The following is a 72,089-nucleotide window of genomic DNA, read 5'->3' as shown; positions in this document are numbered from 1 at the left end:
TGCCCTCTCGAAGTCTGGGACCCCTCGGGAGATAATGACCTGCTGGCTTAGGCCTGCTCCCGGGTGGCAGAGGGCAGGCCCAATCCCTAGGTGCAGCTCCTGGTCGGGCTCAGAGCAGGGCTGATTGGGGAGTTGGGGCGCCGCCCCCTGTCATGCACAGAGCAGGGCGGATCGGGAGGTTGCAATGCCACCCTCAGTCACGCTCAGGGTAGGGCTGATTGGGCGGTTGGGGCACCGCCCCCTGTCACACTTAAGGCAGGGTTGATGGGGACGTTGTGGTGCCACCCCCTGTCACGCACAGAGCAGGGCCAATCAGGAGGTTGGGGCGCTGCCCCCTGTCACTCACAGAGCAGGGCCAATCAGGGGGTTGGGGCACTGCCCCCCCTCCCCCCCCCCGTCACGCACAGAGCAGGGCCCATCAGGGGGTTGGGGAACTCCCCCCTGTCACGCACAGAGCAGGGCCCATCAGGGGGTTGGGGAGCTCCTCCCTGTCACGCACAGAGTAGGGTCGATAGGGGAGTTGGGGCACCGCCCCCTGTCACGCACAGAGCAGGGCGGATCAGGGGGTTGGGGCACCGCCCTCTATCACACACAGAGCAGGGCGGATCAGGGGGTTTGGGCGCCACCACTGTCACACTCAGGGCAGGGCCGATGGGGAGGTTATGGCTCTACCCTGTCACACACAGAGCAGGGCCCGTGGAGCGGGGGGGGGGGGGGGGGGGTTTGGGCGCCGCACCCTGTCACACACAGAGCAGGGCCGATCAGGAGGTTGGGGCTCCACCCCCTGTCACACACAGAGCCGCAGGGCGATCAGGGGGTTTGGGCGCTGCCCCCTGTCACGCTGATCCGGTGCCAGGAGACCTCTCGGCTCCGCTGATCCCAGTGCTGGGAGGCATATTACCCTTTTACTATATAGGATAGAGGCCTGGGGGCCGGCTGGTTTGCCCTGAAGGGTGTCCTGGATCAGGGTGGGGGTCCCCACTGGGGTGCCTGGCCAGCCTGGATGAGGGGCTGAGGGCTGTTTGCATCTGGTCACACACCCTTCAGGGTGGGGGTCCCCACTGGGGTGCCTGGCCAGTCTGGGTGAGGGGCTGAGGGCTGCTTTCAGGGTGGCAGTTTTGACTGCTTTCAGGCTGGCGGGAAGCTCCCAACCACTCCTTTTTTTCTTTTTTTTTTTCTTCTGGGCCAGCTTTAGCTCTGGCTCTAGCTCTGAGGCTTCCACTGCTGGTTTGTTTGCCGTTCTGTAATCGAAACAATGTATAACTTCAGCTCTGAGATCCCAGCCGGCTATATTTGTTAGAATGTTTCAAACGCCAGCTCAGAGGCCTGCAAGTGAGGCGGGAACGTTGCAGTCTGCAGTCACTGGAGCAAGGAAGTCTCCCTGCTCGCTTCAGTGCATGGCTGCCGGCCGCCATCTTGGCTGACAGTTAATTTGCATAAGGATACGCTGATTAGCCAATCAGAAGGGTAGCGGTCGTACACCAATTACCATGTTTCTCTTTTATTAGTGTAGATAATAATAAAAGCATAATATGCTAATTAGACTGGACATCCTTCCAGGGTTGCAGCCACCGAGGCTGTGAGGGAGGATCAAGGCAGCCCCGGCTATGAAGGCCTACTCTTGCACGAATTTCATGCATCGGGCCTCTAGTAGATATATATTAAAGTTCATACCTTCTGCTGTGTAAAGATATTGGGGAAGTCAGGAGGCTAGGGAGGAAGCTACTTCAGTAGACCAGGGAAGTGATAATGTGTTATAGTCTGTAGTAGTGGTAGATATATTTTGCATGTATTTTTTATAGGATAGCCTGATCTCTTCCCATCTCTTCACTTTATTCCTAACCGATTTATCCTACTGTCATGTAATACTTAGTGTCAGTCTTAAAAATTGTTCTTCCTTCACTTTGCACCTCTCCTCTTTACTTGGACATTTAATGCTATTCACTTAGATCATAAACTCCTCTGGAAAACACCCTCTACTCCATATTGTGTACTAAGTACAAGGTAGTGCTAATCACACTATCATTGCAATGGTGTTATCATCGTGATTGCCTGCAGATGCCTCTGCTTTATACTAAGATTTATAGAGGTTGAGCTGAGATACCAGGTACTTGTTCTACCTGGTATCTCTTGCATCTAATAGATTTCCCAGCACATGGTAGATATGAAATAAATATTGTTGAGTGGTATTAAAGGATAATGTTCTCTTACTTTACTATCCTTAATAAACATATCAAAATATAGTTGCTTTTAATAGCGTTTAATATCTGTCATTTAAAATCAAAATATTGTCTGTAATGAAAGATTATTTTTCTTTCCATTTAGTAATACCTTCAAGACTTAAATTGAAGCAAGTATTTTAATCATAAAAGCTTACTTCAGTTTGGCTCCAGAGGTCGATAGAATTAATTTACACCAAAGGTAAATTACAGGCAATTATTTGCCTTTAAAAGAAGTATTTTTAAGTGAATCAATAAAGTAATAAATGCCTGTTGTGTGTCAAAAACTGTGCTATTTATTAGGAAAAAATGAAGAAAAATACTTCACAACCTTTCCTCTCAATTAGTTTGAAATCTACGTAGAACCAAAATTAAGAACAAAATGGTAAATAAAAGATAATTTCCAGACTCTGTATTAAATACTAGCCTGGTGAAAATTATATAATCACATGAATAGATATAAAGATGGAAGGGATTTTCATAATAGACAGAAATGGCTTTATTTACATTTGTCTTGACCATGGTATTCAAGATTGGAACAGAAGAAGAATGGAAGGTGGGAGAGAGCTAAATTGTGGCTTAGACAAAAAAGAGTAATTAAATTAGCATGATGTCTGAAGCATAGTTTAAAAGTAATTTTGGTTAGAGTTAAATAGATGCTTTTAGATGAATCAAATATATTTTGACAAATTTGAAAGAGCAACATTGTAGTGAGTCTTAATGATAAAGAAGAATATTTTAGATTTGAAGACAAAGGAGTGGGATTGAAGTTCATAGTGACTTTTATTTTTTTTCTCTACTAGGATGGTTAAAAACCATTTAGACTAGGAAAGAAACAATAAATACTCTCACTCCCACCCTGGTTCATAAAAAATGGAAAAATAATAAAACAGGATATTTTATGATTACGGTGAAAGTATACAAAGCATTTAACCGAATTTAATGTGTTTAAGTACATAGATTGAAACTATATGTTGCTCCTACATTGAGGCTTCAGAAATTTGGCATTTTTTATTTTCAATTATCTTGGGAGGAGAGACTAAAGCACATTATAGGTTTAGAAGTGATGATCAGATGAACAACAAAAAAGCAACATTTAACTATATGTTATTGTTACTGTCTTCTTGTGCATTCTTCTATTTTCATGCATGGCTATTGGTCTATTTTCTATGTTACCAACGGAGATAACTTACTTGACTTTTCGCACGTTTGTATAGTTTATTTTTAAATTACATATGCTTATCAGAAAGGTATCAAACAAAATAGCAAAGTATAACAAAAAAAGAAAAAAATAAACACAACCAAACAAAAAATGTGGAAATAATATATAAACTCATAGTACTGTCTTCATATAAATTATAACATTAAATGACATTTCGCTAGACTGCTCTCAATGCAAAAATGCAGATGTATGGGTGGATGGATAGAAACAGTCTCTTTGCAAAAGGACCATGTTGTTGTTAATTATGGTGAAATACACATAAAGTACACTATTCAATACTATTAAGTATGTTTGCATTGTTGTGCAACTATTACCACCATCCATCTTAGAACTCATACACATCAAACAATAGCTCCCCATTTTCCCCTCCTCCCAACTACTGACAAGCCAGATTCTAACTTTCTGTTTCTATATATGTGACTACTCTAGGTATCTCATATAAGTGGAACCACATAGAATTTTTTCTTTTGTGTTTACTTTATTTCATTGATGTAATATTCTTCAAGTTTCATCCATGTGTTATCACAAATAAGAATGTCCTTTTTTTAAAATATATATTTTATTGATTTTTCACAGAGAGGAAGGGAGAGGGATAGAGAGTTAGAAACATCAATGAGAGAGAAACATTGATCAGCTGCCTCCTGCATGCTCTCTACTGGGGATGTGCCCGCAACCAAGGTACATGCCCTTGGCCGGAATCGAACCCGGGACCCTTGAGTCCACCGGCCGATGCTCTATCCACTGAGCCAAACCAGCAAGGGACATTTTTAAGCTTGGGTAATTATCCATTATAAATATACAAATTTATACATTTTATTTATCACAGTTTTTAGCCATTTATCGGTAGGTGCTTTTGGCTGTTGTGAATAATGCTGTTAGGAATCTGAGTGTACAAATAGCTCTTCAAGACCCTGCTTTTGGTTCTTTTGGGTACATATATAGAAGTGAAATTTCTGGATCGTATGTTGATTCTGTTTTTAATTTTGAGGAGAACACCTATACAGATTTATTTATGAGTTGTACAATTTTACATAGCCAACAGCAGAGAACTAGGGTTCTAATTTCTCCATATTCTCTCCAATGCTTATTGTTTGTTTTGTTGTTGTTGTTGATATATATATCAACACTAGAGGCCCGATGCATGAAATTCGTGCATGGGGGGTCCCCTCAACCCAGCCTGCACCCTCTCCAATATGAGACCCCTCAAAGGATGTCTGACTGCTGCCTAACCCATCATTCGGACATCCCTCTCACAATCCAGGACCGCTGGCTCCTAACTGCTCATCTGTCTGCCTGCCTGATCGCCCCTAACCACCCCCCTGCCAGTCTGATCACCCAAAACTGACCCCCCTGCCAGCCTGATTACCCCTAACTGCCCCCCACTGCTGGCCTGGTTGCCCCTCTCTGTCCCCCCACCAGCCTGGTCTCCTCCAACTGTCCCCCCCTGCCAGCCTGGTCACCCCACACAACTTGCTGTTCAGTTGTTTGGTCACCCCTCACTGCACCCCCTGCTGACCTGGTTGTCCCATGCAGTCTGCTGTTCGGTTGTTTGGTCGCCCCTCACTGCCCGCCCTGCCAGCCCGGTCACCCCACGCATCCCGACACAGCCTGCTTTTCGGTCATTGCATGAGGGCATCCTGGACAATTTGCATATTACCCTTTTATTAGTATATTGATTTCATAGAGGAAGGGATAGGGAAAGAGAGATAGAAACATAACTGATAAGAATCATTGATAAGCTGCTGCCACACACCCCCTACTAGGGATTGATCCCACAACCTGGGCATGTGCCCTGATCAGAAATTGAATCTGTGACCTCCTGGTCCACAGGTCAGCGCTCAACCACTGAGGCACAGAGGCCAGGCTCTTGATTGTTTTTTTAATAGAAGCCATTATAATGGGTGTAAAGTGTTTTGTTTGTTTGTTTGCTTATTTTTCAATATCCTAGTACTTTTGAGATTTCTAATGTACTTTATAGAAATCAGAAATGACAAAGAAGATTAAACAACAGATGTGGTCATTGTAAATTATAAGAACACATCCACTATGACATCTATAAATGTTATAGATTATTTTCTTCTTTAGATTTCCTCTAAATATTTTTGTTCCTGTTTCGGTTAACTTTTATTTTTATAATTTATTCTATACTTCCTATTACATAAATTTCTGCTTTTTATTTTTATTGTGGTGATAACATTACCATTTTAATTATTTTATATGCATAGTGTAGTAGTATTAAGTATATTCACATTGATATTTCCCTTATAGTATGGCAGAGTAGTTTATATCAAAGCAACACTCAAAACTGCTTCTACAAAATGGATACAACACATGAAACAGCTGTTTAAATTCAAGGATGAGCAATCACGGAAGCAAGTTTAGGATCTGGTCTGAGGGAGAAGGGAAGAGAGATTAGATGATCACTTTTCCCCTTGTTGGCTTGGCTCATTCATAGAGTGTGAGGCTCAGCAGCTGAGAAGCACGCAGCAGTTCAGAGCCATCTGTATCTCATGGGCACAGGAAGAGAAAAATTGGACTTCAGTTCTCTGATGACAGCCAATGGGATAATCCAACGCGAAAGAAAAGATACTGGCAGAAATATGAGCCCGGCATCCCTTGCTGCTTTTCCACTTAAAGCATGTTTCAGGTCTTATGCTGTGCAGGACAAAAGACAAATAAGCCAAACAGAAAATAGAACACAAAGTCAAAAATTAATGCAGATCTTGAACAGTCTCATTGTAGCAGGAAATACAATTTTGAATTCAAGAACTACCAATGAAGAGGGACCACAGTATACAATCAGACTTGTGGTCTTAAAAACAAAATGGACAAACAAAATGAAATAGAAACACACTCATAGATACAGAGAACAAACTGATGGTTGCCAGATGAAGGGGGAGTAGGAAGTTAGAGAGTGGGAGAAGGGAATTAGAAAGAGGTACACACTTTGAGTTATACTAGTAAAGTAAGTCATGGATAAAATGTACAACATAGGTAATAGAGTGAATAACATCATCATAACTATATATATGGTGACAGATGGTTACTAGACTTATTGTGGTGATCACTTTGTAAGGTATGTAAATGTTGAATTACTATGTTGCAGACTTGAAACTAATATATAATATGTCAACTATTATTAAAAATAAATTTTAGGAAAAAACTTGTATAATTCTTTAGAATTTTCTAAAAAATGAATAATTATCATTCACTTCTTTATTTAAAAATTTTATTCTTTATTAATTTTTTTTGAGATAGTGAGAGATTTGTTGTTCCACTTATTGATGCATTCATTGGTTGATTCTTGTATGTACCCTGACTGGGTACCAAACCCGAAACCCTGATGTACCCAAACAATGCTCTAACCAACTGAGCTACTAGGCCAGAGATAGCATCCACTTCTTTAGAAGTTATATTGCTTTTTTAAAATTAAATAAATACAATCATAATTATTTTAAAACAATTAACATCCTCTTAATAACGAGCCCCACATTAACACATCTTATTACTAAAACCGATAGACATTTCACTGAATTATTGTGATAACTGCCATTAAATTCCCATTTGCAGCCTTGACGGTTGCTCATTGGTTAGAGTGTCAGCCTGAGGACTGAAGGGTTGCTTTACAGGTTTGATTTCCTATCAAGGGTCAAGAGCATGTACCTTGTACCTCAGTTTCTGGCTCAGACCCTGGCCTAGTGGGGGCGGGTGCAGAAGCAACCAATGGATGTGTCTCTCTCACATGGATATCTCTCTCTCTCTCTCTCTCTCTCTCTCTTCCCCTTCCCCCCCCCCTCCCCTGCACTCTCTTAAAAAAAAAATCAATAGAAAAAATATTTTCAGGTGAGAATTAAAAAAGAAAATTCTATTTTGCATCAAATAATTTTTTGGAAATTAATCTATGGTCATTACCAAATTTTAGGTACATAATCAAATTTGTAATTGTAGAATAATTATATGAATGAAATAAACAGTGTAGGTTTATAGGTGCTTTCAGCCTGGAAACACTAAGTGGTGGAAGATTATACCATATACTGTATTTACATTATGGTAGAGATCCCCCCTCTGTTTGTATTATTCCATTACAGCAATGTTCATATAGTAGTGCATCAGAGACATATTTAGTTCATTAGACCCTAACAATAATTATAAAAAATAAAAATTGACAGCTTAATAGAAACAGTGCTCTACAGTTAAAAAAATACTTCCACAAAATGTATCTCACAAAATTTCATTTAATCAATTTACAGGACCTTTAAAAAACATGTGTCCCTGAACTTATAGAAAGCAAAAATTATATTTTCTATATATATTAACTGTCAACATAACAGTTATTATTGTTGTAACAATTATATCTATTGTAATTAAATGACCTCAAAAATCCAGCTTATTTCAATTCTTAATTTTCAAAGCAAACCAAATACATTAAGCCATATAGCCTGAAAGTTCTAAAATAATACATTTCCTATCTAAATGATACCTAGACACATACTAATTCTGATTTTATCTTCTCATGTATTTCTCAGACAAGCAATCACATGAAAACATTTCATTTCAGTACCCCTGAAATTATTTTTAACACAATACAAATTTCCTAATTTATTGCCCATTACCATTTCATCCAAGCTCTCACCAGTCTCCCTTCTCAGACTGTACTTCAGCCTAATGAGTGGCTGGTGGGGACCCCAATGCATGTCCTTTCCCACCTCTTAATTTTTGCACACCCTATTCCTCTTGCTTATTCAACAATTAAATATCACTTACAAACTAGCTTAATCTGAATTTACTTAGATCAAATTTCTTACTGGCACTGTATATATGATTCTATTTTCTCACCAGTCTTTATGTTTAGACATGACAAAATCTACTCATTATTCGAATTCTGTCTTATATCTGGTCAGAAATCCTATCCCTGAGCTTGGGGATGCAAACTTTATTTTTAAAGTCTTCCTGAAAACCAGACGAAGATTTCAGCATTCCTTTAATTTATAAATCTGACTATTTGGGATTGAAAATAACATATACATTTAATTTATTTGAAATTCTTAATAAAATTTGTTTTAAAGATGTATTATGGAAGTGTTTGCAGATATTCCATTAATACTTTAAATATTTAAGATTCTAATTTAAATAAATTTTTAGAAATCTCTTACTCTGACAAGCAAATACATCACACACATTCTTCCATGTAAAGAAAGATATATTGAGTTTGAGACTAGACCATGTACAATTTTCTAAGACATATATTCTATCTGACTACTTTATATAACTATAGCAATGTTATCTGTAATTACAACTTTTCTCATATGTTCTACAGCATAAGATAATTCTTGTGGGATCCTGGAGCATAAGACACAAGGTTAAAAAGTGGATAAAAGACTTGTCTGCATTTATCTTTACTGGAGAGATTGCAGGGAATGTAATGAGTAGCTAGGGAGGGTCAGACCTGGTCCACTTTTTTTTCTATTACATATCAGAATTTTTAGTGAAACTCACAGACTAATTCTATCCAGATTTTCCACCTTATGCTTATTTTAGACCTCACGATTTCTTCATAATGTTTAGACATGACAAAATCTATATTAATATTAGAAAAATGTTTAAATAAAACAAAAAGAACAAATACTAATATGAGCAGGAAAATTAACTATCAAAAAAGGCCAAATGAATGGTACATTTACTTCAGGGGCAAGACTGAGGCAAGAAACTAGGTGAATTCCATATTCTACCACTGTGACAAGGATGGAAAGTGATCCTCTTATCCCCTCTTCCCTTCCATCTTTGTACCTTTCTTCTTTCCTTCCTTTCCTCCCTCCCTCCTTCTTTTCTACTTTCTTTCTTCCACAAACAGTTAAACACCTGCTAAACATATAATTTGAACAACTGCATCATATGATACGGTAAGAACAAGCAAGCAAGCAGAATTGTGCAGCAAGGAAGTCCCACCAGAAGAGTCAAACCACAGGCACTGCACGTAGAAATTATTAAAGTAAAAGGGTAATTTGCATGAGACAAAAAAAAACCAACAACTTCTTAATAGTTTATTTGGGAGTAAGACACTACTAGTATTTACTTTGACATGGAAATTTAAACAGAGAATCTAAGATGGGGGACAGGATGCATAATTGAAAAGTTTGTGGGGTTTTTTTCTTCCTAAAGCACTGTTTAATTTCATGGATGATTGAAATTTTCTATTTTTCAAAATATATTAAATATTCCAAGAAATTTACTTGTCTGTAAAATGTCTACTTTTGTTAACATGAACAAATAGAGATTCACAAAAGTTGGTTACATATACAATAATTAAAGCAAAAGTAATTTTAGTTTTGTTTAAAGATGGTTGATTTCATATAGGAGAATGTTTGTACACCTGCAGTTGAAAATAAAGCAATATGTATTTTTGACAATTCAGAGGACAATTTAATGAGTTGTTTCACTTCATTGACATTAACTTTTTTATTTAAAGCTGAAATTGAATAATGAACTCATAATAGCTTTCTTTTTATATACACATATTCTGTGCTTAACCATACACTCTATATATATGCCTAATTGTATTGAACTTTTATTTTAACATTTTATTTTATTACGTAATGAGCATGTCATAGATTGGGAATGATTAAAATTATTATTGTATAATTGAATTATAATTTTTGTTGAATTTTCTACTATTTTAGGTCCTAAAGAGGAGACATAAAAATTCCAGGGGTGTATAGCAAGATTTTGACTTGCAGGAAATGTTGTATTTGATGTTTCTCTTCATTGTATTTATATTAGGTAAACTTTTAATTGAACCAATATATTCATTAATAAGTTCATTATTCTCATATGTGCAGACTGATGAATTTTCACAAAATGAAAACATCTGTTACTATTACCTAGATAAAATATTTGAATAAAACCAAGAAAAGATTATAAGAATACTAGAGGCCTGGTGCACGACATAGTGCACAGGTGGGGCCCCTAGGCCTGGCCAGAGATCAGGGCTGATCTGTGGGGTAACCGGCAGAGCGATCACGGGGTGCCCACTGGCACCCGCCTTGGCCAACATGGTGCCACCCACTCACCAGCCCCATCCGCTGCCACTGCTGCCAGTCGCCTCCCTCTGCGGGGCAACTGGTAGGGCAATTGGGGGACCCCACTGGCACCCGCTTTGGCTGGCCTATGGCCTGAGGGCTGGGGGCAGCTCCTACACTGAGCGTCTGCCCCCTGGTAGTCAGTGAATATCATAGCAACTGGTCACTCCACCAGTGGTTCCGCAGTTTGGTCATTTGCATATTAGGCTTTTATTACATAGACTTATATAGAATTACCACAAAAGCTCTCCCAGGTTTCTCTAAACACTACTCAAACTCCCAATAATAACACATGATTTCCATCAGCAGATTACATCTTGCCATTTTTACTATATATAAATAGAGTCATACAGTGTATACTTTCATGTATTAGCTTTTTTATAAAATTTTATGTTAAAGTATTTTTTATCAGCTCATGTTAATTGCTGGATATCAATTGTTTTGCTACACAACAATTTATGTATAAATCTAGTGATAGGCATTTATCTGCTTCTAGTTTATGTTTATTAAAAATAATTATACGAGGGACATAATTATTTTGTTTCTCTCTTAGACTCTCTCTCATATATATATATATATATATGTCATCCTCAAAAATGTATCCATGTATACACACTCTTTTAATAATTATAAAGGCAGAGCTTATTAAAATGCATCCCATTTTCAAAATTGAGCTATCAGCTGTTAAATTGTGTATACATTTTGGGGGGACACCCTGTATATAACACATTATTTGTTGAGTGTATTTCTAAATGAGAGAGAAACTGCTAGGTCTTAGAATGTGTATGTGCTTAATTTTAGTATTTATTGTCAAAGAGTTTTCTGAGTGTTTTTACCAATACAGGCTGCCATCTCCTGTGTATAATACTTTCTGCCATTCTCCCTCCATCATCCTCCTCTCCTCCAGGAAGAAGGAAGCCATCGCAAGTGACAAGAGTTTTCACCAAAAACAAATCAACTTTTTTTAATGCTTACTTTTGGTAGATGAGGTTTGCTTATTTCTCATTTTTTCTCTGAAATTAAATTCTTTTTAACTCTAGAAGGAATATTTCTAGATGTACCCAAGTTAATATTTTGAATTGAACTAAATTATATAGGCTTAAGATACCTTCCCTCTCCCCCATTTTATTAATATTGATTGATTTTCACTCAAACTGCTCACATTATTACAAACTACAAGAAAAGTCTAACCCATCAAAAATGCTGTTGACAGAGCAGTGGACACATTCTGTGTGGTATAAGAAGAAAATTGTCTAATCTCAGCTTTAAAGAATGATATCCTAAGTGATTTGATACCATCACATATAAATGTTATTGGCAGTAGGACATCCTTAATGCTGCCGTGGAGGCGGGAGAGGCTCCCGCCACAGCTACTGTGCTTGCTAGCCGTGAGCCCGGCTTCTGGCTGAGCAGTGCTTCCCCTGTGGAAGTGCACTGACCACCAGGGGCAGCTCCTGCTTTGAGCGGGATCAGGCTGAAACTGGCTCTCCAACCTCCCCCGGGGGGTCCCAGGTTGCAAGAGGGCACAGGTCAGGCCAAGGGACCCCCGGTGCACAATTGAGTCTGGGGAGGAACACAGGAGGTTGGCCAGCCAGGGAGGGACCACAGGAGGGCTCCAGGGTGTGTCCGGCCTGTCTCACTCAGTCCCGAACCCCAGCAGCAAGCTAACCTACTGGTCGGATCATCTGGCCCCTGGTGGTCAGTGCATGTTATAGTAACTGGTTGACTGGTTGACTGTCTGCCCCCTGGTGGTCACTGCATGTCATAGTGAGCAGTTAAGCAGCCTTAGCATATCATTAGCATATTATGCTTTGATTGGTTGAATGGATGACCAGACGACCAGATACTTAGCATATTAGGCTTTTATTATATAGGAGATTAAATATATGTATATATATACATATATATATATATGTATATATATATACACACACACATATATATGTATATATATATGGTCTCCATGTATTAAAGCCATACATAAAACATAAATACCTTATAGTCGTTTGAAATATTTTAATGGCCCAAGAAATAAATTTAACAGGAATCTAGTATTGTTACTTTATCTTTATTGTTGAGTAGAACAGCAAATAAATTGCTATAAATCTAAAGTTGCTAGTGACATTTTTAAGATTACCACCAATGTTTAACTATTTCCATATAATGGTCCTATGTGGCAATTAGATTTGAGCGTATTTCTTGATATAACATGTGCAATATTTTACATTACATACAAAAAGTTTCATTATAAGAAGAAAGATTTTTCAATGCTTAGTGTTCTGTGGACACTTTTATTTTATTTTATTAATGGCTGAAGTAGCTATTTGATTACACTTGACTTAAAATATTTCTAGTTAAAAATGTAGCGAGCATGCTATATGTAAAATAGTTTTGAATCTTCAGTTCTCCATCTTTCTAGACAATGTGGTGGATTAGGAGAAATGTTTAGGAGATCTTACCTGGCCTATGAACACTTAATTCAAGTACCAACTGTACCAGTGTTAGATAGCCTTTCGTTCAGGTGCACATCCTATCAAGACCATACATTTTCTACAAGAAAAGGTCAACTCTATTTCGAGTTGACTATGTGTTACTACATATAGGTCAATATTTATCTGGCAGCATAGAATTGCTTCATTTCAATTACTTGCCAGGGAATACAATCTCAAATTCCCTCCTGCCCAATATCTATCTATCAAAGGCCCTTCTGAGAGAAGTCTATTTGTGGAGCATTTCTTCAAGGCTGTTCTGTTTATCAGTTCTTTCACGTGATCTGAAACCTACTGTTCAATAGTTCAGACATTCACAAAAGTGAGGGATTACATAATGCCATATTTATCTGATTTCTCCCAATAGTCACAGCAATGGAAGTATGCATTTGTGCAAATTCTTTGTCATTATAAAAGCAAAACAGTCATGTATTTAGAGCTAGGATGTAATAGATGTAATATTTCCTTTGAATATCCTTTGTTGTTTTTTATTAGGATTGCTGTATGTCTCCTGAGCATGTAGATTTGCTTTAATCTTATGGAATCTGTATATAATTACACAGACCAGATTTCTCAATTTTGTCTTGTTGCAAGAAAGCTAAAGACTGCATTGAAGCTTATTATTGGCAACTGTACTGGTAAAACCCTTTTGCACATGCATTTTATAATGCTATTCTATTTTTCAAACCATTTAATTGCTGCCTTGTTTATTTTTATTTTTTAACTAATTCTAGTTTATGTTATATATCACCCAACATTACATTAAATTATTTATTAAAGAAAAGTGAAGCAAAAACACATTTACAAATAAGTAGAAAAATTAAGTGTTATAACAAATTATATTTCACAGTTTTAACTCAAAATTTGACTCACATTTATCTTCCTAGTGTAATCACTTGTTCAAGTAATAATTCTATAAAATTTTGTTCAAGATTTGAGTCTTGAAACTATTTTATATTGAAACAAAACCATAACAGAAGAGAGTGATTTGTAACACTGCAAATTCCTTATTTCAAAATTCATTTGGTTTTTCTTATCATGAATCCATAATTTGAGATACAGTATCTAAGAAAGACAGAAAATTTAACCAAATATTTTTTGCCAGACTTAAGGGGACATCACAACTCTGAAGAGCTTTTTTTGTAAATCCAACATGTGATAATATTTATACATATCCTGAGTAGTGAAACCACTGTTTGATAGTAATTCTATTTTAAAGTTCTTTTGGCATAACTCATTACATATGGATCTTAAATACGCTTATTATTTGTTAAGAGATAATACTTTTAATAAGCTATTGTGTCCTGAGTTTGTCAGTTTAACATTTATAATAATTAATTTTTATAAAAGATGGCTAATGATATTTAACATAAAATTGTTTAAGCATCCTAAAATTAAGAATTTTAGCTAAGAAATTCACCAAACTTTTTACAACTCTTATTCAAATCTTATCCACATCCTCATTAACTATATTTGTATGTGACTTTAAATATATATGGAGGCCCGGTGAATGAAAATTCATGTACTGGAGGGGTGGTCCCTCAGCCCGGCCTGTACACTCTCACAGTCTGGGAGCCCACAGGGGCGGGAGGCGACCTGGTGATCAGGGGAAGGTGACGCCCCATCACACCTCTGCTGTTGCCATTGCTGGCAGCACAAGCCTCAGCCAACCCTGGTTACCTGAGCCTTGGTCCGGCCCTGGGCAGCTGGGCAGCTGCCATCTGAGGCTTGCCTGTACCTCAGGCTGGCCCTGAATGGCTGGGGGGCTGAGGGAACTGGGGGACTCTGGAGGTAGATGCCCCGGCAGGGCTGAGGGGACTGGGAACCGCCATCTTGTGGCTGTGGGTACTGCCATCTTTGAGGGTGGGGCAGTCAATTACCATATTCCCTCCTTATTGGCTGTGGGCGCCGCCATCTTTGTGATGGCATGAGGGTCAATTAGCATATCACCTCTTTATTAGATAGGATATTAAATATATACACATACATATATGCATATATGCACTTGTTCATAGCAACATGTGTAGAACTTTAAGTCACTTATCAAATATATAGACTTAAAAATGAGTCTATATAAAATTGTCATTCTACATGTGATCTTTTCATATAATATTGAATTTCGTTAAAAATTTCTTGTGTTCTATATTCTATAAAACTCAATAGAGCCTGGCCTGTGTCACTCAATGGTTGAGCATCCACCCACAAACAAGAGGTCCTGGTTTCGATTCCCGGTCAGGGCACAATGTGGGCACAAGCCCAGCTTGCAGGTTCAATCCCCAGTACGGGGCATACAGGAGGCAGCTGATTGATGTTTCTCTCTCATTGATGTTTCCATCTCTCTATTTCTCTCCCTTCTTCTCTCTCGAAAAATAAATAAATAAATAAATAATAGTAAATTGCTTATTAATTGGTAATAAATTTTTAAACATTAGCTTACTTTCATATTTCAAATATTAAATGACAAACAACATTGCCTTACTTTCACAGTACCTTTTAATAGTGAGACTCTGATCTATATATATAAAAGGCTAATATGCTAAGTGTCCCTCCACTCAATCTGTCGCTATGATGTGCACTGACCACCAGGGGACAGATGCTCAATGCAGGAGAGAAAACCACAGGCATGGAAACATGGAACAGACTGATGAATCTCAGAGGGAAGGGAGGAGGAGGGAGTGCAGTCAGAGATTAACCAAAGATCTTATATGCATACTACAGGCCCCGTGCATGGATTCTTGCACCAATGGGGTCTCTGGGCCTGGCCTGCGCCCTCTTGCAATCTGGGACCCCTCAGGGGATGTTGGAGAGCTGGTTTTAGCCTGATCCCCACAGGCTACGCTGAGGGACCCCACCGGTGCATGAATCTGTGCACCGGACCTCTGGTAAAACAATAAACTGTTTTTTTAAAAAGAATTTGCTTCAATTTCATCTTGAACTATGACATTCTTACGATAAATGGATAATATGGATTTCCCAAAAGGAGCCTGTAATGGATTAGCTTTATGGGCAACTGTAGTATTATTTTATTGTTTCATCTTTCTTTTTTTTGGCGGGGGATTGAATATAAGAACATCACTGGCGTATCATTTCCCATAAAAATGAAATACATGATTCAAATGTTAAAGCTAGAAACCACTTGATTATGAAGATTATTGTAATCAAATATGTGTATTGTTTTCCTTTTTTGCCAATTTTTCTTAAAGCAATTTATGCTTGCAATTATTTCCCAATGTTCTATTTAGCACTGAAAAATGGGCATTTATAATGATAGCTGTATATAATTATTTGTAGAAATACTGCCATGGTGCACACAAAATATGCATTATTGGAATTACCTTTCTGAAATTCAGTGTCAGTCATCCTTAATAATGAATAAAATAATGATAGTATATATATAGTCCAGACATATTATATATACATTGGGGCATATACCAATCCTCTATCAAGCCAGTGAAGCCATAAAGTATAGCAATTTCTCAGTGTAGCATGCTGTTTTCTCCTTTTCATTTTGCTGCCTCTGTTGGGCACGAGTCACCAGGAAGATATTTTGGAATTTCAAGTAAGTAGATTATGAAATGAAATTCTTTCAATAGTCCCAACATATTGTATCTTCTATGATAAAAAAAATGATTCTCTGTTCATAAGGAGAACAATGCTTAAATACGACCAGTATTGAGAATCCACGCCACCTTAGGCATTGACAATATGGTGTGAACAGAATACAATATTGTTGGTTAATTTGCCCCTTTTGAAAGCTGGAAGAAATCTGACCCACATTTAGGATAGACAAGTTTCTAAGACATCAGTTCAAATAGACAGATTCAAGTCACTGTAGTCCTATAGTCACACTTTTAAAAGGCGTCGGTGATAACAGCAAACCACAGGAAGTATGCTTCCACACAGCTGGCAAGAACAGGTCTGAAAGAACACATGCTGTCCCCATCTCGGCCCACTAGATTGCTGCTGCCAGCTTGGTGTGAGTTTTCTAGTCATTGGGCATTGATTTCCCTCTGAGCTCTGCCACACAGAAGCCAATCAGGAGTGATTGTGAAAATGCCTCACCTTTAAAACACACACTGAGCCAGAAATAAGTTCAATGTCCACTAAGTCTTTTCACCTTGAGGAGATAGAAATCTCAGAAGGAATAGCAGTGTTTTTTTTGTCAATTAGAGCAAATAGTCACAATTGAAATATCTGAAACCTTTGAGATTAGTTTACCAAGAAGGGGAAAAAAAAAAAAAAGATTAGCTTACAATATTTTTAGTTAGATGGGTCTTGGCTTTATCATTATTATGTTTCATTTTTCTCACTATGCAGTGGGAAAATCATAAATATGAGAATGTCATGTGATAATGTAAGGCTGCATTATAAAAATATGTGCATATGTGCTAATTATTGATCTTATAGATTGAGATGACAATTAAATTTAATTTTATCAGTTTGCTGATCTCATGTTAAGATATTTTTAGATTGTGCCAAAGGTTTATTTAGCATGTAAACGTTTTTATAAAACAATCACTATTTTGACTTTTTCATAAGGCCAGAATAGTATGAACATTTTTGTTTATATTTCAGGTTGAATCTGGGTCTTAGAAATACCATGTAAAAGTGATTTCCTTCACATGGAAATGGAAATTATTTTGGAAGTTGTGGCCCTTTCAATAAATTGTTTCATTTGCTTCTTAAGCAGCCTTTGTCAGGAATGTGGAAGAAGATTCCTATATTCTCTACCTATTGACACCTTGCTGGCATCTTTTATAGATAGAATCTTCTGAGGAGCCTAGGATACCTATGCTATAGACTTAATGTTTACCCCCACCCCCCCCACCCCCAATTCATATGCTAAGTCCCAATACCCAAGGTGATGGTATTTAGAGGTGAGGCTGTTGGAAGGTGATTAGGTCATAAGGATGGATGCCTCAGGAAAGAGATTAGTGACCTTATAAAGAGACTTCAGAGAGCTCCCTTGCCTGAAGATAAAGTGAAAAGATGACCATCTACGAACCAGAAAGTAGGCCCTCACTAGATACCAAATCCATTTGGTTTTAGATCTTGGACTTCCTAGTTTTCAGAAGTGTGAAAAGTAAATTTCTGTTTTTTATAAGCCACCCTAGAATATCAGTCAATGCTCTTCTGTTTATGAGCTCAGATGGATTAAGACAAATAGTTTGCAAATAGCTTCTACAAGTTTGGGATTTGTTTATGTTGTTATTGGTGTCCTTTGAAAAAAACAAGTTTTTGCCCACCCAGTGTGGCTCAGTGGTTGAGCTTCGATCTCTGAACCAGGAGAGCAGTTTGATTCCCAGCAGGGCACATGCCTGGGTTGTGGGCTCCATCCCCAGTGTGGGGCATGTAGGAGGCAGCCAATCAATGATTCTCTCTCATCATTGAAGTTTCTATCTCTCTCTTCCACTCCCTTCTTCTCTGAAATCAATACAATTATATTCTAAAAAAAGAAAAGAAAAAGATAAGTTTTTAATTTTGATCAAGTCCAATTTATCATTTTTTTCCATTATGGATTGTGTTTTTGGTGTGGTAGCTAAAAACTCCTTATTTAATTGAAGGTAAGAGATAACTGTCTTAATTGTTCTTATATTTTTATCTTCATGATCCATTTTCAGTTACTATTTGTTATGGTGTTAGCTATGGCTCTAAATTAATATTTTTGCACATGGATATCTAATTGTCTCAGTACCATTTGTTGAAATTGCTTTCCATTCCTCATTGAATTGCTTCAGTCAACTGGTTATAATGAATGCTCATGAGGCCAAAGGTACCCAATCTCATATATTCCACTTCAATTTGATGATGGTTTGCTGCAGAGGGTACCCAGATTTATGGTTTGGTGGGTCAAGCAACACACATTTTATGAGGGAAGCTCTAGTAACATGGTAAATTCCTGGCATGCATTCAAGCATTCAGTCTCTACTACTGAAACTTGGGTCTCAAAATGTAATTGCTCCAAAATCCTAAACGTTTTCTGTGCTTCTTCATTAGGAGCCTGCCAAGGTATCCATAAAACATTCCTATTTTCCACAGACACTTCAAGCACCAATCTGATCTGCTGGGCCATAGAACCAAGGTGAGTAGCAGCTTTTACAGCAGCCTGGACCTGTGGATTCTTTCCTCTACGATATATCAAGTACTGACATTTCAACTTCATTTAATTTAAGTTACCTTTGGGCCCAAGTTTCAGTCAACAGATCAATACAGTTTTTAAAGCTGCTCCCAGCCATTCAAGCTAACTCAATGAACCAGATTCTGATGACTGAATATATCAATAAAGTTGGTCTGATACAGTATCATATCCCGTCCATCATGATTCAAGGCCATTAGACCCTATTCCACTATATGTTCTCCAGAGTTTGGTCAATATAAATTAATAAATCTTGCAACTTTTTCCTGTGTGTGTAGCAATTCTTCACTCATTATACTTTATGGGTCCTACTGAGACTTGAATCCGCTTATAGGTCTAGGAATGATGAGAGGTGGTAGGAATAAGTACTCAAAAGTATCAGCAGTTCTTTGCAAGCCAGCTTTTTCAGGGGAGACTATTACGGATTTTTCAGGAAAGGTTAAATCAATGTCCTCAGGAGGAGGGGCTGCTCCATTGACAAAGAAGTCTTTGGGGGAACTTAAGGTTCCAAGGTTTAGGACTCATTAGAATCATCCCATATGTTTCCATCCATGTGTGGCAGAACAGGAAGATATAAGGTAAAAGAAGAGAAATGTTCAGAAAGACGTTGGCATAGCTAGGAGAGTATGAATAACCAGGACAATAAAGGTCTTGAAGAAGGAGTGTTAGCCACAAAACTGCACTGTTCCCAAGAGGCAGGTAAGCTAAGAACTCCCTGCCCAGGTGCCTCTGTTCTCCACTTTAAAGCTCACCTGCACTCCCACTTTCCGGAGTACTCCAGTCACTCTCCTCTGAACGCCTTCCAATTCTCCGTGACCTTCCTAAATCATGGCATATAGAATCTAATGCAACTTTCTGTCATCGTATGTGATATAAATTGCACAGGGAGGAAAAGATTATTAGCCTAGCCCTGAGATCAAGAGCAAGACAAACTTACTGAGATGCAGTTCACTCATCTTTAAAAAGGTGTTAATATTTCTAACAGTGTTTTGAAAAAATATTATTTCAAAATATACATAAAATCCAGTCTTTTGAAAATATAAACATTAAAATATGAACTATTGCCATATTAAAATTCACTTTAACTAATACTAAAATGAATAAGAAGTATATTATTCATTATAATCACAGCACAGCGATGACTCATATTTAGCATAGTGTTTACTAAAACCTCTCAGTCTTTCTTTTTTTTAATTTATATTTTTATTGATTTCAGAGATGGAGGTTGGGGGGTGGGGAGGGATAGAAACATCAGTGATGAGAGGGAATCACTGCTCTGCTGCCTCCTGCACATCCCCTACTGGGGATTGAGCTACAACCTGGCAAGTGCCCTGACTGGGAATTGAACTGCTAATCTCTTGGTTTCTGGGTCGATGCTCAACCACTGAGCCACATAGGCCCGGTGGACCTCTCAGTCTTTCTTAGCCCATTGCTAAATCATAGCTAATCTCTACTGTACTTACAACATTATTATAATTTCTTTAAAACCTCAGGCACTCAAATTTATTCCATATTTCTGGCAATAAGATTTAGTATCATAATCATATTATACAGATTACCTATGTGAAGTTAGCATTATCTCTGATGAATTCATAAAATGAATGGTCAAAATTTAAGACAAAGACCAATTGCAAACTTTTAGAAACTGCTTCCCCATATTTACATCAATGTCATAATTACTCATAGTGTAAAATCTATCAGTTATGGTTATATACTCAATTTTCCTATCATTGAACTAAATTTCTGCATTGTTTGTTGGAAGAAGTAAAATAGTTCTCAAAATGTTTTTAGAAAAACACATAAAATATGCAACTAATTTTACCCTACTCATTTAGTAATTTTTTTTCTCATATTGGAGAAAAGTAAGGGAATAGTGTTTATTTAACTATAAAATATATGTGGTGGCAGAATTAAGAATCTTTTGCCAAAAAATGCAATATGTTTTGATAATGGATTTATGTTGAAAAGAAATCATAAGGGAAAGACAAGAAATTAGTCTTAAGTTCTCAAGTTATTTGTAAATTATGTAAGAAGATGACAAAAGATAAATGAAAGTAGTTTTAGTAAGTGAATATATTTATAGAAAACAAAAGGGAGGAAATGTTACATCCTATTTATTTCAAGTTATACCAATGTGGCAAAATGAAAATATTTTAAAGAAAAAAATAACTGTATATAGTTCTGTGTATAGGTATATGTATATATGTATATGTGTGTATTTGCTATGACTTTTTTTTATAAAGCTTTTCTATCCTGCTGCTTGTAACTAATTCTTTTCAATTTAAGCTTCTTTCTTTTATTTCAAATTTGTGCATACATTAATCCTTGTTTCATTTCTTGCCAGTCTTAATTTATCATAATTGATTGATACTGACTATTTCAGGAATAAATTGTTTAACTGTGATTGAATGGGGGCATTTAACCTTATTAAAAAGAAACAACAGGGGAAAAATAAAGGAACAGTAAATGTGCTCATTTGTAAAAAAATAAAAAAAGACTTCAGACACAATTTGGCTACTTGTGCTGAATAAAAAGGCTTATTGAGATTAAGTTGCCATAATTAATTAAATAGAACTTTTACATCCTTTCTAAGAAAATAGAATTGGAGATGAAGATCTTCTTTGAAATTTAATATGACATGACTATGTTCAGAGACTCCATAATGAAATATACACAAATGGAATAAAAATCAGCAAGATAATTATATTTTAAAGTCATTTCAAAAATATTTACTTCTGAGACATATTACCTTTGAAAGATTTAATCAATTAAGTAGACATTGCATATTTTGTATTTGATATGTATGTATAGTCAGGGAAGAGCTTAAAACCACTACATTTTACTGATAAGAAACTTCAGGTCCAAAGAAATGAAACCATAGCATTAGCAAGTGGCTGGCCTGCCAATCTACCTAAGCCTCCTCACAGAAATCCTGTTTAGTCATTATTGTTGTTCTTCAATTATTTTCCATTGCACTACTTTTGCTTTTCTCAATGTTAAGATGATATGCTGATGCTTCTGATAACAACTCTAATAAACTATCTATTGAAAGTGTAGGGAAGGTAAAATAATTTTCTCCTTACCCTTCTAGGTTCTTGGCTGGGACCCTACCTTCCCCTAATAAAAGATACATTAGCAAGAGAAAAACAAATGGAAGCTTAATAATATGCATACCTCCTATATACATGGGAGATATCCAGGAAACTGGGTAACTCCCCAAATTGAGCAAGCCACCACCTTATAAACCATTTTCAGGTCAAGACTACCTTAGATATTGGGTGTGGGACAGAAGACATTTATGGGAGGTTACCAGAATAAGCACGGGAAACTAGGATAATGTTGTTATGCAGATACGTCAATAAACTCTACACTGATAAGACACTGATAAGACTTTCTAGAGATTTCCCATCACCCTTTTCTTCTAGGTACAAAAAGGAATACATCTTTACAAATGAAGATTTCCCTTAGGAATGCAAATATCTTCCTTGGCTGGCATGGCTGAGCATCCACCTATGAACCAGGATGTCATGGTTAGATTCCCAGTCAGGGCATGTGCCTGGGTTGTGGATCGATCCCCAGTGCGGGGCATGCTGGAGGCAGCTGATCAATGATTCTCTTTCATCATTGATGCTTTTAACTTTTTCTCCCTCTCTCTTCCTCTCTGAGAAACATATATAAAGAAATGTCAATGTCTCTTACAAAAGGGAAACTTCAACTTGGTTTACAGAGCTTCTTCAGTGTCTGCCATTTCTAAAAATTACTGACTCAAGATAATTTTTGTGTGAAAGAGACATATTTTGGGGTGGCAAATTCTTCTCATCTTCAAAAGTAATAGCAACAGCCCTAGCCAGTTTGACTAAGTGGATAGAGCGTCAGCCTGCTAACTGAAGGGTCCTGGTCCAATTCCCACCAAGGGCACATGCCCAGTTGTGGGCTAGATCCCCAGGAGGGGGCGTGCAGGAGACAGTGGATCAATGATTCTCTCTTATTGATGTTTCTGTCTGTCTCTCCACTCCCTTCCTCTCTGAAATCAATAAAAATTATACTAAAACAAATAATAGCAACAGCTAAATACCTCCTGAAAAATATTTGCACAAACATTGAAATAAAGCTAACTTTTCACAATGTAGCTGGTAGGTAAACAAAATTTGAAAACAAAACCAAGGCAGATTGAATGTATTTATATTTTGTCTGTTTGAATGGCTAATATAAAAAAAGTTGGAGGTATTTCCATTCAAAATTCTTTAAGTTACCTTTTTTTTGTAGTAATTACTGTTAAAGGAGAGCTTCCGGAGCCAGAGAGGATGCTCCACTCCTCGGCTCTTGCCACACTCAGGAGAAAGAATTCAGAGGGATGCCTAGCTGGTTTGGCCCAGTGGATACAGCATTGGTCTCAAACTGAAGGGTCCCGGGTTTGATTCTGGCCAAGGGCACATGCCCAGGTTGTGGGCTGAATCCCCAGTGGGGGGCGTACAGGGGACAGCCAATCAATGATTCTCTCTCATCATTGATGTTTCTGTCTCTCTATCCCTCTCCCTTCCTCTCTAAAATCAATTAAAAAAATATATTTTTTTTAAAAAAACCTGTATCCAAAAAAAAAAAAAAAAAGAATTAAAGAATTAAAGAATTCAGAGGAATGACGAATGACAGAAGGCAGTGTTGAAGCAAACCAAGCATATTTATTAAGGAAGCAAAGCAGGCAAATTTATTAAGAATACACTTGGCACAAAGCACAAGTGGGCAGCTCAGCTAGTCTGAGTGCCCCACACCTGGTGGGGGTTCAAGTATCTTATACTTCTCCCCTATAGGTTTCAAAGCTCCCTTGCTGGATAGACTAGATGTCGAGCCCCCCCTTTTACATTGTTGCAGCTTTTCCAGGAATTTCTGAGAACACCTGGTGACTTTACATTGGTAAGTCCCAAGCAGACTTCTTTGTTCAATGGGTGAGATAAACTCCCCTTTTTTCCCCTTCCCCTCCTCCTGCCCTAGCAGCTATCCATCCTGCCTAACATTCCTCCCCTCAAGTGATGCCATCCAAATGGTTTTAAGGGTTTTGTTATTTGTCCCTCAGAGTTCATCTGTCCTTGGGTTTAACTGGCACAAATTATATTAATTGGTTCTTTGTTCTTTATTTTCCCAGGCCAGGGTGATTTGAGCTATGTATTCTCTGGTTTGGGAGGATGGTATAAATCATTTGCTCCCAAGTGTCCTCGGTTGGGGAGGATAAGGTCTTGCAATTCACAAGCTGGCTGCAAGTTGACCAAACTGTTTGGCCTTGTCTAATTTTCTTGACTCAGTTTCCCTATTGCACTTACCCAGGCATTTTCCTAGCTTCTTACTATCCTGCCACAATTATTATAAAATTATACTTAAGTATCAGATATATAAGTAAAACTATTATCATTTAGGACACATCTGCAATACTTTCAACAATAAAGATAAATTTTAAAAAATGAATACTGTCTAAATGTGGTTGTAGAAGTGTTTACTAACTACTATATATATATATATATATTTGTAAGATTTTTAAAAAATATATTTTAAATTTGCATTACTTATGAACAAATAATAACTTATTAAATCATGATTAAAGTGAGAAGCTGAATATCCAGAAAAGAGGAAACCTATAACAGAGGAAAAAGGGGAAAAATGAAAATTGTTCCTATACATAATTTAATCACTTCCCTATTTTCAAATGATCCTATCTAAAAAAGAGGGAATGTGCTAATTGACCATCACACTGTCACAAAGATGGCGGTGCCCACAGCCAATAAGAAGGGAATATGCTAATTGACTGCCACACCCTCAAAGATGGAGGTGCCCACAGCCACAAGATGGCCGGCAGGAGAGGGCAGTTGTGGGCAACCAGGCCAGCAGGGAAGGGCAGTTGGGATTGACTGGGTCAGCAGGGGAGCAGTTAGGCGGTGATTAGGCTGGCAGGCAGAAGCAGTTAGGGGCAATCAGGCAGGCAAACAGGCGAGCGGTTGGGAGCCAGCAGTCCCAGATTGTGAAAGGGATGTCCGACGGCCAATTTAGGCCCGATCCTGGAGGAGTCCCAGATTGGAGAGGTCCAGGCTGGGCTGAGGGATACCCCACCCCACCCGTGCATGAATTTCATACACCGGGCCTCTAGTATATTTATAATCTCACCAAAAAATACACCCTCTTTTTTTTCATATTTTATACCTCTAAATATCTTCCTATAGTTTTAAGAACATAGAGATTGTTACCCTGTGAATGAAAATTGCCAAGGCGAAGTCATTTATGTCTAGAGAAGTAAAATAAAGAAATTTGTCATGACTCACATTACACCCAATACATTTGTCCACGAACTTTTGAACCTTTGAGCTGCTTGAACTTTATCGCCTTCTCGCTATGACAACCAGATTATTTGCATTTTTCACTTTGAAAGGAGCCAACCCAGTTTACCAACCAGCACCCTTCCTTTGCATATTGGGCTTGACCAATCACTACTGATTTAGCCAGAATCCTTCCTTTGCATAAAGCAAACAGAATTAAGAACAGTGAAAGAAATGCCAGACTTTATAAATCCTGCCTCTTTGGTTTCCTCTGGAGAACAATTGAAGTTGCTACCTGAAAATGTGTCCTGGGTTGCAACCCTTTCCATTGGTCATATAAATGCATTTTATTCTTTAACATAGCCAAATGTGTGTTTTTTGTTGTTGTTTGTTTGCTTTATTTTTTTTAACAACCCTTATATTTTTCCTTAATTACTGGTTTCTAGACAGACTGCTCATTTATTCCAGAATTTCTGAAAACAATGCCATGCTACTCTCCTATAAGCAAGGAAACTTCAACTCTGTTGAATGTTGTAGGATATCAGAGGTCCATTGAGTTTGTAATACACTTAACATGGTTATATAAAAGTTGTGAGTATAATTGTGCACCATCGTGGAAGGGTTATATATCAGTATATATAATAAAAAGAATTACATAAACACCAAAATTAGCATTAAATAAGGAAATAAATTAAGAATAGAAGGCATTAGGTCTGAAAATACTGACTGTTTTGTATTCATGAGCAATCTTAGCTTGCTTTTCCAGTATCATCACTCACCACAGTCTGTAAATGTGGCATTTTGATGAAGGTTGTCTTTATGTGATTGGTTGCATTCATTTTTTAGACGTTTGAAACAGTCCAAGAAACAAAATAATATATCAAATAGTACAAGAAAAAATGAATTTATGAACTTTATGCATAGTATTTTGAATGATGAAGGCAAACTTGCTAGAAAACAAAATTATGCTAACCAATATATAGTCAGTTAATAAAAAAAAGAAATAATTTCCCAAATCATAGCGATATTTAGAAACATAAAATAATATTAATATAGTGCATTTATTTGGTCAATGAACATTATTTTTTTATTATCTTATCAGCTAAAACAGAATCTCATTCACCAAGGCACTGTCTTTCTCTCCATGCTGTACACACTTCGCAAAATCTTTTGCAAACAGAAAACATTGTTAACTATTATTGAACTGGCATAATTACTGATATGCCCATTTGTAATAATTGTGAGCACATTTTTAGTAATGCTTGGGATTTAAACTGCATTACATATTCTGGCTTTAAGTATAGTAAATCAAGTAACACCATTTAAAAAATGTGTTTGTCTGGAAATAGCTTCATAGAATTATTCTCCCAAATTAGTAATTTTAATGAAACTATAAATAATTTTGAATGTCAAATTTTTAGTGTAATTTTAAGATCACAAATAATCATAGAGATTATATTGTAGCACAAATTTTTTAAAAATGATGAAATAAGTGGATACCAAAGAATTACATGACCCTCCTATTGTCTCATCGTTTGTAGGACAAGTATCTACTCAAAACTTGGAAGACCCCCGCCAGCATGGCTCAGTGGATTGAGCGTTGTCCCATGTACCAACAGGTTGCTGGTTCAATTCCTGGTCAGGACACATGCCCCAGGTTTTGGGCTTTACCCCCAGACAGACTCAAATATTGTGGTCCTGGTATCACTTTTTTTTTTTTTTTACCAACCCAAGCCCAAACTTTGCTTAGATTTCTTCCTACTAATCACCCAAATCTAAATTTCTTTGTCCTGTCAATTCTTCACTAATTTATTCTTTCTTTGTCAAAAAAGTATCAAAAGCCACCTTCTTTGATAATTTCTTGGAGCCTCATAATAATCTCCCTCATGAACATATTAAATTGTTGTTGTTTTTTGTCTGGTCAATCTGGTCTTGTGTCAATTTCATTATGAGCCTAGTCATAAGAATCCAAGAGAGGTATGGGGGGAGAGGGGTGGTGGTGCGCCGATTCCACCTCCCTCATATCAACAAAGAAAACTTTTCTGAGAAAATCAGGTATAATTTAATATGCAATGAGTTGCTGTAGCATGCAAACCTCTCCTATATTAGTTAAGGAAATCAGCATAATTTAACCATAGCATTAGCAAACCTCACATAGGGTCTAATTTCACTGAGCTCCCTTTAATACCAGGCGTAGCTAGTGTGTATAATGAATCAAGAAGGTAAAGATGACGGTAGCACCAGCTCCAATTCTCTCATCTCTGAACCCTAGGATCCAGGCAGACCATTTTAAAGGTGAATGAATTTTCCATGGAAGTTCCTGGACTACAAGAAAGGAATGGGTGTGATAACAGAGAGCACAATGTGCACCAGAGTAGTCCAACCCCCAAGTGGAGTTTTATTCTATCTTGGTGCCTGGACCCATTTAAAGGTAAATCTGCTTCTCACTGGTTGACATGTTAAAAAGGAGTCACTGCATTTTTATAAGACTTCCCTTAAAAATTTGAGAATTTGTTTATTACTGGCACAAATACCATTCTCATGAAAAAATAAAATGATAGGGTTATACATCATGGTATTCTTTTTAGCCATATGTTAATCTCTGGCAAAACAAAAGCAAATGACAGCAAACAGATATAAAACCTCTCATTTGTTTTTAACACTTTAAATGAAAACAAGTTCAATGTGAATTTAACTTTATCTTTGCCAAGAGAATATATAAAAATGGACTTCAATAAAATTTGTGAATGTCCTGTTTGTATATGTATTTAAAATATATTTGTTGTTTCTATATAATTAAATACAAACAACGCTGTACATTTGAAATTTACATTTTCACAACATTCATGGGATTTTTTTTCCCCCAAAGGATTTTCCTAGTACAGTGGAGCATGGTTTGTAAATAATCTTTCTGGCCAATACCCTTCTTTGCATACATATTGGTAAAAATTACACCAAGTCTAAATAAACTAAACTAAGCATTAGATAGAAAAAAAAAAAACTACAGAGGAAGAGAAAGATATATTAGTGAATTATTTCCACAATAAAAGCTCTGGCAAAATTTAGAGCCCTAAATGCAGTGGCTTAGCCAAGAATGACATCAATCACTCTATGGTCTGTATATTGACTTCAAATTAACTGAGGCAATTGCCCAGCCTCCAGACTCTGGCCTTCAGTCTCCAGATTCCGGTCTGCAGATTGGGTCCCAGGCCACTTCTTGGACCAGTAGAGGTAGCAAGTAGCTGCATCACCATCTTCACATGCCTTATTCAGTGGCCCAGGCTGATGCATGTCTTCATGGTAGGCCATTGGAACACAATACAGCAAGTGCCACAATGCAAATGTATTTCATACTTTCCTTATTATTTCCTGTACTTGTGAGGATATACATACTAGATGCCCAGTGCACGAATTCGTGCACAGATGGGGTCCCTCGGCCTGGCTGGCAATCGGGGCTATCAGGAGGAGGGGGGTGAGGCAGCCGGGGAGGAGGGGCCGCGGGAAGTGGGCCAGCGGGGAAGGGGGAGGGGCCACAGGAGGTTGGATGTGGGAGCGCACTGACCACCAGGGGGCAGCTCCTGCATTGAGCATCTGCCCCTTGGTAGTCAGTGTGTGTCACAGTGACCGGTCGACCAGTCGTTCCAGTTGTTCGGTCATAACGGTCACTTAGGCTTTTATATATATAGATATGCCAGTTAACTTTCTTATATAATAAATTTGTATTCCTGGACATTTCTTAGAAATTAATATATATTTTTTTCTTACACATTTCTAACATTTGTGAAAGTAACTTTTTAAGATTTAATATGAGGAGGCAAGATGCAACCATTTTTTTGTTTCTCCTAATGGAGGATAATGTTTGGGAGAGAAACCTAGCCTACACTGATGCTCTTTTCATTGAAGTTTTTAAAGCTAAGCTGAAATAACAAGCACTGATAAATGACAGTTTATTATTCATCAATAAATTTAAAACAAGCTTCACAAAATTATAAACATGGGGGAAGTCTACTTAGCATGTAACTAATTTTATTTTCTAGGTTTAGAGAAACATTTCTATTCCAAATTTCTGTGAGATGTGTGCACACAGGCATATGCACACATGCATTTCTTCTGGTAATATTTCCATTTTAACTGGAGAAAGCATTACTTGCACTTAACTGTCTTTGGCACTTATTTGAATCCTTGAGAATAGTTTGCTATTGCAATAGATTCTTTCCAGGAATGTCCCATTCTCTTGTCCCCTTACCTCTATATAGTGTTCTTGCTAACTGATCTTCTTTACTTACAATAATCCTTTAAATAAAATTATAAGGGGACAGTTACACATCAACTATAATGCTTAGCAATTTTAATACAGTTTTGCTACTGCCTTAATAAGGATTCTTGTGTATAGCTAAGTAACTGTAATAAGCTCTATTTTGTTTCAAATAAGAAAATAGTTTACTCCTCAATCTAACAAGAGCCAATTAAATATAGAAAATGTAAAGTAACATAAGTCTCAGTAAAGTACATGTCTTGGGAAAGATCTACAAGAATATATTATACTTGATGGCTTATACATTTGGCTGCAAATGAGAATCATCTGGGAGATTTGTTAATAATACAGATTCCCAAGACACAATCCAGACTTAATGAAGCAGAATCTCCAGAGAAGGGGCATGGGAATTCTGTTTTTAATAAATGTCTCAAATGATTTGTATAATCTGATTATATCTGAAACTTAAGTTCAGGGCTAGATGTGCCACAAGACAGACAATAATAAGTGGGAGGAATCCTTCTGTTGTGCTAAGACATTTAGTTTTCACAGTAGATGAGGCATCATTGAGATATTTAAATTATGAATGAATGAGCAAACATGTATCAGAGAAAGAAAACTCTGGGACAATGTCATACATGATGGTTGAGACTGAAGGCATGAAAGCCAATATATTACATGTGTGACCCAGATGTCCAGTGAGATCCCACTATAATGGGATAGTGACTATGGCACGGATAAAAGAAAGGGTAGCTTAAAAAGATGAGGAAGTTTTCTTAACCTGACTTGCCGATTAAACCTGAGAACAATTTATTGTATTGGTTTGCTTGGGCCGCCATAATAAATATGACCCAGACTGGGTGAATTAAACAAAAATTTGTTTTCTCATAATCTTGTAGTCTAGACGCCCAAGGCCAAGGTGTTGGCAGGTTTGATTTCTCCCGAGGCCTCTGTCCTTGGCTTACAGATGGCTGTCTAGGCGCAGTCTCCCCACATGGTCTTTCATCTGTGCAAGCACAGCCTGGTGTCTCTTTGTGTCTTCCAATGTCTTCATCTGCTAAGGACACCAGTTAGATTGTATTAGGGCCTACCTGAAGGGCCTCATTTGAACATAATCACTTTTTCCCCTACAACTTTAACAGTTTTATTTATTTATTTTTCTCATTTACACTATTACTATTTTAATGAAAGACCTTATCTTCAAATATATTACACTCTGGGATACTGGGGGATAGGGCTTCAACATATCAGTTTTGGGGAACATTATTTAGCTCATAACATGCATGCTGCTCAGAAGACTCCAAGTATGATGATTCTGACAACTGAGTAAGTTGATACATTTCTCCAAGATAAGGAACAATATAAAGACAAGATATTAAAAAGCAGATATGCAGGTAGATAACAGATATCTGTATATGTGAAGGAATGTGTGTGCATGTGTGGTAATGTGAATGCATATAACTTGGTTATACATAATATCACTACTTAATTTGAAAATATAAATCAAATGAAATATTGGAAAATGAATATTTATAGATCTCATAACCACACTTCAGGATATCTAAAAGTGTTATCATTGATTATCTTAAAATCAATTCCTCTTTCCTTAATATATCCATACTAGTTGTGTAAACCAACAACTTTAACCTGCCTTAGTGAGAAAGGCTTAATTGCTTGCTTAGTCTTGCTTTAGATATTGCTTAGTCTCTTGGGTTCCCTCCTCTGTGCTGTTCCTTATATGTAGCTGGATAAAAAAAAAGTAGTGATTTGTTAAGTATTTCTGAACCAACACAATCTCTATTACTTCAATTGTCTTTGCTGGAGAGAAACTGGTCTCAGCTGCTTGACATACAAGACCATGTGTTGCAAAGAGCTTTTCAATATGACTCAGTGTTATAAGATTTTAATTAAAATTAAATAACAAAAAAGTTTTTAGATTTTAATCTATGACAAAAAAAAACTATTAAACAGAAAACATTCAGGAAAATTTCTTAAGTTAAATCATGTCCAGTAAATTTCTCTTCATAGAAGTAGGAGACAGATATCAGAATTTTTTTGAGTCATAAATTTGCAAAGGAATCCTAGTAATGCAGATCTATGCACTACTGCAATACTATTTTAAGAGATATCACTTTATAAGTGAACTAGGGGCCCGGTGCATAAAATTCGTGCACGGGGGCAGGGTCCCCTTGGCCCAGCCTGCACCCTCTCCAATCAGGGAACCCTTGGGGGATGTCCGACTGCCGGTTTAGGCCTAATCCTTGGGCAGTCGGATATCCCTCTCACAATCCTGGACCACTGGCTCCTAATCGTTTACCTGCCTGCCAGCCTGGTTGCCCCTAACTGCACCCCACAGCCGGCCTGGTTGCCCCTAACTGCCATCCTGCTGGCCTGGTCACCCCTCACGGCCCCCACTGGCCTGGTCACCCCACGCAGCATGCTTGTTCAGTTGTTTGGTCAACCCCCACTAAGCCCCCTGCCGGCCTGGTCGCCCCACACAGCCTGCTTGTTCAGTCGTTTGATTGTCCCTCACTAACCCCCCTGCCGGCCTGGTCGTAGGCAGCCATCTTGTGAGGGTTAATTCGCATATTACCTCTTTATTATATAGGATAGTAATTAACTTATACAAGCTGCCTATTACTTTTAATATACAAGCAGCCTATTACTTTTAAATTAATGTACTAACTATTTTTGGTTTATACCAACAGGATAACATTTTTATAAAGTGATTTTAGAAGAAAAGTTTTAGTGACAGTTATTCAATGAAACATCTCACTTGCCTTGAAATATTATATTTCCATTTTTTTCCTTTTCAGAAAATACCAATAATAATATCTACATCATTAACGCCACCCTAAAAAAGCTGATACATTCCTCTCAGTTCATATAAAAAATTAGATGGAAAAATTATATATGTATATATACTATACATGCATATATATGTATATATAATATGTTTATATTTACTATCATTTATGTTTAATATTGGGTGCATGTTTATTATCATTTCCTTTGAAAATACTCTTTCTACAACAGATAACAGTTTAATTTTATTTATTAAAAATACTTTATCTTGCCCTCACTAGTTTGGCTCAGTGGATAGAGCCTGCGGACTCAAGGACCCCAGGTTCAATTCAGGTCAAGGACATGTACCTCAGTTGCAGGCTCCTCCCTGACTCCAGCCCTGGTCAGAGCACATGCAGAAGGCAACCGATCAATGCGTTTCTCTCACATCGGTGTTTCTCTCTGTTTTTCCCTCTCTCTTCCACTCTCTCTAAAAAAAAATCAATGAAAAAATATCCTCGAGTGAGGATTAAAAAAAAAAAAGGAGGATATTTTTGCCGACATCAACTTTCAGACAAGGCTAATTCAAATAAATATAATAATATAAGGATTTATAATGCTTTAATGAATATATTATTTGAATAGTCAGATTTATTTACTTTTCATGGAGGAGATGAACAATAGTCAAAGTGAGAAAAATTTCTAAGACTTCAAGGATACCCTAGAACAGGGGTCCTCAAACTACGGCCCGCGGGCCACATGCAAATACAAATACTGTATTTGTTCCCGTTTTGTTTTTTTACTTCAAAATAAGATATGTGCAGTGTGCATAGGAATTTGTTCATAGTTTTTTTTTAAACTATCGTCTGGCCCTCCAACGGTCTGAGGTACAGTGAACTGGCTCCCTGTTTAAAAAGTTTGAGGACCCCTGACCTAAAAAGTTTTGTCATGATTCATCCTAGACCATCTGCATGATGGCAATAAATCAGTACATAATATGACCATGCGTTTCTTTAATTCAGCTCACCTCCTCCTCCAAACTGTTTTTCACTTCTCACTCATGGCAATTATATTTACTTACACAAATATGATGGAAAAGATCACTGTGTCTTTCTGGCTGCAGTTATTTAGAAATGGTTCCTAGATTATAGCTCTCATTGGTTTAGAGCAGTGGTTCTCAACCTGTGGGTCGCGACCCCTTTGGGGGTCGAATGACCCTTTCACAGGGGTTGCCTAAGACCATCGGAAAACACATATATAATTACATATTGTTTTGTGATTAATCACTATGCTTTAATTATGTTCAATTTGTAACAATGAAAATACATCCTGCAAATCAGATATTTACATTACGATTCATAACAGTAGCAAAATTACAGTTATGAAGTAGCAACAAAAATAATTTTATGGTTGGGGGTCACCACAACATGAGGAACTGTATTAAAGGGTCGTGGCATTAGGAAGGTTGAGAACCACTGGTATAGAGTCCCCTTCAGACATCTAGTGAGCTGGGTTCCGCCATATCATTTTGAATAGTTGCAGAATATATTTTAAATTTTTTTCCCCTTAGTTTACAGTAGTTAGTATTTTACCTCATTCTTACAAAAGAGAAGAACTGTCCCATGCAGGCTAATTTCAAAAAGTGGTCCAAAGCAAGCAAGTGGCAGGCATACATATCCTTGTGCCACTGAGTTAATAGTTGTGTACCTGGTTATCTTCAAGATGTTGCTGCAGTCTAATTCTGACTGGACACAAACTCATGTTTTCTAGGTATTTTTTTCCTTCTGAGTGTTTTTATGTTAACATTTAGAGGAATGAAGTATAAGCTGCTTTTACAAAAAAACAAACAAACCCCTAAAAAAAAAAAAAACCCTAAAAAAACCCCTATGAAGTTTAGCAGTATTGTTCTACCCAATGTTATAAGATGGGCATACATAAATTGATGTCTAAGTATTTGCAGTAACATACTCAAAGTTTTTTTGTCAGAGTTAGAAAATATATTCACCTGCATCTACTCCATAATTCTTTTTCCCAGTATTCCACACAACCTCTAAGAAAGACAGTTTCTTTGCTGATGGAGGCTGATATGATCCCAGATCTTATTTTCAATAGTCAGAGTATCCCATTTAATGTTATTTATGGATTTTATTTTGAACACTCGATTATTTGTGATGACTCTATTAGTTCTAGGCTAGATATACACTTAGGCTGACATCAAAACCAATCCTTGCTTTTTGCTAAGATTCCATGCATGTTTCAAAGTTTCAATAAACATGAACTCTGTATAAATAAGTTTACATAGATTCAATCCAATTGAACACAATCAGATAAATTATTTTGTGTTAATTTAACATAGAGCTATATAGTTATTTGTTATGCATCTTCCGATCTGTAGTATACAGTACTTTTTGTTCTCCAAAAATGTGATGATAATGGTGTAGTGACACCTGAATTTTATGTATAAGATTTTAATACATTTTTTAAATTTTATAAATCTAAAGTAATTAACACAAAATACTGAATTTGTTAAACTGTTAGTTTCTAATATATATATACATAATATATATATACATATATATTATATATATACACACATATATTCTAATAATTCCCAAATAAATTCCTCCAAGACTGACCTTGTTTGATTTTCTGATTCACATAATGAAGTAGCTGATTGATAGGTATCTCCACCCAATGTCTATAATGCATTTTCAATTTATCATCTGTTAAATAGAAATCTTGTTTATGCCATTCCCTCCTCATCAATAAACGTGCTCTTCTCTCACTCTTCCACAAGTTACTCACTTGGTCAAGCCCAAACTTGGGATTCAACTTTATCTTTCTCACACAGCTCACTTCAACATCATGAATAAATCATCTTTGCTTTATATGAAAATAAATCCAAAATTTGACCAATTATTTTCTGTCCTACACACAGCAACATATCTTTGTTTTTTGTTAATCCTCACCTGAGGATATTTTTCCATTGATTTTTAGAGAGAGTGGAAGGGAGGGGAGAGACAGAGAGAGAAAAATGTCAAAGTAAGAGAGACACATCAATTGGTTGCCTCCCACATGACCCAACCAGGATCGAGCCTGCAACCGAGGTACTTGCTCTTGACCTGATTCGCACCTGGGACCCTTCAGTCGGCAGGCCAACACTCTATCCCCTGAGCCAAATGGCTAGAGACACATCAATATTTTTATGCTCTGATAATGAAATCTTTTATTTTCCCCTTATATATTTCATGATGAGAAGTCTCGGCTAGTCTGGAGTTTTAGAGTCAAAATACACCACAGCCAAGACTTTGCCCCAGCAACACCAGCCTCGACCAGTCAGTCCATCAACTAACTGCACATGTCCAGCTGAGATAAGCAAACCTGGACAAGTAACCCATAGACCTGAAGGAAAAAGGAATCTTTGCTTTTCACCATTGACATGTTGTGTTAATGTTGTTGTTTTAGTACAAAAATGTAAAATAATTTAATATGAGTAGAGCTATTCTACAAAGCTTAATAGCTACTTAAAATAGCACCTTATTACAGCACAACAGAGTAATTGATTGTCACATTGATTATACATTTTAGATATTTTAAAACTAAGGTTATTTATAACAACTTGGTGTGGAAATATAATTAGTTTTGTCTTTTGTTTTCTCTCCAATTTTCAAGAACTCTTTGTGAAACTTGAATAACCCACTTTTGGCTGTGTTAAGATTACTATTTTGAAAAAACCCCACAAAAACACAAACTGTTAGTTTCAGGAGTAATGCTCCCAAAATTGAATTAATATATACCCAATTGATGGCTTCTGAAGTAAAAGCCATTTAATGTGTTTCAAATTTAAATATTTTTCTTGGTAAGTGGGTTATGCAACTCATCACTTAGCATCCAACCATCTACTCTGCTTTCATCTTTGAACAGTAATGTCATCTATGACATATAAGCAAGCTTGCATTTGCTTAGTAAGTTAGATGAGAGTCATCTATATTCACTGTCAAGAGCAGCAGCAGAACTCTCAGATCTGTGGAAATAAATTCACTTTCAGTATAAAACTATAAATCTCTTCAAAATGGGTTTTTACAAAAAGAATGAGCCCAGCTTGTGTGGCTCCATGGGTTGAGCATCATCCCATGCACCAAAAGGTCACCAGTTAGGTTCCTGGTCAGGGCACATGCCCCTGTTGCAGACTCAATTGGCATGCTGGAGGCAGCCAATCGATATCTCTCTGTCATTGATGTTTCTATCTCTCTGTCTCTCTCTCTCCCCTTTCCTCTCTAAAATTAATAAAAACATATTTAAAATTTTTAAACAAAGAATGTAAAAGTGGCCCAGCATCATGTTGCTACATTAATTATAAAAGTAGTAATAATTAATCCAACTCCACATGGCAAAGAGTCATCTGGAAACAGTCCATGTAAATTTTGATATAGAGACTGTAGGAGAGCAAAATTTGTAACCCCAAAATGTATCTGTTTGGCATGATTATTTTAGGTTGACTACTTTTAGGACACAGGATACTCAGGAACTTTTTTTTTTTTTTACTTCCCTTTAACTGCCTCAAAGAATTTAGATAGGGCCTATTCCATAAAGGGAACTCTCAGCAGAGATAACTACAAAGAATAGAAGCTAGGTGTGGTTGACTGGGGAGAAGTTAGCGAGACCTACTTGTTCATAACCCATTGTGTTCCTTTATCTTTGCTACTTTTTTTAGTTTTAATAGGTTAAATGTAAAGAAAATCAGTAGAATCTAGAAAACTTAGATAACATTATCTACTACCTTTACCTTAAAGATAGCTTCTTACCTAATAATAGACAAACATGTAAATTAACCGTTCCTCCACTATGCTCATCAGGAGAGTATACAAATTAACCCAACAAAGATGGCGGTTAATTTGCATATGTAGGGGCGAAGTGGCGGAGTGAAGACTGAAGGCTCCAACTGGAGTGAAGGCCTGGGTCCCAGGTGCAGGAGGAAAACTGGTGCCAGCAGCCAGGAGAAGGGAAGGCCTATTGCACAAATCTCTTTGTGCAATGGGCCTCTAGTTATAGAATATTCTACTCAAAAACATATTCTTTTCAAGTTCACTTGGGCATTTACACAGTTAAAACGTATTCAAGGCCATAATAAGAAACATAAATTGCTAGGTAATCATGAGGTACTCTTTGAATAATAGCCAATATAAATGAATCAGACAAAATGTATATGTGCATAGAGATTATATTTTCTATATTTAATTAAAATAATGTTGGCTTTCCTAATATCACCAATGATAATATGGTGAAGAGAACATGTTTTAGACATATTTAACTCATGTTTAATAATGACAAATAATAAATGGATTCTTTTAAAATTTTTCTTTTAAAAAATTATGTAGAGAGTATGACATAAAACAGAACATTCCCTTTATCCATCTTATTAAAAAATTGCTCATATCTTCAAGGTTAATTACTATTACTAGATTGTTTGGTAAACATTTTAGTATATATGCCAAATTGCTTAAAAAAACACACACAAAAACATCCCCCCGAAACTGTACCATTATCCCTTCTTTAACTAATACATAGGAATGTCTATTTCCCCAGACTCTAGTAACCATGGAAATCATCAGCTTGGAAAATTATGTTAGGGATAATGTTAGTTTCATGAACAGAACCGAGTGGTCAGAGTTGTAAGAAAGCCACAGGGTTGATCTTACTGTAGCAAACTACGCTGATGATTCTTACAAGAGAGAAAAAGCTTGAAGATCCAGTAAATAATGTAAGAACAATGAAATCCATACATTTACTCATACTTGGGCCATTACTTCTGCTAAGGACAAATTTTATCTTTTTAATCCCTGTAAGTTTTTCATATTTTTGAGTGGTTTCAAAATGAGTAAATGATTTCTAATGGCATGAGCATATGAATAAAGAATCATCAAATGATTTTCTACTGACATACAGGACCCAGATGATCACTGTTCATATATACGATGTAGTAAGAAACATTGGTTTACATATTTAAATTATTTTTGTAGCTGTAAAAACTTATTTCATGCGTAATACTATAGTGTATATGGTCCCGTGAAACATTTGTTTCCTCCACGCCATGTTAAATAATCTCATTTACCTTTTGTGAAATAAAGTTAACTGAGAGGCTGACTACTGTTGTGGTACCCAAACAGGGCCCGTCTGCTTACCCATCAGAACCCATCTTGAAGTCTTTGAGTTATTCGGACATGGCTACTCGTGACATTCATATAATATTGTGTAAATCCTAACAGTGCACTGAAACTAGTTCTGCTTTTGAATAGTTGAGGGAGGTGGAGAAATGCTGTGCAATATGTCAGTTTTCTAGGTTTTAAATATGCTGTTTAAATTTACTAAAAATCTGTTTTCTAAAAATTCTGTTACATAAGTGATTTTGAGAAGGAAATGTTAACATTAAAATCAAAAGCATTGCTATATCTTATTATTAAGAGGGAAAAAAAATAGTGCAATAATGAAAAAGTTCAAAGTATTTTTTCTCCCAAAGATGTTTTGAAAAGGTGATGTTGCTGTGGCTCCTATTATCTGGTACCACGCTATTGTTTCAGGATACAAGTGATAGCCATATAATGAAGCCATCCGTGGTCAATGGTGGGTGAAGGTATATCATGGGCCCTTTGTCAACAATGACATTTCTGCCCCTGATCATTCAAGGACTTGTCTATAACCACCTGCCCAATAACATCCAGTTATATCTAGGCTATTAGGTTCACAATTTGGGGAAAATCAATATAAATATTTCTAAAAAATAAATCATAAAACTAATGGAATAATACATTGTACTGTAAGAAATGTAATGCTGACTGCCTGGGTTTCATTATAGCTGCATGCCCAGTGGAAAAAAATAAAAAGACAAATTCAGTGAATCATTTGATTTATGACCTGTTTATATAAGAGAAACAAGAAAAACCTATATAGCCCTGATTGTTATCTTGAAGAGGTTAAGGGGAAAAGTAACCTATTTCAATTCTGAAAACATTTTAAGGAAAAAATTAATGAAAACAGTTTGAAAACTGTTAATCTCCTAACAGAAGGTTTATTTATCCAGAGCATAGCCTTACTTCAATGTGGAAATTGTTTATCATATTACACTGAATAAACAATGATTTCATTTTTGCTTTTTCTACAATTCTTTGATATACGCATAGACTAAATTCTATAATTATATCACATTTCTTATGAACATTACCATTTCTTATCAAAGTCTTCAAAATTACACACAAAGTGATCAAGGGCCACTAATATAGTACATGTTTTATCTGTGTGAGTTCTAGCGTTTCTATTTTACAAGCTGGCTTTGAGCAAGATGACATTTATTTGTGAGCCTGACTCTCCCATGTGATAGAACAGTTTTCTAGTGTGGATTGAGGTGGTGCTGTTTATATCATAACAGAGGAGCTGGACAATAGTTCATGTAGTACACAGGAGGTTGGGAGGACACCCAGGGCTAAATTATTTGTGAAAATCTGTTTCTGTTGTTTATAGCAGATGGGAGCAGTGTCTGCTTTGAAATTCCCCGAATCAACTTGAGCCCACAGAGTATAAAACTCTAATATATGTACACGATTTGCTAGATTTTAAGCAGCAGTGTGCTTTTATTCATTCCACTAGTCATGGTAAAAGGAACCTGCCGTCTAATGAATGTAATATGTGAAATATACTTTTATTTTGCATAAATGCTAAAATATTCATAATATAAAGTTTTTTGCATTTTTGGTGTTTTGTTTTTTCTGAAGCATATGTTCCAAAATTTGCGATGTGCTTACTTGGGTGAAGTAAGCTAGAAAGCACAATGGGATGCTTTTCTATCAAAATGTTTTGCTATCAAGGGCCATGCTGGTCTACAGAAAATAAAGCAAGGCTCTAACTCAAACAAAGAAAAACAAACAAAAAAAAATCAAGTGAAACTCAAAGTCCAAAACCTCAGCAGATGCTCTTTCAACTCTCATATTCCCATCCTGCTATGATTTACATTTGAATGAAATTTTCCATTTTACTGAGTGACATGAAATCTAATTAGATCCTCCCCATACAAAGGAATCATCAGTTGTATTAACATTAGATTTTATCAAATTGAAAAAGTAAAGTTTACAAAAGACTATATAATTGTGATGACCATAACTGTTTCATGTTAATACAATAATTATTTTTACTTTTAAAAATATACTATGTGAATGAGAACATTGTAGAGTAATATTGATGAAAATATAGCATAGTGTTTTATCAAATTGCAAAAAAAGTTTTAATGATGAGCAAAAAAATGAGGCATGGTATGAAAATAAAAATCAATCTTGTCTTTAAATATGTTTTAATTGATTTTAGAGAGGAAGGGAGAGGGAGTGAGAGAGAGGAACAGAAAAAGATAGAGAAAAAAGAAAAAGAGAGAGAGAGACATTGTTGCCTACTTTATGTGCCCCCTGGGTATGTGCTCCGACTGGGAATCAGTGTATGTGATGACACTCCAACCAACTGAGCCACACTGGATAGGGCTCAATCTGGTCTTTTTTATAAACATATTTTTATTGATTTCAGAGAGGAAGGGGGAGAGAGAGAGAGAGAGAGAGAGAGAGAGAGACAGAAACATCAATAATGAGAGAAAATCATTGATCGGCTGCCTTCTGCATGCCCCACACTGGGGATCAAGCCGGCAACCAGGCATGTGCCCTGACTGGGAATCATACAGCAACCTCCTAGTTCATAAGCAACCACTGAGCCATGCCAGAAGGGCTCAATCTGATCTTTAAGGTCATGAGAATAACTGTCCAGACCTTTGATAAAAAAAATGCTTATACAGTAAAATCACATCACACGGTAGCTTTAGAAACTATTTTATTAAAATGTGGTAAATGCTTATTTAAAATACGTAAGTATGGATTAAGGTATACTAGTAATTAAAGGAGTACTAGTCATTCTGGAAAGACAGTAAAAGCAGAGCATAGATCATCACACAGAAATAGACAAAAGACCAACATGAATAATATGAACAACATAATTAGGTGACAAGAAATACCCATAAGACCCATAATATGGCCCAGTTGTGACAAAGCACCAGCAACTACAAGGTGTCTATATGAAAATCTATAGTCTTAGCAAAATAAGTGATTTGGTTTAAAATCAGTCAGGATTTTCTTTACTTTTTTCTTATCTATCTTCCTGTCCCCTTCCCCCATTTTCTTCATTTCTTTTTTTTTTAAACTTCTTATTTAAAAAAAATTTTTTTATTGATTTCAAAGAGGAAGGGAGAAGGAGGGAAGAGTAGAAACACCAATGATGAAGAATCATTGATTGGCTCCCTCTTGCAAGCTCCACACTGGGGATCAAGCCTGCAACCAGGGCATGTGCCCTGACTGGGAATTGAACCGTGACCACCTGGTTCATAGGTCAACACTCCACCACTGAGCCACCCTGGCCAGGCTAAACTGATTTTAGAAAAATTTTCAATTTATAAAAATTTGTGAAGATGGTACTGGGAGTTACCATATACCTCTACTCAGTTTCCCCTACTGACATCTTACATTACTATGGTGCATTTGGTACAACTCATAATGAAATAATTCTGACATGTTATTAATACAAAGCGATGGTCTTTTCAGAGTTTCTTAGTTTTTAACCTAATTTTTCTTTTTTGTTACAGAATATTTATTCATCATGTCTTTTTAGAGTCCACTTGACTGTGAGAATTTTTCAGACTTTTTTTTATGACCTTGGCATTTGTAAGGAGTATTGGTTAGGTATTATGTAGGATGTTCCTCAACTGGAATTTAAGTATATGTGTATGTTTGCATTATTAGACCAGGATATATATCTTTAGAAGGAAGACTATAGAGCGAAAAATACCTTTAAATCCCATCATATCAGGGGTGCACGTGTTAGTGTTATATCACAGTTGATGTTAACCTTAGCCACCTGGTCACCTGAGTTAGTATTTTTCAGCTTTTCCCATAGTTCTGTCCCCCTCTTTCCATGCTGAGGATTTAGAGGGAAGTTACTCCACACAGCCCGCATGTAAAGAGTGAGAAGTTATGTTTTACCTCTATGAAGGTAAGGTATCTATGCAATGTAATTAGAATTATTATGCATGGAAGAGTTGCCTAGTTTATTTATTTTGTTGCTCAAATATTTTAGCAAGTGGATACTTTTTGGCATTCAGCTGGCTCCACCTTGTTGTAGTCTCATCTCATATATTTCCTGTTCCAGTTGTAAAGTCAGCCATTTCTCTGGAAACCCTGACCACCTTCACTGGAGAAGAGTGCTAAGAGTCAAACCCTGGGTGCTCCTTATGCTGCTTGCTATTGGGATGTCATGGCCTCTAGGCCCTCTGAGCTGACAGAATGGAGAAATGCATGCATTCTTACAAAATTAACCGAGGCATATTAAACATTTTAAGAGTTTATTGGAGCAAAAATTGATTCCAGCCCAGCAATGCCAGACCAGAAGTGGTTAGGAGTGCTCCATGGACAGGGGCTCTGGAGAGACCATTATAGAGACAGTGCAGAAACCCAGTAAGGAAACTATTGATTGGCTGTGGCTTACAGGCTGCTTGGCTGTTTGTGATTGTCCTTAGAACTTCAATTTTGTAACCTTAAGGCACTTGCAGGCTTAGATTTTGAGTTGCTAACTAGGCCACCATGGCCTTGGAGCCACCTCAATCAAATGTCCTCGTTTAATTCATTTAACGGAACCTATACCGCCATGTATCTATACATACGTATACATCTCTCTACGTGTAATCATCTGTATCGATATTAAGCTAAATATGAGTTCATACCAATGTCTCCTACTCTACTCCATTGTCATCTAGCCTCCCCACCTTGTTAATCCGTCAGCTCCCTCTGAATACTGAGAGCGTTGGATGCCACTGTCCTGCAGCCATTTACTTAATTGTTCTGCTCCACTGTGTGTACAGCAGCATGAGAATTGGTAGCCCATACCCCAGGGGAAACTGCTTTATTAACAAATACAGTGCTTATGCGCAGTTTGCTTTGTGGTTAGTCTTATAGAATTCTCTCACTGGCATAGTTATTTAGGTCAGCATCTCCCTGTCTCCCTTACCCCCACTTCTGTGCACCTGTTCCACACATTGTAATACAGTTAGATTGCTTTGTCACATTCTCCATTTCATTCAGGGTTTCCCCAACGTCTTAATTGATTTTTTAAAAATTTGTATATACTAAGGTTTACTCTTTGCGTTTTAAGGTTCTGTGGGTTTTTATACATACTTAGTGCTTTCCAAATTTTTCTCTCTTTTTTCCTCTCCCTACCTTTGTCCCAGCCTTCCTTTCTTCCTTCCTTCCATCCCTCTCTCTTTCTTTTATTGTAGTGATACTTTTCTAGTTTATATGCTGACATAGTTTATTGAGTCAATGCTATTGTTATTAATACCTTTAGATCCCCCTTTCTCATTCTTTCAGAGGAATTACTGCTACACTAAAATATATATTTTTCAGATAGATGATAGATAGATAGATAGATAGATAGATGATAGATGGGAAATACCACATTTTGAGTTTTTAAAATAACTGATTAAAATAACTGATTTTAAGAGATACAGAGAAATATTTAGTGACAGTTCACTGTTGGTTTTATGTTCTCCCCACATCTTCAGTCCCATTTTAGATAAGATCCTGCAGGCTGTCAACAGGGGGAGATAACATGAAATAGAAGCATACATTTTTTATAAGCGTGACCTTCCGAAAATGCCAACATGCCCTGGGATCTTATATCTACCACAAGACAACTTCATAGGGGAGAGTGAAGGGGATAGAATCCAAAGAAAAATGCCGTGGATTCTGGAGTCGAGGGTGCCTCCTCCTCAGCTGCCTTGCGAGGCAGCCGGTCTCTGGCCTCTGAAGAACCGAGACCTGGCAAAGGCTGAGTGGGAGTGAGGTTCGTGTGTTACATAAGATATAGCAGCTGCGTTCACCGATGGAGTTTGTAGAATAGAAGCTTCACAGGTTACTGTTACCAGACACAAATGCCACCGAATCCTGCAGAGGGGAACATAGAGCAGAGCAGAGCACACCTGAAGGGTTGCAGCTGAGGCAGCAAAGTGGACCAGAACTCAGTGGGTGGCATGGGTGAGGCCATACAGAATTGCAATCCTCAGGGAAATGAGCATAGGACCAAATATGCCCACTGGTCAGACACCCACTCCTGCTCAGGCTGAATTAATTAGTTACCCTAGAATAGCAATCAATCTGAGGAATAGTAGGAAATAGAGTAAAAGTACAACATACTCAAATTCACTGTGCTTAATACTTTTAAATGTTGGAATTTGATGGTGTCTACCTGGAAGTGATTACATTAAGATTTCTATTATGTAGAATGATGGCTTGTGATACAAATTAAATCCAATTATATAAAATGATGTTACATATTTGCAATCTGAATTTGAAGTTTCTGAAAGTCATACATTTACCCTCTACTCTGCCTTTGATAAAGAAAATTGTTCAATGTTTGCTTTAAGTCTTGTATAAATTCATTTTTAGGGTGAGCTGGCTTTTCTGTATGCTTTGTTGAATGCTGACTGGATGTTTTTTTTTTTTCATTTAACCTTAGAAAAGCTTATCTTTCCAACTTGAGTGTTCTCTGTGTGTCTATGTGTTATGCGGTGATATTTCTCTGTCAAACTGTGGCCAACAGAAGGACTAAATCACATTATCTCTGACAGAGACAATCACTTCCTTATTGAGGTTAGATCTGAAAATGGATCTCATATGGTGCAGCCAGGGATCATCCCCAAACAGAAAGAGATTGTTTTTAACCATTTTGTATCCATTCTTGTAGCCTTTACAGATAACTAGTAAACTTTCTATTGGTCTGCATGACTAATATGGTATATTTCCACACTGTAAACAGAACTGAAAGTTATGCTTTAAGAGAAGGGGTCTCTTCAGATAAGCTGTGGTGTATCTCATGTTTGAATATTATTTAGCCAAGTTGTAAAAATTAAAAAACAATGTGACAGAATCAGGATCTGCATATTTTAAATTTACAACACGAGGCTTTAATTTGTTGAAATCAAATAAATATTCCTTTATGTTTGAAAGATTGAATTTATAAATAAAAATCATAGCAGAAAAATATACAAAGTATATCAATGTAAGAAATTTATGGATTAATATAGATTAAGCCCATTAAAATGCTAATGAGAAATTTTAAAGTCCAGAAAATAATTCAAAGGGCTTTTGTCAGCCCACAATATTTTTCCAAAATAATAACTATGTTAAATCTGAAATGGAGTGAAACTTGCACTATCATTTCAAGATTTTTGTAAAATAATAATAGTAAACAACATGTTAACAGTATATGATCCAAACTCAAACTTTAAAAGAATTAGTTTGACTAGCTTTATCGCTACAAATTTGGGCCTATTCATCCTCATCTATTTCTTTGGAATTAATGGAAACATATCTTCCATGTCTATTATAATATAACAGAGCGTTTTATTCATGCCACCAGCCAGTTGCTTCTTCCATCACTAGAGTAACTCCTTTACATGATCTCTTAAAATGAATAAAATAAAATAAAAATGGCTATAGAAAAAGGAACACTGATCTTGGCCAATGTGTTATAAATATGTGATATATCTTTCCTCCATAACGTATAAAAACTAGGCTTGAACTTATAATAAGTCTTCAATGATGATAGAAAATAAAGTAAAACATAAGACCAAAAACATTTTAAGTGACTACAGAAATGTATTAGAATTCTAACACTCCTTTTAAAGATATCTCACTTTGAAATCTTGCTCTTCTTTTAGAAGAGTAGAGGCAGCTTGATGATCCCTCACGTTACCACAATTAGAAGCAATCTGAGTAAACATATGTCTTCTCCACCCTCACATTTATTGAGATATAATTTGCATGTAACATTGTGTAAATTTAAAGTCTATAATGTGAAGATATGATACCCATACATACTGCAAAATAATTACCACAATAAGGTTAGTTAATGCATTCATCACCTCATATAATTACAATTTTTTTGTGTGTGTATGTGATGAGAACAAATATATGCCTTGGAGTTTGGGTCAAAATAACCTTGGGTCTTTTGGGTAAGAAACAGACATTTTTGTCACCCTTCTCCAAAAGGTTCCCATGCCACTACAGCTGTCAGCATGATCATTTATGACTTCAATGGGCAACTGACACATACCTAATAAAGTTGAATATGCCCATATGGTACCAACAAGATGGTTCTACTATTGTTTGCTATCAGAAATTTTCAAAACTGGAGTAATGAATCCTAAAACTTTCCAAAATCTAATCAGATGTTCAGTTTAATTGGGTTTGCACAAAGCTCAGTCCAACTTTTTTAGGTTCCTTCTCAAAGAAGTCTCAAATTTTTTGCTGTCAAGCTTGCCCAATGGTCAACTTCTTATACCACGGGGAAATAGCTGATATTTACTTTAAGGCAAGATTAAAAATCAGAAGTTAATATGCAAAACAAAAGTAATAAATATTACTGAAATATAGACTATATTGTCTTGATATACTAAAAATCCCTGACAATTTAGTCCTATCTTTTTTTTGAATTAATTATGGCTTAGCTGTCCAAAACCAAAACTGTACCAATAAATAAAAACTATCTGCCAAAAAATCCCCCAAATAGTGGCATCTATTTTTAATATTGATGACTACTAGACTATCTTGAGAACTTGCCTGCTTGATCTAATAATTCATTGGAAACCAAACTCTGTGTCTAACAATTTAATATTTATGATCTTGGTCTTTGGATATGGAAAATGATGGCCCAGTTAACATTCCCTTTGGGTATTTTTTAAGGGAAGTATTTCTGGGTAGAAGCGATCATTGCTCTCTCTTTAATTTTACTGTAACGCTCTCTTAACTTCCTCAGGCAAACATAGTTTAGTTTGTTAATGGGATTTCAAAATTTGAAAGATGTACTGAATCATTCTACGCCATCATGTTAGCATCCCCTGGTCATTGGAAACAGTATGGTGAAGTCTCCCAAAGAAGTGTCTATGTTTTGTAATTAAAATTTTGCCCGATCCCTTAATATTGGCTCATGACTTGTTGACCCAGCACTTTTTAAAATTCACCTTTTTGATTGCGCACAAAGCTGGTTTTTCTCAAACTTTCTTTTCTAATTTTGGAAAAGACCTTAATTTGACAGTGTTAAATTACCTGTTAAAATGCACGTTTGAATGAACTTTCCTAGACTGGCAAATGTGTGCTTATTTAACTATATTTTGGCAGTAAGTCATGTTTTAAATATATACTTATGATAACATAAAAAATGTGCATTCTTCAGTCTTTTATTGAAGAGGGTGACCATGGAGTATTTAAAAGAAAATTGAGAATCACAGATTTCAATCATTCATCCACAGTGAGAATTTAAACCTTATTAAGTCACCTGTGTATTCAAATCTCTAGGTCTATAAATGCTTGACAAAATAGATGATTTGAGAAACTCACTATTAGCCTATGTTTGACTATGCATAATTACAGTAGTTCCATAAAAATGTATTCACATTATTCTGCCTTAAAGTTTACTTTTACTGCAAAATATAAAACCTTTGACTTTAAGGGGCAGAAACCTTCAGGGAACAGGAATACAATGTTTCAGAAACTCAAACTAAGGAGATAATTTCTTACTCCGATTTTGTGGCTGTCACATTTTTCTCTTAGAGATAGTCCAAGTAACTTTTTACAAAATGAGTATTGCTGGATTCTCACTCTCTCCTCCATCATCATTTGATCCTCTGTTTTAACTTCTCGGAATAGTTAAAAGGTGAAAACACCCACGGTCCAATCCTTACTGCTTTACATTTACTGCAATTCTGCCACTGTTGAAACCTTTGTCGAAGTTTCAGATCTCACCTCCTCAGTTTCCAGTGGGTTGATGTAGAACAGTTTGTGCGCCACATGCCAAATACCAAGTCTTCACTAGGCATATGTGCTAACTCGAGGCATATGGGTTTCACCCCTGTCCTGAACTCACAGTATCTATTTCATTCCTCACACTTTTTGCCCAAGCATTAAAAATCGCTTCAAATCAATTATTCAATAAATTCATACATATTGATTCCCACAGCTCAACAGCAGTCAATTCTCTTTTGTTTTTCTCCCTTTCTTCTTTCTTTCTTTCTTTCTTTCTTTCTTTCTTTCTTTCTTTCTTTCTTTCTTTCTTTCTTTCTTTCTTTCTTTCTCTCTCTCTCTCTCTCTCTCTCTCTCTCTCTCTCTCCCTCCCTCCCTCCCTCCCTCCCTCCCTTCCTTCCTTCCTTCCTTCCTTCCTTCCTTCCTTCCTTCCTTTCTTTCCTTTCTCTCTCTCTCTCTCTCTCTCTCTCTCTCTCTCTCTCTCTCTCTCTCTCCTTTCTTCTTTCTTTTTTCCTCTCATTTTTTTTAGCAAAGTGCAAGTGCCTCACTTTTTTATTTTAATTTCTCTAGAGATGATCACTGTTTACTTATTTCCTCTCAGAAAAGTTATCACCACCTTTTTATTTTTAGTTTGAGAAGAAAGGCTCATGCAATATTTTATTTTTCAATATTAAAAGTGTTCACAAGTAAATGGGCCTGTCAATGTATGACTACTCGAAACCCGTTTTTAGCTCTCAGAAATTATGCTAACTAGCGGTGCCCTGGTCAAGAATAAGGACTCTGGAAACAGACCTTAGGGTTGAAATCCCAGCTTCTGAACCTAAAAGTGTATATTACTGTACAATTTAGTAAGCTTCTCTTTGGCTCATTTTTTGTTCCTGACAAATGGGAATACATACATATATATATATATATATATATATATATATATATATATATATAGTTAGATATATAGATATATAGATATAGATATATAGATATATAGATATATAGATATATAGATATATATCTATATCTATATATCTATATATATGTATATATCTCGACACTGAGCAAGTGAGATCCATAGCAGTTTATTAGGATCATGTATTCATAGCTTGGAGGACAAGGGCATTGCTCCTGCTTTCTCATTACAGGGCCCCTCAGGAGTTGCATTTGGGAATAGACTGGATAAGCAGCAGGATCTGTGGGGGGCAGATTTTGTAATAACGAAAGTGTGAGGTGGGCCCTGATTTCTACCAGAGGATGTGATTGACACATTTGAATAAATCTATGGGCTGGCTGGGAATGAAACCTGTTAGGTTCAAGACCAAGTGAAATGCAGTTTGTCCAACCCATAGGCAAATATCTGAGTGAGGAGCGTATGCTAAGGATTTTGGTGTGCAGGGCATTGTTACTGACAAATATACAGGAAGAGGAGGGGAGGTGTGAATAAGGCAGCAAGAGAAATCAGACTGTGGTATAAGGCCAACTTGCCCCAGCCCACCTGGACCTCTGTGGCAAGCAAAGTCAGTCAGACTTCTTCCAAGATAGGTGGTGATTTGTACTCCTACTGCAGTCAGTTTTGGGATATGGGTGACTCCAGGAAGAACGTGCCCTTGGCCAAGTTCACTCTCAGTAGCGGAGGCAAACCCCAAAGAGTTGAGAGCAGCCTGCTGACAGCTCTTATGACACCTGGGCAACAGTTCTTTCCTCATAGGGTGAAGTGGTTTAAGAAATATGCCCCACTTCACACTTGTGGGACCAGTTTCTTTAAGATTCTGCTAGGTCTCTCTTCCTAGGGAAACTTAGGAGAGTTAGTAGTACAACCACAGGTCCTAGCTTATTCATCACCTCCCTCCGCTACAATTCACCCTTAGATTCCCTGAATCCTCAGTTTCCACTTGTGATTGACTGGTGGACTACCTAAGAGTCTGCCCTGATTCCTAATTAGTGTTGCTACCTGTAAGTCAAACTGGAATGTATGGAGATGAGAAAGAACATGTAATTTTTTTTAAAAAATTGGCCCACAAACATCTACACATAAATTTACCAGAATTCAAAGTTTTATTTAGTCCTTAAAGAACAATGGAGAATATGGAGAAATAATGTTTAAAGCAAGGAAGGAAGGGTAGAAAGAAAGAAGGAAGGGAAATGGGAAAAGGATCATCATATATCCCAGGCCTTCAGATCATTACTGTATTGAAAATTAAAATGTTTAGGGTTGTTGAGTTTTTTCCTACCACCAAGAACTACCTAAAAAAAATACATATTGTACAGGAATGATGCTACCTACTCATCATCAAAAGGTTTGGCATTTTTTATATATCAATTTATAAAATACATTAAACATGGAAATGGAACTACAAAGTGACACAAACCTTTTGATCTGGGCATTACATATTCAGGAAAAGTGATTTACTTTTCCTAACAGAAGCCTGCTCATTACATAAGGCCAAGCTGAAGTGTTGGCATATTTTTTCACCCTCAGCACTATATTATAGCATTCCACAGACAGTAAAGTATCTCCTGCTGTGACAAGTATTGATCTTATTTTTCCTTAGAGACTCCTAACAAGCCAAACTGCAGCTCCCTAAAATATTCAGCTGGAGCCATGGTTTGTCAGAACTATAAGTTAACAAGAAATTTACTTTTATTCTCCCACCGCAAAATAAAGCGCCATCAGTATTCTCCTTGTATTTACTGATCATGCAATTGCTTTATTAGCTAAATGACTGAATGATCCAAGAATTGAAGCCAAGACTCTTTTTAATTTTACTTAAATATATATGTACTTTTGTTTAGAGAGAAGAATAATCAATATTTTAACAAATGATAAAATAAAGATGCGGGATGTGAGTAAGATACAAATTTACATAGTTTTAAATCTTTATCACTAAATGATATTTTATTGCATGGTTTTAAAATTATTCTTATACCACAATGCATATAAAATTAGTCTGCCTAAATAATAAGAAGGCAAGAGGCTTTATTTAAATGCCTTCTTATTTCTTACTCATGCCATACTTTTATGAAAATTATAAATAAAAGCAGTGATTGAAAGGAGAAAAGTTATAGTGTATTATTAATGAGACTTAGGATATTACATAATAGAAGCTTACAGACCATGATGGTAATCATTTTTTAAAGTGCAATTATTACTGACATTTGTTTGAAGAAATTGGTATAAAATAAGAATACAAATGTCTAGAATACTAAATATTACTGAATTACATAACAAGTAAATAAATATATGATCTGCTTAAAGAAAATTGCACACTTTTCAAAGAAAATCCATTCTTGAATAACATATTTCAATTCCCCTCAAACTTTATAACAATATGGTACATTTTCACTTTTAAATTTGGGAACATACCAATATTAACTCAAATCTTTTGAGATCATATTACATATGTAAGTAAATCTGTTCAATTGGTACTTAGGAATAAGTTATGCACTACAGGAATCAAATATATAAATGAAACAATGTCAAAGGGATTATCTAGTCCTTTCACTCATACATTAGGCAGCACTGTTCTAAATCATATAAAAAATAATCTGTTTAAAAAAACGCAAGAAAATTAAGGGAATAAAAAATGACTTCACGATCATAAGTAACTACAACTAACATATATATACTAGAGACTCAGTGCACGGATTTGTGCACCAGTGGGGTCCCTCAGCCTGGCCTGAGGGGTTCGAGCTGAAACCAGCTCTCCAACATCCCCTGAGGGGTTTCGGATTACGAGAGGGTGGTTCTCAGGTGAAGAAACCCAGAATCAGGTTCCCTCCTCTGTGGTTCTGGGTGCGTCACCCAGAAATGCCACTGCCAAGAGACTGCAGCTCAACAGCTCCTGCATTGAGCGTCTTCCCCTTGGTGGTCAGTGCATGTCATAGCTACTGGCTGGTCGGCCGGTCAGCCGGTCGCTTAGGCTTTTATATATATAACTAGAGGCCCAGTGCACAAAAATTTGTGCACTCGGGGGGGAGGAGGGGTCCCTCAGCCCGGACTGTGCCCTCTCTCAGTCTGGGACCCCTCAGGGGATGACCACCTGCTGGCTTAGGCCCACTCTCCGGGGGATTGGGCCTAGAATGGCAATCAGACATCCCTCTGGCAGCCCGGCAGCCATCGGGGAATGTCCACTTGCCAGCGGGGAGCAGGCCTAAGCTGAAGTCAGACATCCTTAGTGCTGCTGAGGAGGTGGGAGAGGTTCCCACCACCACTGCTGTACTGGCAGCCATCAGCCTGGCTTGTGGCTGAGCAGAGCTCCTCCCTTGTGAGAGCACCCTGACCACCAGAGGGCAGCTCCTGCATTGAGTGTCTGCCCCCTGGTGGTCAGTGTGTGTCATAGTGACCTGTCATTCCCAGTCCTTCTGCTGTTATGGTCAGTTTGCATATTACCCTTTTACTATATAGGATAGAGGCCTGGTGCACGGGTGTGGGCCTGCTGGTTTGCCCTGAATGGTGTCCCGGATCAGGGTGAGGGTCCCACTTGGGTGACTGGTCAGCCTGGATGAGGGGCTGATGGCTGTGTGCAGCTGGTTGCACCCCCTTCAGGGTGGGGGTCCCCAATGGGGTGCCTGGCCAGCCTGGATGAGGGGATGATGGCTGTTTGCAGCTGGTCACACCCCCTTCATGGTGGGGGTCCCCACTGGGGTGCCTGGCCAGTCTGGGTGAGGGGTGAGGGCCATTTTCAGGCTGGTGGGTGACTGAAGCTCCCAACCTCTCCTTTTTTTCTTTTTTATTCTGGGATTTATTTACCTTCTATGGCGGTCACTGGAGCTGAGAGCCGGCTTTAGCTCTAAGGTTCGGCTCCTGCTTGAGACCTCAGCTGCTGAAAGCAGGTATCTGGGTTTGTTTGGCTTCTATAATTGAAACACTGTTGCAACTCCAGTTCTGAGACCCGGCTGGCTGAAAGCAGGTTTCTGGAATTTGTTTAGCTTCTGTAATTGCAACATTGTTTCTGAGAGTGCAGCTCAGAGGCCGGCAGCGGCAGGCGGGGAACCTTGGCTTCCTCCATCACTGGAGCAAGCAAGCCTCCTGTTCGCTTCAGCTGCCTGGCACTGGCCAGCATCTTGGTTGGCAGTTAATTTGCATATCACCCTGATTAGCCAATGGGAAGCATGTTTGAGGTATGGTTAATTACCATGTTTGTCTATTATTAGATAGGACTAGAGGCCCGGTGCATGAAATTCGTGCACTCAGGGGGAGGGGGTCCCCCAGCCTGGCCTATGCCTGTCACAGTGCGGGAGCCCCATGATCAATCACCCCATGGAGGTAGGCCCCACCTACCCATCTGGGCTCCTCAATGAATTGCTCCAAAGAGGTAGGCTAGAGCTGGGGGTCCCACCTTCGTGACGCATGGAGCTGGGAGGCAGAACCCCCAGGACTCACAGGCAGGCCTCCCAGGGTGGAGATGGGATCCCCCAGGCAGGTCTGGCCACGCAGAGCCAGGACCCCCCAGGCAAGCCTCGCCATGCGGAGCCAGGAGTTAGGCGGGACTCCCAGGCAGTCTCCATGCCGTGCACACAGTGTCAAGCCCAGCCCCTCCCACCTGCACATGCCTGCTGTATGTGCAGCCATCTTGTGACGGCGTGAGGGCATCACAGTGTGACGGCTACTTAGGCTATTGTTAGTAAGGAAGTTCCATTCAAAACTTTTATATATATATAGATAATGTTCCATTCAAAGCTTTTATTTATTTTAAATTTATTTCCTTCTGACCCTTACATAAAAATGTCATTTTCTGCCTTATACTCACAGAATATAGGCTCTAAATTATCAGTTTTTCTTTTATTAGAAACCATACATTGCACAATAAATTTTATCCTCTGAAGAAAAGCTGCCCATTGCATGTTATATTACTGAAGAGACAGTAACACAACACAGATTTGTTTTCATCCAAAGAGTAAAGTCTTAGGATTGGTAAGAATATATTCATTTATTTGAGCACTGAAATTGACCTAGATGTTTTAGAATAAACAAGTTTCCTTTTTTATATATGAGGGCTTGTATTTCCAACTTTGACCTTGAAAAAAAAATAGAATAAAATTGTATCATGTCAAATAAAGAAGGAAAAAGAAGAAAGTCAAATTTCCCTTCTCTGGAGAGTTTGGAAAAAAAAGACCCAACCTTCCTTATTAATCAGCTAAACAGAAATAAGTACAAGAAATAAGGTATTCACCCATATGACTGGGATTCATTTACAGTGTCTCTCATGAATTTTTTGTTTGTTTTAGCAAATAAATGTTAGAATTCCAAGCAGCCTATATACCACAGAAGGAAGACAAAGATTTATACAATCTCTTCATGGATAAAGCTGTAGTCCATATTTCAGAGTAGATCAGAAGACTTCCACAGTTTAGTACCATGAGTTGCATGAAATTGTCACTAGCGCAAATTTAACACAATATCTCATCTACACAGTCCTATATAATGCTTTTGACATGTCAATTATTACATATGGTATTGTTGGAAACACTATTTTCCACTGCTGTATGGCTGACTTTTCTAGTAATTTTTCATGGGTGTTCATATTTTTATTTCATAGGATTCTTCAATACAGTTTTTGACTTTTGGTGCATTTTCATTTTAATACAAATTTTTTTATAAGATTAGCAGAATAACAACATTTCCACATTAGAAACACAAGAGTATTATTGTATACTTAAGGAAGCTAATCCTTTATAACAGTATTAAGTACTTGTAACTTTTAACCCCAATTTTATAATGTTTATGATGAGGGTTATTTGATATATGTAAACTTTGCTCCATAATTCTTCTGAGATATATATGTCAAATGTCATAACACTTTGTATAAAAACTAGAGGCTTGGTACATAGAATTTGTGCATGGGAGGGGAGTGTCCCTCAGCCCGACCTGCACCCTCTCCAATCCGGGACATCCCTCTCGCAATCCGGGACCACTGGCTCCTAACCGCTCACCTGCCTACCTGCCTACCTGCCTGATCACCCCTAACTGCCTCTGCATGCCTCCCTGATTGCCCCTAACTTCACTCCCCTGCCAGCCTGATCACCCCTAATTGCCTCTGCCTCAGCCCCTGCCACCGTGGCTTTGTCCAGAAGGACATCCTAAAGACATCAGGTCTATCTGGTCTAATTAGCATATCACCCTTTTATTAGTATAGACTAGAGGCCTGGTGCATGAAATTCATGCAAGGGGGCGGGGGAGTGTATCCCTCAGCCCAACCTGCACCCTCTCCAATCTGGGACCCCTTGAGGGATGTCCGACTGCCCATTTAGGAATCCAGGATGATGGCTCCCAACTGCTCGCCTGCCTGCCTGATTGATTGCCCCTAACCGCTTCTGCCTCCCAGCCTGATCACTCCCTAAACACTCCCCTGCCAGCCTGATCGACGCCTAACTGCTCCCCTGCTGGTCTGATTGCCCCTATCTGTCCTCCCCTGCTGGCCCAGTCTTGCCTGCCCTTGCCAGCTAGTCACCCCCTACTGCCCTCCCCTGCAGGCCAGTTTGCTCCCAACTGCCCTCCCCTGACAGCCTGATCTCGCCCCTGGCTGCCTCTGCTTCGGCCCCCACCACCATGGCTTTGTCTGGAAGGGAGTTGGATGTCTGGAAGATGTACAGTTGAGCCAGTCTAATTAGTATATTACCTTTTATTAATATATATATATATATATATATATATATATATATATATACACACACACACACACACACACACATATATATACATACATATCTATATATCTTTAATATATAGATTCATATTCAAATTTTAACATTGCATTGATGTAAGATTTAGTGTTTGTGCAGTCTTCTTAATACTATTTTCTAGCCAGCATTATTTATAAAACTAAACAACAAAAAACTCTTCTTCAATATGGATGCCTACTGAGTTTGCCACCTTTTACTTTTCCTTATCTCCATGTTCTGCTATCATATATGTGGTTCACTCCTCATCCTTTCATACATCTTCATTCATATTCATTAACTTGTTAATTTCCATCTAAGACATTAGATTCCACTTTTATATTTTGGTTATTCCTTACCCAAGAATATTATTCCATTGATTTTTTTTTAGAGAGGGTGAAAGGGTGGGTGGGAGACACACAGAGAGAGAAACATCAATGTGAGAGAGACACATTGATTGGTTGCCTCCCACACACTCCCAACCAGGACCAGGGATCGAGCCAGCAATGGAGGTACATGTCCTTGACTGGAATTGAACCCAGGACCTTTCAGTCTGCAGGTTGATGCTCTATCTACTGAGCCAAATCAGCTAGGGCTTGATTCCATTTTTGACTAATATTTTCTCAACCACCTTGTAGTTGAAATTTTCCTCTTTAAAAATTCTGAAAACTCAACTCCAATAACTTTTCCTTTTGTTCCCTCATTACCTGATACAGAAAGAGAGGGTTCAATTGTAGTTTCAATATGCTATTGAGGTCTACTATAAATATCACTTTTCTACTTATATTAATAAACATCCTGAGTCTGGTTTCTGCCCTATGATTACGAGTCCAGGTTGATATATAAATTCACATTCACAATTTAAAATCAGATTCCTTAGTTGTTCCTTTCGTTTTGTCAGAAGAATAGTTCCTTCCCTCTACTGATTCCCACTCATAGTCTAGTTTTTACATGACTGAGATAACATTTTCACATATTCTGGTCTCTTCACAGTCCTCCACCACCCTCCTACTAAAACTTCCCTGACAAACTGGTAAGAGTTACATAGAAATGCCTGTGTTATGACTGCCAATGCAGCCATCCTCAAAACTGTCAAGATCATCAAGGAAAAGTAAAGTCTGAGAAACTGTCACAGCAAAAGGAGTCTAAGGAGACCTGGCAGCGAACTGCAATGTGATGGTCTGGATGAAATTATAGAATAGAAAGGATGTTAGCTTAAACTAAGGAAATCTGGAAAAAATAATGGACTTAATTATGTATAAGTATGAGTTCATTTAAACATTATTTAAAATATTGAGTGAAGACCCACTTTCTTTCAGGATGCAAATAAAACTACATTTGCAATCATTTGACTCCTCAACAGTAATCCAGAACCAAGTTCCACAGTTCTGGCAGTGCTCGCTTAGTACGTGAGGATATTTACCAAAATACTAATAGCTGTTATCCTTATGCCATTATCCATAATTATACTAAATTCATTGTCCTTTTTAGTGTTTAAACTTCTATGGTGAACTCATTTTATTTTTATCAGAAAATAACTCATAATAAATGTGGGTTTTGAAATGTAAAATAAAATTGAATGTCTTCGCCTACTTACCTTCTGTGACACTATTTCCTCTGTGTCATGTCAGTGTCTCTAGATATTCTTTTATTTTTATTTGCTCCACCTATTTCCACATTTTATTTGACAGCCACAAAGGCTGCTTTGTTGCAATTAAAGTAATTTTTAACTAAAATACAGTACCTGTTTTGTTGTTCTTACATAACTGAATAAAAAGCCTGCGGAAGAAAACTGTTTACATCTTCTGTCTTTCTAGTAAAACAAATAACTAACCCCCAGCTTTTAGAAAACATTGAAGTTATGGTTTAAAACCTAAACACCATTATTTCATAATTGACAAGACAGGCTATTTCTAGAGGCTTTGTAAAAAACGCACTGCGGCTCCTGGCTTGAAGGACTAGGAGTAAGGCACATATAGACGTTATGGTGAGACTGCAGGAGAAATTCAGTGTGGACCTGAGATGCCTGGTCTGATGTCCTCCTTGGCACCAACTGGTGCCAACCAACAGCCCGTGACAAACAGCTGGTGCCTAAAGAGCAACAACATCTTTAGCCTGGTGGCTCCATTGTGATTTCAATATTGAAAGTATATTAATGGAAGATTCACTTTCAAAAAGATAAGTTTTTCCAAATGTTCCATCATGATCCTGGACTGGCCAAAGCTACTGTTCTCAGTGGGTGAGCTGGACAGCCTTTCTGAAGGGACAGTACTTGGGGGACAACCCAAAAACCTGACGGCTAAGCCTGAGAGTCCTGGCCAGGCAGACTTCTTTAGGTTCCAGTGGGTAAGTGGGTCACAGCTGTGTTCAAGCACCTCCTCCTCCAGGTAAGAAGGTGCCATGGCCTGAGGCGCCATCTGTTCTCTTGGGCCTTTCTTTTTTATCTTGGCCATGATGGATTCTTTTCTTTTTGGCTTCACCTCTCTACTCATTCATAATGCCTCTCTTCGTTGGTGATTAATTGAGGATTTTCTACTTTTCTGTCTCTACAATTATTTTCTTAAAATATGCCATGATTTCAATAACATATAGTCTTATACACAAAAATTATATATCCAACTCAAATTACTTTGTTCCCTTTCAAAAATCACATATATAGTAGCTATATGCATGACTCACAACATATATATTCATGTGTCCAAAACAGAACAGTCTACTTAGTCTCCGAAATCATATTCTTATCAATCGTATTTGCCTGATCAGAGTAAATTATATCAGAAGCATACACTGTTGCTAGAAATATTCAGGTGTTTCTTAATTTATCCCTTTCTCATGAACACACACCTCAAGCCCATCAGTAAATCATGACATTTTATCGCTACATTTCCTCATCTGTCTTGATCTGACCTTAGTCATTTTTCATTTTGATTATTCTAACAATTTCTTAAGACTTTTATGGGATTAAAATTTTTCCTCCCATATATTTTTTAAAATAAATGTTTTAATTTAAGATAGTTTTAGATTTACAGAAAAGTTGTGAAGATAGTAGAGACAGTCCACATATATTTTTCACCTGTTTTTCCCTTTTTATATTAATGTGGTACATTTTTTCAAAATTAATGAACTGATATTGAGACATTTTTATTAACTACTGTCTGTACATTATTTAGATTTCCTTAATTTTTATCTAATATCCTTTTTCAGTTTGAGGATCCCATACAGGATAGATTATATTTAGTAGCCATGTCTCCTTAGGTTCCTCTTGTTTATGATAGATTGTTGGTCTTGTTTTTTGATGATATTGATAGTTGTGAGGTATACTGGTCAGGTATTTTGTAGAAATATAAATTCAGTACCAATGTGGAAACCCCTTGATTTATGAAAATTAATTATTTATCTATTAAAAATTAAATTAATTTTTTGTCCAATACAGATACATGTTTGAGGCTGTGGTCTTCAGTATCTAAATTCTGGAGGCATATATATATATATATATATATATATATATATATATTACTATGTAGATGTGAAACGTAAGCATATTGAAACTTAAAACATAGAGGAATCAATTTGTTATGCTAAAGACAAAATAAACATCATGAAAAATTATATATAAGGCATCAACCAGAAATTTATATAAACTCAAACTTATAACCACTCACAATCCTAGACTTAGGGTTATTTCCCCAAAGTCCAGATAACCCAGGACATTTGGAATACTAGAATCCTAAGCTATCATTCTCTTTTCTTTTGTTTATAAGAAGTATAATAAAATTATCCAAGTATAGGTTTACTTTCATAGTAACTGAATCTCTCCTCTCTCTATTCCTTCTCTCTTTCTCTTCATAGTTAGCTATTCATTGAGCAGTCTTTATATTTGCAATGTTTTCTGTTCTGCCTTATTATTTACTGCCATTTGAATTTGAAAAGCTATGCTATCACTTGGCTAGGAAAACAAGAAGCAGAGGAATCAATGTTAAAAGAATAATGTGGGATATGGCAAAGACATGATGTGGAACTGAATGAATCCAACAGAACTTCTACAACAATAGGGACCTTAAGGTAGTATAGTGAATTGACACAGGCTTTCAGCTTTAGAGTACATCCTGATAATCCATATTGAAGTAGCCAAAGCAATGATGCATGAACAGCACCTGCAGCTCAGCTATGGGGTAAAGAGTAAACAGAATAATTTCTTTAAGTTCTGCTAACAGAAATGGCTTATAATAATGCTGGAAGAATGTCTACTTACTTCTTTAAAGTCAAGGTCATTCGTTTATGTATAATTTAAAGTGATATATAATTCTCAATAATGTTTTAACAATAAAAATGATGATGTAAACTCATCAAGGGCTTTCTTTAACATATAATTTTTAGTAATGGATCTTCATCTGATTCTAAAGAAAACTGGTCAAACTGTATATCTTTGTAATATTAATCGAGCATATATAATGACCTCTTGTTCTGTACTGTTATTTTCTCACTTCATCTTCACATTACCTTAATGTAGTTATTTCATGAGCATTTTACAGATAAAAGTGTATAATTTTTAAAATATATTTTTATTGATTTCAAAGAGAAAGGGAGAGGAAGAGAGAGATAGAAGCATCAATGTTGAGAGATGAACATGCCCCCCTACTGCGGGTCGAGCCTGCAACCCAGGCATGTGCCCTGACTGGGAATAGAACTGTGACCTTCAGGTTCATAAGTCGACACTCAATCACCTAACCACACCAGCCAGACAAAAGTCTATAATTTAAAGGGTTAAATTACAAAAGATCATGCAATTAGAAATTATTTAAGCTTGCATGCAAACCAACTCTTATTAAAATGCACCTGTCTGTAGAATTGGTGATTATTAATTTAATATTCATTAAAAACACCTAAATTTTAATTAGACATTTTAATAAAGCAATTTTTAAGATTGAGAGATAATGATGGCTAAAGAGTCCAAGATCATTCCGATTTTTAAAATGAAGACATAGTATGCTAATTTCATAGAAAAAAGTAGGAAATAAATTTAAAATATGAAAACAATTTTTAGTCATGAATCTAACTTTGTGGATACATTTTTAATTTTCTAATTTTAGCTAAAATATACATTTAGGAAGTGTGATTTTTCTATGTCTTAGACAAGTTGGACTCCAGCACATTGAGCCCGATTTGGAAAAGAAATTTAACAACCCTAATTCTATTTTGCACCCAGATATTAGTTGTCAATTGTCCTTGTAGAGATAGAAATAGAGCTAAATAAGACCAATCAATAGCAAAAGACAAACACCGATGATTCAAGTGAGTCATCTACCTATATTGAATAAGGAACATTGTTAAACAAGGAATTAAGAGAGATATATGTAAAATTTAAATGAAAAAGTAGTAGGGAAAGGATTAAAAGGGGTCAAATATATGGTGACAGAGGTTTGACTTTTGGAGGGAAGCACAATGCAATATACAGATGATAAACCATAGAATTGTGCATTTAAAACCTATATGATTTTAATAATCATTGTGACTTCTATAAATTAAATTTTTGAAACATTTTAAAAAGATTAAAAAGGTGAATTTAGCCAAAAATCTGACCTAAGAATTGATTTAGGTATGCATGCATCACTGATATAATTCAGATTTCATACATTAAACACTAAAAAAAAAAAAAAGTAGAAGTGGGGGAGGGTGGAGTCCATGGGTATTGTGGAAAAACAGATGGTAGCTCTTGTTAATTTTTTGAATTGCTAAACCAAACCAGACATAACTTGTATACAGACATGACTTCTATTTGGCTTGGGATCCCTGTCCTCACCATTTTCCAGGTAGAAGTTGATCTAGTAATCTGGAGTACATCTTTTTGGCAAAATGAATGCATGCAATTTTACTGTGAATGGTAGATTTCACAGTTTCAGAAACTTAACCGAGCTTGTTGCCACTGTTACGATCTATTACAATCCAGAATTTAATGGTTGCATTCCTGCTTCTTGATATCTACTTACATTTCACTAACCTTAAGAATGCTGTGAGCTAATGTGAGAGTTAAACCCCAGAATTATGCAAACCTTACAGTACGTGGGTTGGCATTTTTATTGCCTCCTGGGTCTCCTAAGCTTCTGGTTTCATCCACTATTATACACTCCATTGACCTGAACTGATATCTCAGCCCCACTTCCAATTTAAACAAAAAATTAAAATCACTCAAAGGAAGAATTTGTGCATTTAGATTTCAGTATTTCACCAAAGCAGCTCCAAGTTTTTTCCCCCCATTTCTATTATGCAGAGCAATTTAACTCTTCCTAACTTTATTTCAAGGATTATCTACTAGTATTTAAAGGGAAATATCTTCTGAAGAAGACCATTCTGAAGGTAGACACTAATGCATCAAGATTGACTGAGGATGGTTTTGTTGATTCTTAGGTAGAAGGGCGTATAAGAAAGAAAAGACAGAAAGGTAGAACATGCTAATGTCCCTTTTATATCAAATGGTAAAAAAAGTATTTGCTAATCTAGCATTTGGACCTGTTTTATGCATGTATCCGCTGCCTATACTTGTTTGTGTTTTTTATGTTTTTTTTTCTTAAATGTAAATGAGGTTAGAGAGATTAAGTAATTTGGGACAACAAATATGGAGGCAGTCTTGACTTATGTGGAATTCTGAAACTTCGTGATGGGTAGTCCAGCTATCAAGGGATACATCTATATATATATATATATATATATATATATATATATATATATATATATATATATTCTGCACTGTAAAACATCTTGAACAATATACTGTCAATAGTTAGATCGTTAAAGAGGTCCTCATGGACTCTGTTGGCTTCATGGTCCCACCTGTTTCATTATCTGATATTCTGGTTTCAGAGATAAGTTGCTTGTCTATGGATTTTTCTGCTGGTAAACTGATATTGTTTAATGTCTTGGGCGTGCTGATTCTCAAGTAGAAACAAAGGTATGCCTGTGTCTACATTGTGTATGTCAGATCTTAATCAAGTCTAAATAATCTAGACAGATGTGAAACACCTGGGCTGCAGAATTTTGGGGGAGTGTGTCACCTGTTCCATCTTTGTAATTAGATTTGAGAGATAAGCTGTTCTCCTGGAGTATTTAGCTGCTTGGTACCAGCCATGCAGCTTTGTGAGATGGGCCAGCTGCCCAAAGTTATGATTGCTGATGTGTCAATCATGGGTGGTAAACCTTTGCCAGGCTAAGGCCTCATAGCCTCGAAGCCAGCATGTACGAAACCAGTTCTCATCCCTAAAATATATATTTGATTTATGAAATGATTATTGTCCTACAGGTTGCTGGGTGAAAGTGACTGAAGCTGCTACTTGCAGAGAACAGGGATTCCATAGTACAGACAGCGATTCACAAGTATTTACATCAAGTCAGAAAGCCTTAGGTAGCAAGGGTCATGACTATTCATGCTGTCTTCCACACATAATTTCTATACTTCACGGCCCAGAATGAAGGCCTTTTTTTTTGCTTGAAATACTCCCTGAATAACCCCAGTCAGGATTCATTAACCTTACCTCTATAATTCTTTCTATTTATAACATGCATCTGTATAGCTACCATAGTTCTTATCACATTCTTGCTGGAATGATTTCATGATGTATTGTCCTCCTTTTGCCCTGCCATAAGGCATCTAGTAGGGTTTTACTAGGCAGACAACAACCACAAAATGTTACTTTCTAAGTTCTAATAATATTGCCATCTTGTTTCCAATTTTCCTGGTGACAGTAATATTACTGCATGTACTTTAAAAGGGCAAATGTATTGTTTATGTGTAATACACATCTGAAAATTGGTTAAAACTCAGTTGTAAAATATAAAAATATGATTTCCACAGAATAACATATTTAGCATATATCATTAAACAAAAATGCCAGTGGTCTTCTGGAATGTGATACTATAGATTGCTCTTGCTTTTGGAAATCTTTGGCTTTGTGTATATGCAGTAGAAATGTTCTAATCCTAGTCGATACTATTTCAGTTATTTTTAAAGAAAAAATGAACTTCTGAAAGTAGGATGTTCAGGAATCATATAAATATCTTAATAAATTATAAAATATAGATGATAAGGAAAATATATGCATATGTGTGTGTATATATATATACACACACACATTCAGACTATAAAGAAGATTCAGGCTTCACTTAACATTGTTTAAATAAAAAAAAAGATAAAACAAATCAAACACTACCAACTTCCATATTTTATGTAATTGACATTTACATCACTTTCAATAAATGTGAATGTACTCCTGCTATTTTATATGTTGTAAATTAAGAAAGCATGTTTGTAAATCACCCTTGTGCTTGCTGCCAACAAATAATGCTGTGATATTGGTCATGCCTTTTCTGGTGATGAGACTTGTTAATGACCCTGGGGTGGCGGGTGAGAAAACAGCATTTTCAAAGTCATTATTAGATGATATTAAAATGTCAGATAGGCAAGCAGAATGGTAAATATAAAAATATTAGATATTGAAAACTTAAAAATGTAATAAAGACATTTCATTCTGGAAAAATGCTCAGTAATGCATCTTTTAAAAGTAGTCATTTAATCAATAAAATCTGGAAAATACTATTCTGTCTGTGGTAATGAATGCCAAATGAATGGGGAGTTTGCAATGTCACATACAATGTTACTTTGCGCTGCATTTAATACCACCTTCTTTGAAAATTACCATGTATGTTATGTCCATTATATTATTAAACTCTCAATACCCTTGTGGAATAAATATAAAATATTAATATCCTATATAATAAAAGGCTAATATGCAAATTGTCCCCTCGACTAGGAGTTTGACCTGAAGTTCAACTAGGGGGCAGGGCTGGCCAGCCAACCATCTGTGGCCCCTTCCCCCAGTAGGCCCCTCCCCCTGGCTGTCTCTACCCCTTATCAGCTCCCCTCATACCCCGGCCAGCCAACCTCCCATGTCCCCTCCCCTCGACTGGCCAGGCCCAATCAACACCACCCATGAATGAATTCGTGCACTGGGTCTCTTTTATTAGATTAAAAGAGGTTGAGTGATCGACCTATGCCTGTAGGACTTGAAACACCCAGCTCTCTACTGGATTTCTCCCCTTTGATCTAAAATTATGCTCCATAACAATTTTCATTCTGGAGTATGAATGTAAAATGCTTGTTCATCACAGTTTATATAAAGTTTGGAAATTCAGAAGGAGAATTTTAATAGTGTATGTTAATGAATACATCTAGGAAGTAGATATTATTAAAACACAAATTAGTTATATTTTTAAAAATTTTACTGCATTGTTTACACTATGATTCCCTTTGTGCATTCCTTTTTAGTTCTTATAGTTTTTAAAAAAATACTTATATTTAGACAGTTAGATATAGCTATCTATTTACAACTATATTTGTATATCTGTCTACAGCTATTTATCATACAGAGAGTTATAGAAAGGAGGAGAGGCAAAATCCTTTTCCTAATGTAATTATAAGTGCATTTTGTGGTATGGCTATATGTAGAGGGCCCCCTGGGAATGCACATGGATGACCTTTAAATTAATGTCAGCTGAGTCCGAGGTGACTGGCAGGGCCGTCTCCCGGAAAACAGCCTCCCAAAATGTCGGAGACTGTTATCAGTACTGATATCTTATCTTTATCCATGTGCTGGGAATAAGGAATGAATTGACCCACCCAGGTCTTGATATGCTAAATCCTGTCCTTGTGCCAGGAATGAGGAATGAATAGGACCTGGGTACACCCAAAATTCCTTTGACCTTAAACCTCCCCTTTGGAAGTAAATAAATGCGCTGTGTTGTCTGTGGTGGGGTGTGACTGTCTCTCCATCAGAGTGGCAGCCCCCCACCTGGCCCCAGCTTTTCTCTATTTCTGTGTCTGGTCTCGTTTTTTCTTTATTTTCTTAATCCCCAGCTCCTCCGCTCAAGAACCTGTCGTTTTCCCGTGCGGGTCTCGGGAAACAGAAACAGCTCACCACAGCTATAGACTTTACATATATTGTTGATGGTGCGTGAAACCATTAGGGATACTGTAAAACTGTAATGAAATACAAGTAATACAGCTTAGTAATATAAAATGTCAGGGCTTTTTAAACTTATCATCCCTTTACGTTGAATTTCTAATTTTTTTTCTATTGTACTAGGCACATTTTTATAAAATGCATCAAAAGTATTTTTGTAGAAAAATCTTGTATGTAATAATAGAAAAAAAACAGTAATTGGCAAGTAAAATTTATGTAAATGATTATATACTAACTCATGTTTGTGCATGATTCAAATAGAAGCCCAGAGCAACAAAAACAATCTGTTTGTAATTTTTTGAAAAATCATTAGTAATGGCTACCCATAGATATTTATAAATGTCAAATCAAGATATTTGCTGATTTTTAGAAAAATTTATAAGTTTGGTGACTCATATTTACTAAATAGGAAAAAGTAACAACTAAAACATTGCTAATTTCAAATCTTCCTCTGAAATTATCTTTAATTTTTCTTTTGTGTATGCGTTATGACAATCAACATTTCCAAAACCATGTATTTAGCATCCTATTTTGTTTCTGATTTTATTTTTCAAAAAATTTCCAGAATTTCAATGTTAATCATGATGTTATATATTAAAGGTAAATTTTAAAATAATATAAAGGGTGTGTTTTATTGTTGTTTTATAATTATTTTTAAAGTTTTACATTCACATAAAATTCTACTTTAGCATAATTTGCCTAAACAGTTCTATTCACAATGAGCTTTCACATAATTTTTTCTATGATTTTTAAAAGTCACTAGTAATAGAGCCTATTTAAATAGTAATTATTTAAAAAATTAATTACTTAACCATTTAATGTTTCCCAGTCAGTTCCTCTATCATTTCCACGAAATTACTGAAAGTATGAAAATATACCCTATTTTATGACTTCCGAATTTTGCACGTGCTCCTCTGTTCTTGATATGGTTATCGCAGCTCTCAGTAAGTTTGAAGACAGAATAATAGAAATTATATAAACTAATGAATAAAGAGAAAAACACAGATTAAGAAAGCCTGAGCCTCAGTGACATGTAGGACCTAAGTAGTTTATATGCATATAGTTGGAATCACATAGAATGTAGCTGGAATTAACAGAAAAATATATTTGAGGTAATAAAATTCAAAGTTTCCCAAGTTGTTAAGAAAATTAAAAAAAAAAAGGAATGTCAGGCCTGCAAATCCAATTGTGCACTCACACGTGCGCACGCGCGCAAACACACACACACACACACACACACACACACCATGGACAATATATAGTCAAAGAGTCATAAACAATTATAAAGAGGAAATAAAGAAAAAGTCTACCAACTCGCAATTCTATATTGCCCAGTTATAACTTTTCCCAAATAAGTTATTCCTTTAAAGTAGATGTCAGAAGGGTCAACAAAGGAAAAAATAAACAAATGGATGACATCACACTAAAAGATATCATAAAAAAAATGAAAAGGCAACCCACTGTATGGGAGAATATACTCAACAATGATACATTCAATAAGGGGTTAATTTCCAAACAATATAAAGAACTTCTTATACAACTAAACATCAAGACAAAGAACCCAATTAAAAAATGGACAAAAGATCTGATCTGAATAGATACTTCTCCAAAGAGGACATATTGATAGCCCATAGGCATATAAAAATATGCTCAGTCTTTAATAATCAGAAAAACGTAAATTAAAACCACAATGAGATATCACCTCACACCTGTCAGAATGGCTATCAATAATAAATCAACAAGTATAAGTGTTGGCAAGGATGTGAAGAAAAAGGAACACTAGTACACTGCCAGTGGGAATGCACACTGGTCCAGCCACTGTGGAAAACAGTATAGAATTTCTTCAAAAAATTAAAAATGGAACTACCTTTTGACCCAGTGATCCCATTTCGGGGAATATATCCAAAGAAACCAGAAACACTAATTCGAAAGTATATATGCACTATATGTTCATTGCAGTGTTATTTACAAAAGCCAATATCTGGAAACAGCCCAAGTGAGTAGATAAAAAGATGTGGTACATTTACACAATGAAGTACTACTCAACCCTAAAAAATGAAAATCTTCCCTTTTGCAATAGCATGGATGGACCTGGAATCTAATCAACAAAATAATTTAACAAATGCAATAGAAACAGAAGACTTTGCCAGAGGGAAGGGGACTAAGGGGCTCAGTGAAAAAATGGTGAATGGATTAAACAAAAAATGCATACTCAAAGAAAATAATTATGTAAAATTATTATAACGATTTCTTTGTGAGTGCTTCTGTTAAAAATGTGATGAAAAGGCAATTTATACGAGCTTCTAAAACTAAAAATGTTCCATAATATATTAAACATCCGTGGTTTTTATTTATTACAAATTATTCATTACTCTCTTTATAGTTTCAACTCCTTGTCAGGCAAGTTAAAAACAACAGTAATTATTGTGACAACAACATGAACATGTAAATAGAGTTTATCAACGAAATGGTTTTCATTCTGCTGTCTACAAATTAGACTGGAAGGGAGCAGGGAGGAGGGAAATTCATGTTCAGTTAGCTCTCTATTTACAAATTTTTGTTACTCAAAAATTCAAGAAATTTTCCAAGGCTAATGAAGATGTCTTACTTAACTGATTCCTAGTACAAAAGTAAAGCTTACCACTCTTGTCATTTACAGACACTCAGTAAAAACTGATGAGGAAACTGATTCAGTAAATTAAAGCTCACTTTTCTGGTTCAGAAGAAGGAGACATTTGGGGTCCAGAGTCTTCAGCTCCAATTCCCCTGATTCCAGAGCCTTTCTTTCCTTTTCTTTTCTTTTCTTTTCTCTCCTTTTCTTTTCTTTTCTTTTCTTTTCTTTTCTTTTCTTTTCTTTTCTTTTCTTTTTCTTTTTCTTTTTCTTTTTTTTTCTTGCCCTGGATACTGCTCTAAAGATCATATATGATATCCATTTTTGCTTTTTTTGTAAATCATCCTTTTGTAAGGGATTTATTTTGTTTATAACTTTTTTCTATTTGTTATATATACTTTTTTTACACAACTTAGTTGCCTAAATTTTTATTCTACCTAAATTTAATATTTTTAACTTTTCTTTTTCTCAGAATCTTTTATTTAATTTTTCTCTTAAAATGGGTAAATGCAATCAGATTGCATTTTCTTTTAATGTTAGCATGTTATATGTTAGACAAGTATTCAAGGTCGGGGAAAATTTGTTTGAATAGATTTCACACATTAAGCAGGGAAGAATGATGGTTTTTCCATTCAGTTAGTTTGTTGGCAGCTATTGGTTAAGTATCCAAATTTTTCCCATGTTGACCCTTCAAAAATGTTAAACCAGGGAACTCAGAGGCACAAGGTCAAAAACTCTACAAGATGATAATAGTAGTGCTTTTTTTTTCAAGTTTCTTATAAAATCCAAATCTTGTTGGGAATTATATATCCTAAAATATATGGTATTTATTATTTACCCTAACCCTCCCAAATCCAGTGATCCAGTAGAAGCTTCTATATAATAAGAAATGCAGGTAAACATAATCATAAATTCAGGATAGTCTTCATAGTGTAATCCCTCATGTCTAGGTTAAGAGAAAAAGAGCACACACATTTGTCAAATATGTAGCTATAATTATTGGTGCTGCCTTTTTCTGTGTTTATGTGTCATGTTTGAATAGATAGCTGAATGGATTACCTATAAATATGTATGTCCCTGTCCTTATAAAAATAGTGTTAATCAATGTAATCACTCAGATAATGAATTATATATGTCATTAGAAGTAAGAAAATATTTATTTATGATTTATAATCCAGTCTCTCATTTTGAGGTGCTCCCAGCCCAGTGGTGTGCACAAACCTATAACTAGTACACAGTGGACTGATACAAAGATTTTTGTTTATAAGACCTATTTGTATGTTTACGAGCCCAGCAAGTGTAAAATTTACACTGGATGAGTGTTGCTATATCAGAGTCCTATTATACTGATATTTCATAAACACACACACACACACACACACACACACACACACACACACACTGGTAGATTTCATACAAGCCAGAATTTATCCGGAACAAGATTTGCTAAAGAATTTACAAAAACAAAAACTGAAATAGATCTAGAGACATGGAAGTATGCAACAAACCAATGAATCTCAGAGGGAATGGGTGGGGAAGAGATTAACCAAATAATTTATATGTATATTTGCATAACCCATGAACACAGATAATAGTGCAGTGAAGGACTGGGGAGGGAGTAGGTGCCGGGTAGAGGGTACCAATGGGGGAGGGTGAAGGGACATCTGTAATACTTTCAACAATAAAGATAATTAAAAAAACAAATTGAGAAGATATGGGAAAGCAAAAATAATAAATACAACTAAGTAAAAAGCCAAACATACAAAAGGCCCAACAAATCATCACCACCACTAACAAGAACAAAGGCAACAAAAATCTACCGGTTTGAGTTCTAAATACTGCTTATAATCCAAGTATACAAGATTCCCAGTGTTCATAGCAACTTTAATTTTCTCCAACATGTTATGCGAAAATCCTCTCTAAAAATATCTTTTTGTATTATACTCACTTTTTCACTTAAAGGAAGCACTTTACAGCTTCTCTTTGGTATGTCTGAATTGCCAGCATCACTACTCTTGCTCTTTGGAGCTATAATTAAGTCAACTGAGGGTTACTTAAACAAAAAGCACTGCAATTCCGAGGCAGTTGATCTGATAACCAAAACAGCCATTAAGTGACTAATGGGCAGGGAGCACATACAGCCTGGATGTGCTGGACAAAGGGATGCTTCACATAACCCAGCAGGACAGAGAAGAATGGTGAGAGGCTTCATCAAACTACTCAGAATGGCTTGAACTTGAAAATGTATGAAGTATTTATTTCTGGAATTTTTCATTAAATACTTTTGTGCTGCAGTTGACTGTGGGTAACTAAATCCCAGAAAAGCCAAAGTACAGATAAGGGGAACTACTGTATCTGCTATACCGTGGTCGGCAAACTGCGGCTCGCGAGCCACATGCGGCTCTTTGGCCCCTTGAGTGTGGCTCTTCCTAAGCCTTAGGAGTACCCTAATTAAGTTAATAACGATGTACCTACCTATATAGTTTAAGTTTAAAAAATTTGGCTCTCAAAAGAAATTTCAATCGTTGTACTGTTGATATTTGGCTCTGTTGACTAATGAGTTTGCCGACGACTGGGTGATACTACTATGTGCAGGGCTAGTCTAGAGTGAGGACTGACATTTAAGGTGGCATCACAAATCCTAGTAATGAAGATTAAAATATTTTAATTTATTATTTTAAATATTCAGATTAACACAAAACTTCCCAAGATGAACGAGGTATCAATATTTTAAATAAAAAACAACTGTATGACTATTTTTGATCTCTCCTTTCATCTCAGGTTCCAATATGGCTCTACATGAAACTGTATACCGATCTTTACTTAAAAATTAGATGTTTGTTCAACATGAATTTTGCAGTAGTTTTGATCTGTCTGTGAAATATTGAACAAAGAATTGTTTACTTTTATTACTGAGTTTTTGGTGCCTCACCAAGTTTTACACTTGCGTCGAATGCCATTGTCACCTCGCCTTAGCCCTGGCCCTGGCGGCTGAGGCAGAATCGCTCATTCTTAGTAGTAGTCATCAAAATACTCCTTGGATTCTACACCTTGAGAGCATGTGGTAGGGTGGTACTTCTCTACTCCCTTGAAGCGAGGTTGTGTACATGACTTGCTTCAGCCAATAAAATGTGAGCAGCGTTAGCGTAAGCCATGTTTTGTTGAAAGTCTTTACAGGCCAGTAGGTAATGTGTCATGTTCCCTTACTTTTTTATTCCAGATGCTGGAGGCTTTGCCGGCCTGTGTTCAGATATGGATGAAGCAGCCTAGAGCTTCAGGTCACTGCAAAGGAGAATTTAATCTTTTTGGTTTTAAACCTCTGGGATTTGGATCTTTATTGTTGCTGCAGAATAGCTTAGTCCATTTTCACTAATATACTCCTTCAGTAACTTAAATCTTTGTTAAATGTCATTTTCTTAGTAACGTTTTTCCTGAGTCTTTATTAGAAATTGCAATCTACAAAAAG

Source organism: Myotis yumanensis, unplaced genomic scaffold (genome assembly GCF_028538775.1).
Source record: "Myotis yumanensis isolate MYYU_CA2020_CCGP unplaced genomic scaffold, mMyoYum1.0.hap1 SCAF_4, whole genome shotgun sequence".
NCBI lineage: Eukaryota > Metazoa > Chordata > Mammalia > Chiroptera > Vespertilionidae > Myotis > Myotis yumanensis.
Note: the sequence above shows the minus strand (reverse complement) of the source record.